The sequence below is a fragment of the Cavia porcellus genome, unplaced genomic scaffold (genome assembly GCF_034190915.1).
Source record: "Cavia porcellus strain 051 isolate PalLab524CR breed Dunkin Hartley unplaced genomic scaffold, mCavPor4.1 scaffold_23, whole genome shotgun sequence".
NCBI classification, from domain to species: domain Eukaryota; kingdom Metazoa; phylum Chordata; class Mammalia; order Rodentia; family Caviidae; genus Cavia; species Cavia porcellus.
The window spans coordinates 35,048,513-35,120,098 of record NW_026947506.1 but is presented as its reverse complement, the minus strand read 5'-3'; the positions used below and the strand labels follow the sequence as shown (position 1 = coordinate 35,120,098).

The following is a 71,586-nucleotide window of genomic DNA, read 5'->3' as shown; positions in this document are numbered from 1 at the left end:
AATGCAATCCTGATGCTATAACAGGAACAGATAAAATCTCAGTGCGGAAGCTGGATCCCGCGCCATTGGAAGCTGCGATTTGAATTTCCTGCTGCCCATACTGCGTCCCAATTCGCACGGCGGGGAGCGAGATGTGTAAAAGCTCTGAGAGCGGTGAACCAAACGGCATTGAGAGCGGGACTGGCAGGGAGCCTTGCATCGACCTGCGGTGGGTGAGAGAAATGGGGACCCTTTCATAGGAGACTCCAACAGAGGACATTCTGGGAACGAGCAGACTAGCCAGAACAGGGTCCTGCGTGACTTTAGTCGCATATTCCTCTCAAGTGGGAGTGGTGGGGAGCGCTGGGCCTGGTGACGCCGCGGACTAACATCCTGTAGGCTAGCCCAAATCAGGTCCCTGTGTCTGGCGGTGCACCCTAGCAGTGAAAGATTCAGTAGGTTGACCTGGAGGGGTGGGCCCAGCAGAGGCTGCCCAGGTCTGTGTCTCCCCAGTACACTGCAGTGGGCGGGAACACCTAGCCAGCAGATTCAAACGAACTGTAACAGATAAAGAGAGAGAGAGAGAGAAAAAAAAAAAACTGGGCCTCCTACATATGCTTGTATGGAAGGAACAAAAAGTATGGGAAAAGGGAGCAACAAGAAAGGGTCCTCAGTCCCCAATCCTGAGAACACTGATCCAGGAAAGGTAAATGCAAAAGAGAATGAAGACAGAAAACATGCAATATCAGACATGGCACCTATAGATATAAAGCGGTATCTCTGGAGCCTCATAGACGAGTTCAAAAATGAAGTATTTAATGAAATAAAGCAAGAAATAAGTAGAATAGTTAGAGAAATGCTAAGCACCTCCCAAGAAGAAAAAGATGGTGGAATGGAAGAACAGAAAAAAAGGGTAGAATTGTTTGATGGAGAAAATAGAGAAAGGTGTGTTTCTCTCTTTGCTGGTTTGAGTTTGCTGCTGGCAGCCGCCATGAACTGCTGCGACCATTTCCTCAATAAATGAGACTTGATTGGACTTCGACTTGTCTCCGTCTCTCTGTCTCTTGCCCTGTCTCTGTTAATCCCCATTCCTTCTCCAGGAAACTGCCCCGTGGATCCAGATTGACCCATGGGCCGGGTCAGCCCATGATTAACCCTGCCCGGCTTTGCCCAATGCTGTCCTCTCATTCCTGTCTTCTGCTTCTTGACCACTCTGTGTCTTTCCTACATGGTCCTAGGTAGCACACCATGCCTCCTGTCTCCAGGATGTATAAATACACGAAAACGTATTTTTCCTAAGCCTTTTCTGTGCCTCCACCTGAAGCTGTTCCTGACCATTATGTAAAAGAACAGCCACACTCTGCAGGGCAACTGTGACTCCAGCTCTACCCACACGTGCACTGCAGGGGCCTGGTGGAGAGCCTGGACTTCACTTGCCAGGCTCTAAGGAACCCAACCCAGCCCCTGGCACAGATTTATGGGAGATGGATTAGGAGCTGGAACTTTCCTCATAGTGGCTGTATGTCCCCCCAGCTCCACGCAGGTGAAGGTATGTGGAGCCAGCACGTCCACCCTCACTCAGTAACACAGAGGTGTCCCCTCTAACCCCATCCCTCAAGGTCACAGTCAGAACTTGCCGTGTGGTAACAAAGCTACTCCCACTGCAGCGTCAGTGGGGACCCTGAAGAGATTCAACTTCCACTCTCACCCACAGCAGCAAGGGCCCCAAACCCCACTTTGAGTCAACAAAGGCCGAGTAGAGAACCTAGACTTCTACCTCAGCCTGAGCTCACTACCTCTGCCTGAGCAGTGTCAGAAAAGCTGGCTAAAGCGGAGGTTAGATAGACCCAGGGTGCCATAGTATCATGCAAGGTCACCCAGGTTTCAAGGGAAAAATCCTTCACTACACCAAAAACCAGAAATCCCTCAAACAAAAACTGTAACACTCTGACCTGCTTCTAAATGTAAGTAGAAAAAAATTATAGTTTGAGAGAATAACTAAAAGAGAGTGACCAAAAAAAAGAGAGAAAATATTTCTAAAGTTCCCTCAAATTGGTAAAATGACAATGCCAGTAGAATGATAAATCATGTATGGTGAGCCAGGTGTGATGGCATATGACTGTAATCCCACCCCTTTGAGAGACTGAGGCAAGAGGATCGTTTCGAGTTGGAGACAAGCCTGGGCTACAAAGTAGGCACAAGACCAGCCTAAACTGCATAGTGAGGCCCTGTTTCAAAAAAGACCCCACAATTATGTATAATGTGATACCTAGAGCAACACAAAAAGACACACTCAAAAACACCAAGTAAATGCAAACGGAATTTAAAAAAATATTCAAGTAATCCACAACAGGCAGGAAGTAAAAGAAAAAATGAAAAACAGAGAACAAACAAAAAGTAGAACATAAAGTGGTACACTAAGCTTTGGTTCATCAATAATCCTCTTACCTCTAATGTTCTAAATACACCAATTAAAAAACACAGTGGCGCGTGGTGTGCACACCTGTAATTCTTGCAGTTTGGGACCTGAGCCAGAAGAATCTCAAATTTGAGCCTGGCCTGAACAACTTGTCAAGACCCTGTTTCAAAATGAAAAGTGAAAAGTGGACTGGGGAAATAGCTCAGTGCAAAGGTCCTGGATTCAATTTCCAGTAAAAAATAAATCAATGACACAGATTGATAAACAAACATAATCCTTCCAGATGCTGTCTATAGGAAACCAAATTCAAGTGTAGTACTATAAATAAGCTGAAAGTAAAAGAATAAAAAAGATACTCTAGGCAACTACTACTCAAAAAAAGGCTATGTTAATGTCAGATAAAGTTGGACTGCAGATCAAAGGCCCTGTGTTCAGTCTCTAATACCGAATAAATGAGTGAATGATGACACAGATGGACAAAATGGACACAGAGAGGGGCACTGTATATTTAAGGTAATTGATGCATTACACTTTTAAGGATAACTTCATTAGGAAAACAGCAATCCTGAAAGATGTGGTGGCACATGTCTGTAATTCAATTAATTGGGAGGCTGAGACAAGAAGATCACAAATTCAGGTCCAGCCTGGGCAACTAAGTAAGACTGCTTCAAAATTTTAAAGCACTGGCATAGCTCGGCAGCAGTACACTTGCCTACCTGTGAGGGCCCTGGGCTCAATTCACAGCATCACAAGGAAAGAAACAACAATCTTAAATGTGTTTGTACCAAACAACAAACCTGAAAAATACATGAATCAAACTCAAAAACTGAGAGGTACAAAGAAACACCTACATTTAGAGATTTAAACTTCAACATCTTTCTGTCAATGGTTCATTGAGTAATTCAATAGAAAGTCATAAAATATATTGAAAAATTCAACAATATTCTCAGCCACCAAATCAAACTAACATTTATAGAAACTCCATCCACCAAGAGCAGGTAAATGGCAACTGTAGCCAGGTTTGTTCAAGCAAGTGTGTTCCTCATGAACTGGCAGAGAAGGCTACTCCCAGTGTGAAGGAGACACATGCCTCCCTGGGACACAGCTCTGGACGTCCTTGTAGCCGCTGAGGACATGGGAGGCACGCCTGGAATGCTGCATTCCACCCACCACATCCAGCCCTGGAGATTCGGTCTCACTGGGAGAGAAGGAAATGGCCATGGGAGGCTTTGATACGGTGCAGAATCCTAACCCCAGTAGTCTAAGCACCCCACAGGGTTTACAGGTAGAGATTATCTGTGGGTCTCCCTTGAGAGAGACAGGTCAGCCAAGAGCAGGGCCAGATTCTTGAGGTTATGCTGCAAGGCAGGGACACAGGGAGAAGCTCTGCACACATCTCTGGGTGATCTATGCCCTTCTGTGCTGTGTTACCCCACAGCGATGATCAGTGAGCCAGGGAAAGAGCTCATACTCTGCAAGGCTCTAGAAAGAGTGCTCAGGACCCACTGGAGGCAGGCAGCACAGGCAACTGCCACTGTGACTCTAGCCAGCCAACTCTACTGCAATCAGTTTATACCTCCAGCCTCAGCTCACTCGAAGTCCTGTGGGTGCTGGAAAAGGCTCTGGGAAAGGCAGGTGGCTGTGAAGGGATGCAGTGTCCAGGGAGCCTCACAAAGACCCTCTGCAGACCCAGAAATGTGATTGTCCAGACCTCTACAGCTGATACCACGACTCAGGTATCTTCTTGCTGCCACTACAGCCCTGTTTCTGGGCCAGCCTCTCGATGCCACCAAGCCACTCATGAATGAAGCCAACCAGAAGATCACCATTCTGTTCTCACAGCTACATGCCTGCCACTGCCAAGCATTCTGGGAAGACTCTGGATCCTCCAAAACTTTATGCAGGGAAGCCTGGTTCCAAACAGTAATGTCTGTCCCATTCAATAACAGATCCTACAATCATACTGCTTAGAATATATCACTGCAAAGCCTTTCAAACCGTACTGGCTTTCTGCAGAACCGAATCTACTTCCAAACAGTGGCTGTCCCAAAGATTCCAGCTATTGTCACAAAAGCTGCTCACAAGGTCAAAAGTTTTGCAGTTTCTCCTCCCTGGAGGAATATGTGACAAGTCAAGTCGCCTTGTCAAGCCCCAAGAAGCCCAGAGCTGGCGGTGGCTTTCCTTTATGAATCCTTCACTTAAGTAACAACAAAAGCATTTTCGGAAGGCATTTATATCACAGACAGCCAGTTTTGCATCTGCATTTACTGGCTGCTTCAGATCTGTCCCTAAAGGGAACCTGGTGTCAGAGACTAATGCCCCACAGGTCAGATTTCTAGGCCAACCCTGAGGGCCGCACAACCCTGGCTCTGGAGACGTCCTTGCTCAGAAGCCAGCACACATTCTCAAGGGGACCTGACCCTCCACAGATGTGTGGCCTAACTGAAGTTCAGGGCACATCTCTATGGACAGAGGTTCCCCAGGGTCCAGAGCCAGGTCCAAAGTGGGTGACAGCAAAAGAAGCCTCTGTCTCTAGAGATGCAATCTGAAGATAAACTGAAACCCAAAGCTGCAGAAAGCATCTCTAAGTGGGAGGAAAGTCAGTCACCCAAGTGTTTAAAGGCCCACGATACAGTGGCTCAGGAGAAGCAGTGGACATCTTGCATCCAGTGATGCAGGTTTGGTGAGGTCTGACACTCCTACTGCTTTGCTTTAATAAGAAACAAGCGGAAAATTACAACTATGTAACTGCTAAGTCCCCTCCCAAGTGAGAGGCTGTGGTGTGTGAACTTCAGTTAGTGCCCCTCCGTCCTTTCCAGCAGCCTCTGGTGCCAGATTCTGAAGCAAAGTCAGCAAACCACACAAAGCAGGGAGATGATGAGTTATTCCTTCTCCATAACTTCCAACCTTATCTATTTCCAGTTTTCAGGAAGTCTTCTTCCTCTGCGGTCATCCTCCCTGTGGCTAATTCAGAGGACACCAGTGATCAGAGTCACCTGCACAAGGATCGTTCACCTTCTTCCTTAATCACAGAATGCAGAGCACAACCTGTTTGTCCAAATGGGATGGGTTTGGTTTTTAAAAAGCCAAGAGAAGTGCAGAAAAACCCTACAGAATAGCACACATCCTGCGTCATCAGATCTGTTTTTCTGGGAAGTGTGACCTGCCTTTTTCTTTTCTATTCAATTCTCACTCTATCACACAAGCACTTTGGGGAACCATCCAGACCAGACAGCCAGGGAGCTGGACACCTGCTGTGACAGATGTTCATCTCCTGCTCTCAAGAGTCCCATTTCTGATGAAAAACAAGCTCAAGTCACAGCAAAGAGGGAGGGAGAGGTCAGTGCAGGCTGACGCGGGTGACGGACACTGCTCCCTTCCAACAGGACAACATGGAACCCATTATCATTCCAGCAGCAGGAAAGGGGATCAGGAAACCTCACACACTGTGCTTTATGTCCCTCTTTCCTAAATCCTAACTTTGCAACTGCAACCTGAACCAAGCTCTGCATGCAAACATAATTCAATCAGGTGTCATCCTGCCTGCTGCTGTCTGGAGAGGAAACACTCTTAGCTGGACTGAAAAGACTGCTCCCCTCTGGAATGCACTAGAGGTGGCACCGATAATCAAATTCTTTTTGGCAATTCAGATTAACCAAACACTTGACAGGCTACAGGGGCTGGGCAGGCAGATCTGCAGCTCACCATCCCTGGCTCCCCAGGGACACGAATAGGTCCTCCCTCGAGCCAGAGCTCTGCTCAGCATATGTCTCCTGAGACGCTGTCCCTGTGTGTGTGGGGGGGGTTGGAAGTGGAACAGAAATAGCTGTGAAACAATGCCTGTCGCGTTGGGGCACAAGAGTCAGCTGGTTTCCATGGCATCCGAGCAAACCTGCCCCTCTGCCATCCAGGTGTGCACTCCGCGGGGGTGGGAACGCCCCGCGTGGTCCCGCGGCCCTGAGCGCGCGCTCCGCTGCACCCCGCCCAGGCGACTCTCGCATCCACCGCCCTTCCTCGCGCGTCCAGCACTCACCTCCAGCGCACCCAGTTAAAGCTAGGGGTCGCAGGCGCCGCGTTCCCGTGCGGCTCCCACGCCTGCCGTTTGCCCGGTCCGGTACCGCGATCCGCGCGCGCCGCGGCGCCTCCTGCTGGCCGCGCAATGGCAGGGGCGGGGCCTGCCCCGATGGGGCGGGGTCTCGTGGAAGGCGGGTCTAAGAGAGGCAGGACGGTAACCTGGCACTTCGACGCCCAATAGGCAGAAACGGCACCTAGTGGGGCGGGACTCCGAGGAGGGGGCGGGGCCTGATGACTTAAAAAGTTGGCGCGTGCACTGGCACCTCCAGCTGGGTGGACCCGGACGCGAGTTGAGGGCGGGGCCTTGATAGAAGGGCGCGGCTGGTTCTAAATCTAGGCCGCACCCGTAGGCTTGAAGCTATGAGGTAGTTTGACCCATCTCTCCGTTCACATCTGGTAGTAGCATATAGAGTGTGTGATGGGTGTGGCTACGGAATTGTGCCCCTGGATTTATGAGCATCTAAGTCTTTGAAAGGAAACGGGTGGCGAATTTTTTCCCTCATAAGTCAGAGCTATAAATATAGTCACACAGCGATTCTAAACGCGGCAAAATGGGGCCAGGTCCTCTCTGGTTCTTTGGTTCTTTTGCCCTCCCTTGTACTTTGTTTTCTTTAAAAACAAGCAGAAACAGTTTGCGATTCCAACACTTTGGGAGCCTAAGGCAAGAGGATCACAAATTTAAATTCTGCTGGACAAACAATTTAGTGACACCCTGCCTCAGAATAGAAAAGAGTACTGGGGATGAACTCAGTGAGAAGCCCCTGGGTTCAATCTCCAGTACCAAAAATATATTTAAAAAAAAAAAACTCCTGTCCTTAATACTCGGGCTTTTCACAGCCAGGGCCCTTTCCTACTCTAATGCAGTTGCTCGTCTACCCCTGGACATGGTTTCTGATTGCAACATCAGAATTCAACACTGGGGCTGAATTCACGACTACTGGAGTGTAATTTTTTATACTAATGACCTCATCATATTCAAGGTGGGGAGAAAGCAGAACAGATATAGGCACATGACCTACCCTATGGTAGGCCCTTTACTAGGGCCTTGAATGCTCACATCAACGCTAGGAGGCACGAGTTACTCTTGATTCAGATGAGGAAACAAGCTCAGACAAATCAGATTGTTGACAGTTGAGCCAAGACTTAGCTTAAAAAATAGTGCCCTGAATCTTTACAGGAGTCTCATGAATGCCCTCCGCCTTGTTCTCCTGGGCTGGGAGGCTGTAGTCGGAAGATACTCAACACAAAAACGCAGTGTTTAAATAAATATTTGCTATAGAAAAAGACATTACTCCAAAACCCTCTCAAAGTCCTTTCTGCCACTTCAAACACACTTATCACATTATTCTTGCCACTTTCTGCAGCAGTTCTGGAAGTCTTCAGCGTCTTTACTTGTGTGATCAAAACTACAGTGAATGCTGGTGCCACATGCCACCTATGCAAGGGCAGGCTCATGAAAACATGACAAGGAGCACTCATGCACTTTATTCACCAAATCTGGCACTGTGTGACTTCAAGCTCTTCCCCAAAATCAAAATGATCATGCACGGCAAACTTTTGATTTGCTTCAGGACGTTATGAAAAATGCAACCGTGCAAAGCACTCATGAAAGAGCTGCATCAGAAGTGGCACAAGTGACAGAATACATGTATTCAACGTGATGGGGAGAGTTTTGAGGGGAATTCATGCCAATGTGTTTTTACTGTGATAATTTTTATTTTCAAACACACATCATACATTTTGATCACACCTCATCTTTCAATCCTGCTTTGCATGAATGACAATCATCTTAAGATGGCAACTACCAGAGCAGAAAGGAGAACCTACGCTTTCCTTCCGAGGCCTCCCTCAACATGACAAGGCCTCTCCCTGAACCACTCTTGGGCAGAAGTTGACAAATTACCACCAGTGAGGGGGCAGATCTAGCATGCTGTCTGTTCTTTTTAAATAAAGTTTTATGGGTGGAGAGTTTCACGCTTTTGTTTGCATACTGTCCAACTTTTTTCATGCAACAGAGACTCTACAATTCAAAGGCCTAAAACATTATTACCTGGCCCTTTGTTAAAATTTGGGGTGAAGGGGCTGGGGATTTAGCTCAGCGGCATAAGCACCTGCCTTGCAAGCAGGCAGTCGTGAGTTCGATCCCCGGTACTGATAAAAAGGAAAAAGACAAAAAAAAAAAAAAATTGGGGATGAAGAACTTGGTCCAGGTAGAGCTCTTCTTTCTAGGCCCCAAGAAAAGTGTGAAAGCTCGAGTTTAATCCAGTGTCCAACTTTGTAGATGTGGAACCAAGGCCAGGAGCGGTCCATGGTGTTATCTAAATTCACAAAAATTAGTTAATAACAGACTACTTGTTTCCACTCAAAAGGATGTGCAAAGTGTCAGTGAGGCTGTGGAGCAATCACAACCCTCACACACTGTGGTGGGGATGTTTGGAAAACTAGCAGAATGCAGAATCCCCATGGGAACCAGCAATTGCACTCCCAGGACAAGCCCCAAGAGAAATGAAGATGTGGTTCCACCTAAAAGCTTGTCCTGGAGCATTCACAGCAGCGTTCTTCACAATATTCAAGAGGTAGGAATAACACATATGTCCACCAATGGCAAATGAATGAACAAAAATGACACACAAGTACAATGGAACACAGCTCAGCCACAAAAAGTAATAGAATACTGATATATCCTGTGATGCAGATAGACCTGAGAATGTGCTGAGCCAAGTGAGCCAGACGCTAGAGGATGAACATTTTATGATTTCTTTCAAATAAAAATTTAGGATAAACTGTGACTGGTGGTTCACACCTGTAATTCCAGCATTTGGGAGGCTGAGGCAGAAGGATCATTGTGAGTTCAAAACCAACCTAGTCTACAAAGTAAGCTCAAGGACAGCCTGAACTACACAGTGAGACCCTGTCTCAAAAAGACAAAAAAAAAAAAAAAAAAAAAGATAGGCACATGCATAGAAACGAAACAGTTAAGCAGTTTCTTGGGGCTGCACAAATGTGGGATGAAAGAGTGATGTTCAGGGAGTTTAGAGTCTCTTTGGGGGCTAATAAAAATGTTCTGAAATTGTTCTTGATAGCTGCATGATTCTTTAAATACACTGAAGTCCTTGAATTGTATACTAGTGCGAAATGTTCGGTATATAGTATGTGAATTACATCTCAATAAAAATTTATTTTACTTGGTTTTTGAGACATGGTTTCAGTGTATATTCAGACTGGAATGTTTTCAGACATGACTTCACTAAGTAGCTCAGGGTGGCCTCAGACCCACAGCAAGCCTCCTGCTTTAGCCTCCTGGGTTCTGAGATTACAGGTTCATGCCACCAGACCTAGTCCAAGATGTTTTTAAAAAATATTCAATCTCACCCACAAAAAAGTATGTGCGTGAATGATTCTCTTTCTTACTTTGATTGAGTCAGTCCACAAAGTATATGCATTTCAAAATATTGTTATATGTGATGTATATAATTTTTTAAAATTTAAAATTAATTAAAATAAACACAAATTAATTAAAATAAAAATTCAAAAACAAATAGGCAAGAAATACTAACAGTGGTTGCTTCCAGGTAATGGAGTCTGCAGCAGATAGCTGTTTCCAGGGACAGCTGCACCAGTGTGCATCTCACCCCACAGTCTTCTTACCCCGTAATGTGGGTTCCCCTAATTAGGTGTGAAGATAGATGGGTCTACTTTCCCTCCCCTCGGACATGCAAGGAACTGTTCAGCTGCTTTCTCCACAGAAGGCAGCAGAAATTACGATAGTGACTTCCAAGGTTGGGTCATAAAAGGAATGTGTCTCTTGCCAGGCTCACTGTCTTGAGACCCTGGTCTTGGGCCCAGCCCCCATGTCACAGGGAAACCCAGGCCACAAGGGAAGTCCCCTGTGAGTCTATATTATGTATGCCCTTTTATTCTGATAAAACGGTCTTTTTTGACATCTGGGGCTGTGGAAACCTAGAAGGACACCTGCAATCCCAACACTGGAAAGGCTGAATCCTTCCAAATTCAAGAATATCCTGGGCTACAAAGTAAACTCCAGGCCAGCCTGAACTGCATAGCGAAATCTTTTCTCAAACAAACAAACAAACAAAAACATAAGAAAACAAAAACTTCACAAACAGGATCCCCTGCCAGCACGCAGCAGGACATTAAAAAGTCATGTGCCGATGCCATTCTCTAGACTTCATGGAGCTATAAAAGGGAAGATGGAGGACACTTGGGTCTTCCTGCTCTCCTTCCCAAAGAAAAGCCTTAAAAAGCAGGAGGGGCGGTCCCTGCCCATAGTTGCCCCTAGGAGAACCCAGATGTAAACAGGACTTCTGGGGAGGCAGCTAGAACCAGGAATTCGCCCCTGCCTGCAGACAGGGTAGCCCTTCCAAAATTGGGTCTGCTCTTTCCCAAATGAGCTCCATCTCTCCTACCTGCTCTCCTGACCCTGCATGAGCTATCCTAGCACACTTGCAGGCACACATGCTGCCCAGCTGGTCTCCATGACCACCCAGACTCAGGACCTGAGGGCATGGGCCATAGGATCTGAGACCGTAGGACTTGGTCCTGTGCTCCTCTCAGCAGAATTCTAAATCTTTTTTATATTCTTCATTGAAGATTTGCCTCATTTTTCTATTCTTCCATCTGTGTCTTCTTTAGAGGTGCTTAGAAACTCTTTTATTATGTGAAAGGGTTTTGGCCCAGATAGGACACTGTAGCCAGGAAAACCACAACCGGAAGCAGGAAGCACCATCTCCCCTGCCCCTAGGAAGTTACCTGTGATGCCATCTTCGCGCCCCTGGAAATTTACATATGGCGCCAAACCTAGGACCAATGGGCTACCTGTGCATCCCTAATGCCCGCCTTAGGTTCCACCCCAAACCCAGGCTATTTACAGGCCCCCACGCCACGTGTCAGCCGGAGAGATCGCCGGACGCCAGCGGTGGATGTGCCGGTCACCTCTGTCTGTGTTCTTAGAATAAAGGCCGTTTTTTATTTTATATTTCTCATCTTTTGTTAATATTTTTCATCTTTTGGAAATAACCCTAGCATTATGTTTCTCATTTCTTCTTTTACCTGAGATAGTATGTCTGTTCTAAGTTCTTTTATAGCCTATTAGATTTGTTTCTTTTTGGGTTTTTTTTTTTTTTTTTTTTTTTTGTACTGGGGATCAAACTCAAGACCCTGTGCTTGCCAGGCAGGCACTTAAACCACTGAGCTAAATCTCTGGCCTTGAAGTTGTTTTTTTCAGTTGCTGTTGCTTCAGAAACTTTCAGGTGTGACTCTTTTGTGTTGACATTTCCAGGACCAGGACTGCTTGGGTTGGAGGACAGAGACTTCCTTTTGCTTCTTCCTCTTTTCACGTTCCTGGTTTCTTCCGGAACAAGTGGTTAGTGGGGGCACTTCCTGTGTTGGTTATAATTTCTCTGAAGTCAGACTGTTTGCTTTTGGACTATTGGTAGCTGGTAGAGTGCAAACAGGGGTGGGGCAGGCTGGTGCCTCCCTCCTGAGCTGCTTAACTACAGGGAGCCCTCAATAGGCATAGTCCACTTTGCAGCAGGGTGGAGCTGGTTGGGGATAGCTTTAGGGAAATTTAGCTTTAGGGTGATGGCTGTTGGACCATGTATAGGGTAGTACTCAGTCCAAGCAATTTCCACCAGTCTGCTCCAAGCTAGGAGTGGCTGAATGAAGCTGGCCGCAGTTCTGGTTTTGGGTTTACCCTGTCCAACTCCAAAATGGCCCCTGGCCAATTGCCCACTCCAATGGGAGGACTGAGTCCCCCACACTCACCGCTAGCCAGTGCAGTTCTCTGGTCCACTGCTCCCCTCTGCCACCACGTCCCTGCTGAGCCCCTCAGGCTTGCCAGCCACCAGCTCCACTGTGGCCTTGCATCCCCAGGTTTGAACGGTGCTTCTCACACAGCAGTTCTGGCTCCAGAAGAAAGTGCTGCCAGCTACCGCCTTCTTCTGTTTAAGTTTTTATTTTCTTTATTCTTTTTGTGGGCTTCAATTCTCATTTTAGGTTCTTCCTGGGTCAAGGGGATCCACTTCTTTCCTTTTTGTCTTTTCCACAATGCTATATCCCAGCATCGGGACTGTTTCTCTCAGAGAGGCTGTTTACTCTGCTGTTTACTGTTCTGCCATCTTCATGACAGCTTGGGAAATGATCCAGTACACCATCTTCCCGTGGGTGGGGGCCCTGAGTCTGGGGCAGATGGGCAGTGAGAGCGCAGAGCAGGCCGTCAATGCCAGGCCACATACAGCTGACTCCTTGAGCTCCCCAGCGCCACCTCACCATATTTTATGATCACTCCCTCGTGATCAACCTTTTATGGCAATTTCTGTCAAATAAAAGTGGTGTGTCTTCACCCACCATATTCACTGGATCTGGCACTGTGTGACCTCTGACTCTCCCAAAGTCAAAATGACCATGAAAGGGAAACATTTTGGATCAATGCAGGACATGGAGGCAGCCACGAGAGTGCAACTACAGACACTTACAAAACAATACTCGCAGAACTGCTGCAGAAAGTGGCAAGAACAATAGCATAAATATGTTAAAAGTGAGGGAAGGGAGTATTTTGAAGGGGATTCACAGCAATGTGTTTTTACCGTAATAAAGATGTAAGCATTGACTGTTTTTTGGGTCACCTCTCATCAGTTGCATTTTGATTAGCAGTATCTATGTGGGGTAGAAGCCAGCACCTTTTCCTCTCCCAGGGGACCTGCTTGCCAACCTGGGACAGGGTCTGCTGTGCCCACTGGTGACCTCTGTGCCACACTGGTAGCCATGGAAGTTGGTAATGCCACACATCCAGGTTATTTATTTATTTATTTATTTAGAGACAAGGTTTTCTTATATAGTTCAGGTTGGCCTTGAACTTGTGATTTTTCTGTCTCTGTCTTTCAAGTATTGGGATTATAGGTGTGCGCCACCATACCTGGCTACATCTAATATTTTTAAAAATTGCTATTGAGTATTTTTAAGGTCATTTCTTCCACCTCCACTCTGGGAGAGACTTAGGGACACTGAGTTTCTGTGGAAACAGCAAGGCAGACACGTGGGCATTAAACAATCCCAGCTTTGCTCTGCTGGCTAGAAGGAGGGTGCCCTTGAGCAAGTCATCAGCTTCTCTGTGCTTTGGTGTCCTGCCACGGAGGATCAGTTACCAGGGAGGCTGTGCTGGTCACTGAAGGACATGTAGAAAACTGTCCCCCACAGATAGAGACTGGGAACTCAATGCAGGTGGGCCTCCCGCCTCCCCAGTTTCCTGCTCTTTCAATGCCCAGCTGTGGGATTTCCTGGCTCTTTCTGGATCCCCATGTGCAGTTCCCAGAGCCTGCACCTCAGCCTCCTGCTACACAGCCATGGGCAAGTGTCTGCCTCCCAGCCTGGGGAGCTTTGGCTCCCTGCTTAGCACCAGCAGGATGAAACCAGAGTCCATACTGTGAACAACCTGAGGTCCCCCCACTTCCCTGGTCCAAAAACAGGGGCTCTGTCACCACTGTAGGAGAAGGTGCCAGGTCTCCTTGCCAACCATGAGGGGAAAGGGAGCTTCTGGTGTACTGAAGCCCAGGGTTGTAATATTTGTTCCCTACAAAGTTTTGGGGCATCCACACACCTGTGGGGCCCCCTGTGGTCACCAAGGCTTTGTACCTTCAGATCCAGATGCCTTTGGATTCCCAGCCTGGCCCTCCTCGCCCAGCCACCCAGCGCTTTCATTGGGTCAGGTCCCTGAAGCCCTGGGATGTCCTGGCCTCTCCCTGCCACTTCCTGCCTCACCTCCCTGTCCACCTGCCCTGGCAATGTCCACAAACTCAGGCCCAGAGTGTCGGCCAGGCCACTGCCAGAGACCTTCCTGGCTCCTTGGAGTGTGGCAGCAGCTCCCCAGGATCACCCTGGACACGATGGTCCCAGGACAGACAGGAAGCAATGTGCAGCTGAATTCCCACTCTGCCATTAGCAAGCTCCTGGGACAGAGCCTGGGGGAAGTTCTTCCTGCAGTGTCTGTGATTGGGAAAGATCAGGGTCTGGGCTGTAGTAAAACCAAATCCTGGGAAAGTCACTTCATGAATGAAGTTAAGAAAGAGAAAGGTGTACGAGAAGCAGGTCTGGAATTAGAGCTAATGGAGGAAATATGGCCAGGACTCATCAGAATGCCCTCCTCTGTCTGTACCAACCTGTCCACTGTTTGAAATTTCACCGTTAGTGATTGTTTCCCTTGGCAGACACCCCTGCATTGGCTTTTTTCCAAGTGGACTGCTATCAAAACCAATTAGGACACCAGGCTGGGCACCATGCATTCTTATCCTGTTACATCTCCCCTCGATCCTGCAAGGTACCTCTTCATTATACCCATCTTAAAGCTGAGGACACTGAGGCTCACAGAGTTTAGGGAACTGACCCAAACTCTCACTAGTGGGGTTTTCCAGATCTGATCCCAACTCTAGTGAGACACAGTCTGCCATCCAGGAGATCATGCAGGCACCTGGGTGACACACAGGATCCTGAGCGCTGGTGAAGATGAGCACAGAGAATGATAGGGAGCAGAGAGGAGTCCTTAAGTTAAAAGGAGGCTGCACCAGGGACTTAGCTTAGTGGCAACAAGCACCTGCCTGGCAAGCGTGAGGTTGTGAGTTTGATCCCTGGTAAGAAGAAGAAGAAGGAGGAGGAGAAGGAGAAGGAAGAGAAGGAGTGGGAGGAGAGAAGGAGAAGAAGGAGGAGGAGGAGGGGGAGGAGGAGGTGGTGGTAGCTAGACATTGCTCTGTGCTGATGTGTGGGCTGAGGTTTCAAGGATGAATATGAGTTATACAGATGACAGATGAACAATGTTCTCAGCAGAGAGCCTGGCACCTCAAAGTGGGGGGCATGCAGGGGTGGGTGTCCCTGGGAAATGCACCAGTGAGTGCCCAGGAGGAGAGGCACAAGGAGATGTAGGCGTCACACTAAAGGACCTTGGGAAGGCTATAGGACCGTTAAAGTAGTGTCCCAGACATCCAGTTCTGTTCCCAGGAACCATCCTGGTCCCCATCAGCACCCAGATGCCACACTTCGGGAGTTCCCCCACAGAACCTAGGGCCACCATGAACCTCTTCCTAGCCTTATGTCCAGCCAGAGGTCACATCTTCGTGTCCTGGCCCTTGGCAGGAACCAGCCTATCCATAGTCCTCTTTCCTCCTGGCCTTCCAGCCCTGACTCCAGCTGATGGGAGCACTTGGTAAGCTCCATGGGGTCACCTGACCCCAGTCAGCTTCCAGGGACTGGGCATACCATGTGTAGACACAGGTGCATGCACACGCGCACACACACACACACACACACACACACACACACACACACACGTGAGCAGGTGGATCAAACCAACCCCAAAGCAGGCCCAACTCAGAAGCTGTCCGTCTGAGGAAGGTATCAAGGTGGTTTAATAATGCCTTGGGCACACGGGATCCCAGGTGCCAGTGCCCTGGCCTGCCCTGGAATGCCACCCTATCTTGGCCTGTCCTCATCCACCCCATCCACATGGGATTTGCAGAATCAGAACCTTGAGCTCTGAGACAGATTCTTTCTCCAGAAATGCTGAGATTTCGGTTCAGCTCTTGTCCAGGTAGTGTGCAGGCGGGCGGCCTAGCAGGGGCATGCTGTGGGGCACCTGGGCCCTGGCGAGGTTGAAGGACCAGGTCACTCTGCCAAGGCTCCCATACAGGGGAACCTGAGGATTTGTCCCCCAGGTCTATCAGAGAGACCTCTGAGAGGTCAAGGTGGTTTAATACTGGCTTGGGCACACAGGGTCCCAGGTGCCAGTGCCCTGGGCTGCCCTGGAATGCCACCCTATCTTGGCCTGTCCTCATCCACCCCATCCACATGGGATTTGCAGAATCAGAACCTTGAGCTCTGAGACAGATTCTTTCTCCAGAAATGCTGAGATTTCGGTTCAGTTCTTGTCCAGGTGGCAGTGTGCTGTTGGCACCCAGCAAGAATCCAAGTGTTGATGTCACGAGCCCTAAACAGGAAGCAAGTGTTCAAGTTGCCAGGATCTGCTTCCTCCACTGTGGCAGAACGAGTGAAGTTTCCAGGATGAGAAGAAATGGCCGGGCCCACAGAGTCAGAAAGGCCGACTGCTGGCTCCTTTTCTGTGCTGAGAAGCAGCAATGGTGGAGTACAGCATCCGGGTGTGTGCCTCTGCATCCCTCTCCTGCCACCACGCTCCCCACTGCAGAAGCTCCCCAAAAAGGGGGAAAAGGGGAGAAGAAGCAGAAATTGTTAGTGTCAGAAGATAAATGTGGTCTCCAAAGTGGTGACTTTTAACTGCTGCCACCATGATGCCACTTCAGGGCTCGCCAGTCAGCACAGGCCAAAAAATTCCATCAGGATCTGCCCAGGGCACACTGTTGAAAAGAATTTGACCCCACACAGGCTGCAATTGATTGGTTCTGTCTGCCCTGGTCAAGGATACTCCCCATCCCTCATCTATAAGCCGGATGACTTTTCTTGAACAGGGGACAATTCCCCCGTCAAGACTTTGGCAGCTGGAAGGAGACCCTGGATACCAGGCTGCACAAAAACTGCCAGACTCCTCACTAGATTCCTCAAGACCTTAAAAAGCACCTCTTGGCCTGTCATTCTGCAATATGCCCTTTTCTGAAAGTATTAATGTTGGTTGTATTAGAAAACATTTTCTAAAGTAGAAACACATTACGAGGTTAATTGCTCCTCTGTGAAAATTACTGAATCTTTCCTTCTCTGTGGGCAGCCAAAGGAAGGTCTGTCTGTCACTGGAAGAAACCTGACACCCATCTTTTGAGGGTGGGAAGACAGGCCTCAGTACTGTGCTCTGGGATAGAGTTTGCAGATCACTTCCCATGATGCTTTGCTCCAAAAGCCCAAATGACCTGTGGATTCCAGGCCACTTCATTTGGACACCTTGGTCTGCAGGGTGCTGGGAAGGTAGAGGTACCTCCAGATGGCATAGTAGTGAGTACCAGCACCAAATGCCACAAACAGATGCCAGATGGCATGGGCAAAGGGGATCCTGCCGTCGCTCTTGAAGAACACCATGCCCAAGCAGTAGAAGACCCCTCCAGTCATCAGCTCCCAGATCCCTTCAGTGTTGGGCTGTCAGTAAGGACAAGTATAGTGCACAAGTCAGAGGAGCAGCCAGCTACTCTCCCACTCCCCAGAGTAAAAGACACATAGGTGTCAAGCCAGCCTAGAGTCCCCAAGGGGAGTCTCAACACTGTGATGCTTCCAGGTCTACCCATATTATGTCACAAATGTACCATGTTTCTATCAAAATCTCAACAAATATATCTATGGCTTTTATATTTTTAAACTGTAATCCATCTGATTATAACCCAAAGAACTGATAGCATCTCGAACGGGTATTTGCACACTATGCTCACAGCAATGTTACTCACAGGAGCCAAGAACTAGAAGCAGCCCAGGCATCCATCAGTGTGAATGAGTGTAGAAACAAAGGTAGTATACACATGCGGTGGGATATTCAGCCTAGAGAAGGAAGGTCATTCTGACACCTGCGACAACATCGATGAAACTTGAAGACATGATGCCCAGTGAAATAAGCAACCACACAAAGGATGCATATGGGAAAAGTTCATTTCTGTGAGGTGCCCACAGTGACAGAAAGTAGAAGAAGTGCTATCAGGGGCTCGAAAGAGGGCAGAGAAGTTGTTCTTTGATGGTATGGAGTTCAGATTGCAGAATGAAAACTGTCCTGTGAATGGATCGTAGAGTTGGTTGAATGATATTCTGAATATACTTCATGCTTCTGGATTATAAAGCAACTGATGTCCATGGTTAAAAAGTAAAAAATAGAGAAAAGACAGCAGGAAAAGAATAGTAGGAAAAGTTTTTCACACTAGCTTCCTGATATGAATTCAGCTGTTCTCATTGTTGGAGGATCTCAGGAACTCAGGACCTCGCTGTTGCTGAGGATGGCTGTAGTACTTTTGGGGGGAAACTTGGTTCTTATTTTGAGTGTCACCTCTTGGCTCCAGAGCAGAACTCTCGGCCTACTAGCACAGATCCTTTGCCCCACTGACACGGACTTTCTAGTTTCCACCCTTACCTTTGGGCCTTCGCAGCACAGATCCGTGAAACAGACTTGCATGAGTCATTATTATGGGCTCTAGGTCTTCAGCTGGACTTCTGCAGGGTATTTCCATGGAATCTAGGCCCTTGGATGGATATTTTAGGTCTTTAGTGTATGGATATATACCTGCACTTCTTGTATTTGACTACTTGGGTGACTGTTAAAGTAATACTATAAATTATGTATCTTGTCTTGTTTTCCTTGCAAACCCCCGACTGTAACAAGGGGCAAAAAGGGAAATGCTCTGGCCCAAGATAGCAGTGTACAACCACACATACATACTACAACAAATTTAAGGTTCAAAAAGTCCATGAATTGGGTAACATGGAGTAGTTGGTTAAGCCACCTGCCCAGGAAGCAGGATGTCCTGGGTTCAAATCCCAGAGGTACTTCCATGGTTCCTTTACCTGGTATAGTGGTATATACTTGTGATTCCAGCACTTAGGAGGATGACAGGTTACAGCCCAACCTGAACAATGCGGCAAATTAATAAGACCCTGATCTCAAAATTAAAAATGGGTTGGGAATCTAGTTCAGTGAAAAGGCAATGGGTTCATAACTAACTAAATAAATAAACCCATATCAGCACTTGGGAGGCTGAGGCAGGAGGATCATGTGTTTGACACCAAACTGAGCTACATAGCAAGATCTTGTCTCAAAAACAAATAAATTCCACTGGTTTAAGGAGAATCTGACTGGACAAACCCTAGACTAAATCACGGACCTGAGTCTATACATTGGGTTGTAGAGAGTCAGGGCAGAAATGACTTCTCTAAATTCATTTCTAAACAAATAAATGAGTAAGCAGACAATAATCACAGTGACCTGGGGGCTTCAGGGTCCAGTCTTCAAGAAAAAAATCATGAGCTACAGTGTGATCCATACACAGCCCCTTTACTCATAAAATCTACCAAACATTTAAAGATTAACACCACTGAGAGTCTCCCCGAAAAGAAGAGGGAACTCTTCCTAACTCATTTTAGGAGGCCAGTATTACCCTGAACCCAAAACCAGATAGACACCAAAAGGAAAACAAAACAAATCTGCAGAGCCACATTCCTCACTAATGCAAAGTTTTCAACCATAATTAGCAAACTGAATCCAACAGTGAATCTTTTTCTTTCTTTCTTTACTTGGCACTGAACTCAAGGCCTTTACACTGACCTAATTTCTCTAGCCCTTTTTTTGTTTTTTATTTGTTTTCATGAGACAGGCTCTTACTATAGCCCAGTCTGGCCTCAAACTCATGTCTATCTTCCTGCCTCAGCCTCCTGATTGCCAGAGTTACAGGTATGTACTACCACATCTGGCACAAAATCCTTTAATTCTGAGACAAGATTTCACTAAGTAGCTAAATTATCCACACTGGGTTTGGACTCACAATCCTCACACCTTAGTCTCCTAGAGTGCTGAGATTATAGAGGTTATCCCCCCATGCCTGGCTGACAGCAAATCTTTTAAAAATTATATATCATGATCAAGTAACGTTTTATCCCAGAAGATCAATCAGAATAATATACTACAGTAATAAAATAAAAAACAAAGCCACAAGAGCATCTAATAGATGCAGAAATCTTTGGACACAACTAGCATTCCTTCCTGATGGGACACTTGGGGCAATAGGAACAGAAAGGGATTTCAGAAGTTGGGCATCTCCATAATGCCAGCACTCTGGAGGCTGAGGCAGGAGGATCACTGCAAGTTTAAGGCCAGCCTGGGCTATATAGTGAGACCCTGTCTGAAAAAGTGGGAGGGAGCACTTTAGAAACACAAGGAAGGGATCCTTCAGAGGACTCACAGCTAAGCTCACACTCCATCATGAAAGTCTTAATGCTTTCCCTCTAAGATAGGAATAGGACAAAGGTGTCATTGAGCATAATGGCACAAAAATCTATGGAGGGAAGATCACCACAAGTTCTCAGAAAACTAAAAACAGACAAAAAGCTGTGGTGTTGGTATACGGAAAGGCGTGCAGGTAAACGAAAGAGAATTAAGAAATAGGCTCCAACACTTCTAACAGCTGTGGTTGAGATAGCTCGGACCCCGGAATAAAATCCAAGGAAGCAAGGAATCAAGAAATATGGAGCAAAGGCTTTTATTTCAGGCCTGGCAACGCAGCCCCCTTAGGATCGACCCCCAGAGACTGCGCACCTCAGAGACCGTACAAAGGGATTTTAAAAGCAAGAGAGAGAGAGAGAGACAGAGAGAGAGAGAGAGAGAGAGAGAGAGAGAGAGAGAGAGAGAGAAACAACCAGCAGAGCTGTTAAGCTGTTGACTTAGTCCTGACAGTATCTGGAAACTGTAAAGCTGTCGACTTAGTTCTGATAACATCTGGAGCTTTTGGTGCATTTAGTTACTTCCATCCTGCGGATAAACATTATCTTGGAATAGCACATCTACAATATCATTCGGAGAAGAAAGTAGAAAATTAACTATATCAGGACAGCTCATTAGCACTAACATGTGGAAAGGGGAGAAAGTTACAAGAAGCTGAAACTTAAGTTTTTACAAGGATTAGAAACTTAACCCTATCAGCGCATACAGAACAAGAGGAGGTGCATTGGTTAGAGTTAAGCCATAACATGGTGTTACAGTTGAGTGGGCCCAAAACTGTCAGGTTCTTGTGCACAAGGCAAGAATTGTGGAGGACACACTTCCTCATGTGTAGTAACTACGTTTACTGAAGATAGCGGATGGCAGCAGGAAAGGACAGAGGGCGAAGGGAAGAAGATTGGGACGGTAAAAGAAACTCACAGGCAAAAGGAGAAAGGGCCTCCACGCCGCTGGCTTCTGGTATTTATAAGGTCGGACACCGCCGGCCCGAGGCGCCGCCCACTGTCGCTCTCTGACGTCATCAGCCTGCGCGACCTCCTAAGCCTAAACCTGGATCCTCGTTAGGGTTCCTGGCATTTACAGCTGAAGGGAGAGAAGGGAGTGACTCAGCTCCTTTGTTTCTAACTGTACTAATTTCAAGACAGTGCAGCGAGGCAAGGAAGGAAAGGAAATGGCTTTTTCTTTTTTTTTTGTTTTGGTACTGGAGATTGAACTCACGACCTTGCACTTGCCAGGCAGGCACTTATGCTGCTGAGCTAAACTCCCAGCCCAGAAATGGCTTTTTCAACAAATGGTGCTGGGAAAAGTGGAGAACTTAGTGCCAAAGGCTGAAGCTAGGTCTCTGTCTCATGTCCTACAGACAATGAATTTCAGAAGCACACAGGCCCCAAACTCAGACCCCAGAGGCCTAAAGAACAACATTGTCGTCTGATCGCATATTTCAGTGTAAGAGCACCTGCCTACCATACAAGAGTCCTGGCATGGGAGTGCCGTCCCATCCAATGGAAAATGGAAAACCAGAAGGATCATTTTCTGATTGAAGAAGTCTGCTTGTCCAGGCAGGGTGGCACACACCTACAATGATAACCACCCAGGAGGTTGAGATAAGAGCATGGAATCTGCGAGTCCATCCAGGACAATTTAGCAAGGCCCTGTGTCTAAATAAAGTCAAACGTGCTGTGGATTTAACCCAGTGCTACCTGTATCAAGCTCAAAGCATCACGGGAGTGCAGTGTTGGAAGAGTCTACTACGCTCATAAGGATGTCAAGCACAATGTCATGGATCCTATTTCAATGGGTGGAAGAACAGATGTGTAGAAATGAATTGAAGGGCACTACACTAATATTCATGACACTGATCACAGTAAGTAATCTCTCTTGGGGATTAAATAACATGCTTGTAGTGTGAACATTAACATTAGTTTATAAGTAACATGCAATTACCCTAAAAGGGGACACCTTGTGACACTTGCTCTGTTGAATAGTCACATGGGCAAAAAAAATTAATCTGTTCATTAATGCACTGAACTCTTTAGTTATCTAAAACATCTTTCTCTTAAAATACATCCACTTCAATTCATCTAGCCTGGTCTCTACAGTCAGGGGGTCAACAAAGGCATTTGTGTCAAAGAACCCCTGCCCTCTGTGGGCTTCAAGCTGCTTATAGAGAGCAGATAAGCAATTAGAGATTTCCCTGAAGTAAGGGCAGATGGGGGAAACAGTGGAATGGTGCAGGGCCAGAGGATAGGAGAGTGCTTTTTACTTTGTACATTTACAATATTTAGATGTCTCAAAGAGCTCTCTGGCCTGTGAGATACTCCCTGCTCAGAAGTAAGCAATTCTTCCACACTCCCCAGATCCTACTAGAGGATCTGTACAAACCAACCTTTGCTGAGTCTATATTCCCCACATCTTATTTACCTAACCATCTCACACAAGGTATTTCCCATCCTCTTAACCATCCAAGGGTGAAGTGTTACCCTCTAGCACCTCTTAAACAACCCCATAGAATTACTCCAATTTGCCTTCTCTAAACTTCAGACTCTGATCTTGCTTGTTGGGCCTTCAAAAATCCCAGGTAAGACTTTGGCTCAGCTTCTCCCCTCATTGTTGTCTTCTGCCATACGGCCCACCCCAGATGCTTCCCCTTGGCTCTGACTGGCATGGCAACCTCCCTATTGAGATCTGGAAGGAAAAATATTTCTTCCTTCCAAGCCTTGTTCTTTTCCCTCCTGGGCTTGCAAATGTTTTCTCATCCTATCTTTAACTTCTGCATTCTTAGAATGCAACAGGTTTTATGGACTGGGACTATGAAACCACAAGAAGTGGGAAAGTCAAGCGTATAAACTTAAGGACTTGATGACAAAAAATGCACCCTTGCAAGAACTTTTACAAAGAAGATTTATGGGGTGAGAGCCCTAAGAGACTCTGTCCACATGGGTCAGAGGACCTCTAACTTGAGATGGGTGTTGGTCAGTTCTAGTGGCAGGAGTCACCTCTTAGGAAGAAAAATGAGGTATGGCCATTAGGAAAGGATATTTATGCCAGCTGACACTGGATGACTATTTCCCAGGCATCTGTCCTCAGTGTTTTACACATGTCATTTGCTATTCTCTATAGGACAGGTAGGTGGGATTAGTATTTTTATTTTACAGGATAGAAATACTAATGAAGCACATGGCACATAATCCAACAGTTAGTGTCAATATGAAGGCTCTTCACAAGGCTGCTGGTGGACAGCAGGATTTTCTAGGCAAATGGGTTCGGCCCTAAGTGATGAGGAAGGAAAAAAGGTGCAATTCCAGTGACAGGAGGCCTTGGGTGCTATAGGAAGAGTTTTGGACAGTGTTGGTTCTAGCTCACCTCAGAATCTGAGAAATGGATATTCATCAATAAGAGATGGTTGGTTCTGTTACCTTAGACAACAACTATGCTTTGGTTCAAAGCAGGACACCACAACCTAAAGATAGCAGAGCAGGTAAGAGAGAATCAGATCCCCTATGTGCCAAGCAGGAGACTCATCACAGAAACACACGGCATTCCACAGTAGTTCTGGAGAGCCTACTATTAACTAGGTCAGTTCCCTCCATGTCACTCTAATCCTGTAGGTTACCTGACATCAGCACCTCCTTTTCAAGCTAAGGACTGAGGCACAGGCTTAATAATAATATCTTTAAAATCACATCTGGAACAATTTCAGTATTTCCTGAGTGAGTAGTCAATATTTCCTGAGTACTGAAATTGGTTTGAGTCTCTTTTATTTCTTTTCTTTTCTTTCTCTCTTTTTTTTCTTTCTTTCTTTCTTTCTTTCTTCCTTCCTTCCTTCCTTCCTTCCTTTCTTCCTTCCTATCTTTCTTTCTTTCTTTCTTTCTTTCTTTCTCCCTCTCTCTTTCTTTCTTTTGAGATAGGGTCTTGCTATGCAGTTCAGGCTGGCTTTGAACTCATTATGTAGCCCAGGCTGGCCTTGAACTCATCACGATCCTCCTTCCTCAGCCTCTCAAGTGCTGGGGTTATAAGCATGCACCACCACACCCAGCTCTGGTTTATGAGTTTTTGTAGTATTGGAGAGACCTGTTCTCATTCAGTGGGGAAATTATTACATTTATTCTGGATGTCAGATATAGAGGATTATGTTATACTAATATACAAGGTTCCCCAAAACATGTTTTTAAATGGATGACAAACTGAAGATAGAATAACTATATCTGTGGTAATTCTATACAAAAATCCCTCAAAGTGACTTTTATTATGATATGTTCCTATTTTAATAAATGGAAGATGTATAGAAATTAATTACACAGCATCAGACTAGTATTCATGAAGCTGACCATAGAGAATACAGAATAAAAGAGGGAGTCATAATGATTAGCATGGGTTATTGTAAAATAGAGTTTTATCCTTATCCACACAGGGTTTGGAGCCTATTCTCAGAAAAAATGTATATATGTATTCGTCACACAATAAAATTGAATTTTAAAACTTACCTAAAAAAGACACTGTGTATTAATCACCTACTGTTACATTCAGCCTAGGACAATTACAGAAATAAGTCCATCATTAGGGTGTGAGGATCATGAGGATACTGTTGGAAATAAGCTCCAGAACTCATTTGTTGGTTCGAATAATAAAAGACACTTACACATGGAGAAATCTTGAGAAGGAATTTTATTTTTGTAGAAGTGCACATGCATGAGGTAGCAGGTCCACCGGCCAAAGGAGAGCTTCCCTTTTACCCCTAAGGTAGGAGAAGCATCTGACCTTTGAACTCACTGGATGAATTCAAAGGCTCAGATCTATCCAGGTTGACTAATCTGAGTGGTGTGAGCTGTGGGGTTAGTGTGTTGCTGAGCAAGTTGGAGAGGAGGCATGGGGTGTAGAACAAAAAGTTCTCAGTGCTTATCCTGCGGGAGGTGACATGTAATTTGAAATGGATGGTTCTTGGTTCCTTGGCCTAGAAAGGGCTGCATTTTGGGAAAAGGTCCACAGCCAACATTTCTTGGTGCATAGGATATTAAAGGCATCAGGGTAGTGAGTAGATGGCCAGATCATTTAAATCTGAACTGGAGTTGTTTTAGCCTCTTGTTTTGACAGATATGACAAAGCCTGTTTCCAACAATATGAACATAAAAATAAAGCCTTTTCCAGGGATGCTGAAAGGGAACTTTGAAGTAATGTTAGGCAGGACAGTATTTCATAGTTTAGCGCCAGGGAACTTTACAAAAGAAAACACGGGGTATCTGGGCACGGTCCAGGGCTACATTACATTGTTCATGGTGACTGGAAATGAGAGGTGCTAGGTCTTAGTCCAGTCTTTTTCAAATATGGATCTGGACATTTTCAGTTGAAGTATTTGGTTTTTTTTTTTAGTTGAAATATTTTCTAACATTGTATATAAAATGTTGGTTACTATGTCTAAGGCTTAGATTGTTTTTTATTTTAAATTTTAAAAATAGTTTTTTTATTTTAAAGAGGGTAAAATTAAACAGAACAAAACAGATCATAAGGAAATAATTTTAAGAAACACATATTTCAAAGCAAGACCATGGGAGATCTTCACTGTCTACCATATTGTCTCTTGTTTTCTTTCAAACAGTGATCTACATCTTCACACACAGTGAATACATACTGAATAATATAGTACTAAACTAATCAGAACAGGATGATAAAGGCATTTTAGGTCTTCAAGACCAGACAATAGGGAAGTCAACAATGGCTGTCATGATGTCTCTCGTTCTCTTCGAAATAGCTGTCCATATCTTTACGTGTGTTGGAATTAAAAATAAGAGACTAGACTAATACCACTCTGAACAGTGAATAATAGTATTGCTAGATTTTATATCATAATGCTACAGAATTAGCACTGGGTATCTTAGTGTCTCTTCTTCTTCAGAGTATCTGTTCATTACATTGTGCGTTATATAATCTGTTCTCGTAAACTGTAGAAATTCTACACATGTGTGAATCTCTAAATGTATACCTATTCTTTCTGTATTATAGGAAAAACAGATCAAAACAAGACAACAAAACAAATTCCTAGAAAAACATGAAACAAAAAAGACATATAAAGTCACAATACTAGGTGATCTACAGTAGTTACTATGCTGTCTCCTGTTATTTTCAATAGAATTGTCTACATTATCAGGTATAATATAATTGAACATAGCATTACATAGCAATTTTAGTAAAAACACAACATTGGAGACCTTGTAGGAGTTCAAAAGCAGTTAATAATCAAACCGGAATGGGTATCTTATTGCATCTTGTCATCTTCAGAATAGTTGCCTCTATTTTTAGATACTATCAAGCATACCAAATTCAAATAAAATCAGTCAAGACAAAACAGCAGTCAAATAAGCCAGATTCAAATAGGATCAATCATAGTAAGACAATGTAAGTAATACAGGGCTTCAGTTTAAGTTAATAGGAAATTAAGGATAGTTACCATAGTATATCCTACTATTTTTGGGATAGCTGTTTGTGCCCTCAAATTTAGTATGAGTAGATAGACTGGAACAGAATAAAATCAAACTAAACAGAGCGATAAGACTAATGTGGCTTTTAAATCCTGATACACGATTAACAATGTCCTCTTCCTTTTTTAGACAAGTGTGCTTTGTATATTTTGGGTCCCATTAACTCCTTTAGTTTTTAGATTAGGGGGGCACCTGTTATCTAAGTGGTTCTGAACCTTTTTACCCCTGAGCTTGATCTTGAGCTGTATTCATTTACCTACTAAAGCCTCAAGGTTTTCCTTCTTTATAGCTGAGAAGTTCTCTACTTCACAAAAGTGTCATGACTTTCCAACCTATTTGAAGCTGCTGGATGAGTTGTCCCTATTTCTCTCTGGTTCCCTGTCACATAGAGAATCATTATCTCATCTTTGATTTTCAGTTTATTGACCCTCTTTCAGGTTGAGTATATTTCCTATTCAAAGCATCTCGATGGATCCTATGTCTTGATCTACTCTGCCCCTTTCTTTTTATTAGTGTATCAAGGCCATCTATATTAGAGATTATAGCCAATCTTCTCTGCCTCATCTCTGCTATTCTACTTTTCTGCCATTATTTGTCCACTTTTCTCCTTCATTCCACTGTCTGCACCATTCATTTAGGCCTCTCTGCCACTATTGCTGGAATCCTGGTATTTTTCTCTTTTCTCTCTAGGATGTCCTTCAGTATTTTTTGTAGGGTTGGATTGGTGGTCAAAAACTCCCCCAGTTCCTCTTTGTCATGAAAACATCTTGTTTCTCCATTAGTTTTGTGAGTAAGTTTTTCAGGGTACATCAATCTGGGTTGGAGGTTATTTTCTTTCAGGGCTTGGACTACTTCACTCCAAGCTCTTCTTGATTTGATAGTTTGTGTTGAGGAGTCTGTCATGATTTTGATGGATTTTCCCTTATAGGTAATCAGTTTCTCTTTCTGTGACCACTTTTAATATTCTGTTCTTGTGAATTTCTGGGATCTTGATTATTATATGTCTGGGTATAGATCTGTTTTGGTTGTAGTTGGCTAGAGTTCTGTATGCCTCATTTATCTGACTATGATTTCCTTTTCCTATGCTTGGGAAGTTTTCCTTAATTATTTCTGTGTATAGCCTTTGTAATTCATTTGTGTTTACTCCTGCTTCTTCACTCTCATTTTTTATTCTTAAGTTTTAGATCCTCTTGTCATCTTCTAGCCTTTGTATTGTTTTTTCCTGGTTCCTTGTTATTTTTAAGAGGTCTTTTCTTTCACGATCACACATTGCAAATCTATCTTCAGATTTGAAAGGCTAATTTTAGTTTCTGTCAAAGCATTTTGCCAACTTTCAATGGAGTTTTTAATTTCCTGGTAATCTCTCTGGTTCTGTTTCGTATATTCTAAATTTTGTTTATATTTTTCACCAAAAGTTTCTCTTCTTTTTCTGGGTTCCTCCATTCTTCCATCTGTGTCTTTTTGAGAGGAGCTTGGCATTTCTTTTATTAATCTTTTTATATCTTGCCTCACTTGGATTACAATTGAGTTTTAAGTTTGTTTATGAGGTCATGAAGGTATTTCTTTATGTCCGTTGATGCTGTGTCCGATATTGCATGATTGCTGCCCTGGATCTCTTCTGTATTTACCTCTCCTGGACTTATTTCCCCGGGGTCAGTGGCTGGAGGCTTTTTAAATTTCTTTTTCTTGTCATGTTTCTGGTTTCTTTCAGACAGGTGTGTGGTAGAGGTCTCAGGCCCTTTCCATACTGCTTATGGTTTTTCTGAAGCGTGCTGGCTGGTGGCTTGCTGCCTTCTCCAGTTTGCTGTTATCTGAAGTACATGCAGGGATGATGTTGGCTGGCCCCTCTCCTCTGAGCCAGTCAATTGGTTAGTGCCTTCAGCACGTTAGTCTGTGCTGTGTGGATTTCACAGGTTGGGACAGTTTTGTCCCTGGCTATTGGGTCCTGACCAGAGGCGTGCTCTAGCCCAAGCAGATCCCACCAGTCCTCTTTGGGCCAGGGGCAGCTGACTGATGCCACTGTGGTTCCCAGTTCAGGCTTGTCCTGCCCAACTCTAATATGTCCTCCAGCCGGCCACACCTGCCGCAGGATCTAATTTCCAGCACTCACCACGAATTAATGCAACTCTCTACCTTGGCTACGCTCTATGCTGTGCCACATCCTCCTGCCAAGGGCCCCAGACTCACCAACTCCTGATTTCGGTGACCGCAGCTTCAGTGGGACCGTGAATTGTCTGACTCCACCAGTGAGCGTGTCTGGTTCCAGCCCTCCACTCACGTTTTTCCTTCCTTTCTTTCTTTTTCTTTTTCCTCAGTTTCTTCCAGGTCATGAAAGTCCCTCTCCTTTCATCTGGTCTTCTCCATGTTGTTAAATTCTAGCATCTGAGTTGTTTTTCTCAGAGAGGCTCTCTACCCTGCTACCTATCAAGCCACCATCTTTCTTTAGAACACTCAACCTAAAATTAGTTTTGAGACGGGGTCTCACTATAGAGTCCAGAATGCCTCTGAACTCTCTGTGAGTACAGGCTGTGAGTGCAGGCCCCTGATCTTCCTACCTCAGCCTCCCGAGGATGGTTTTCTTTTTTGGCAAAACTTGTCAGTGTTTTACCAAAATCTGGTACCTGGGAGGGATGGGGTGATCTGGTTGTAATGGAATGGCAATAGGTGTTTATTAGGAGACAGGGAAAGGGAGGAGATATCCCAGACTCTAGGGTTTAGATGTGGGAGGTCTAGGGTTTAGATCTTCGGGTGAGACTGGAAAAGGAAAGAGAAGGGCTGAACTGACAGGATCCCCCTGAGTTGTTTAGGTAATGCTGATCTAATGGGAAAATAAGTCAGTAACAAGCGGGCATGGAAAGACCAAAGACTATTATGAATATGACCAACAAATGTTTTACTAGGGAGACTCAGTATTAGCCTTTTATAAGGAGGATAAGGAGAAGGTCCAGGGAATTTTAGAATCTAATTTGCCTTAACCTGTTGTGTAATACCTTGAATAGCTATAGAAATATCAGAAGGATACAGTATTTAGCTTTTATAATGGTGCAAGAACCCTCTTGTGGTGTTTTTAGAATGTCTAATTTCAGATGACAGCTTGAGATATATATATATATATATTTTGGGGGGGGAAGCACACAGACCAATCAAGATATCTTTTACAGTAAACAACTGCTATTTTATTTTTTATCGGTACAGGGATCAAACTCACGACCGCCTACTTGCAAGGCAGGTGCTTATGCCGCTGAGCTAAATCCCCAGCCCCAACCATTGTTATTTTAGAGAGCATATGAACAGATGACAAATGTTTATCTACTTTTGTTATACATTTCTTCTGGGTGTTTAAGACCAAGTCAGGATGAGACCTGTGTTAATTAAAGTTGTCCTCTTGTTGTCATCAAGGTCAGGTAAGCCTCTTTAGGCATTTTGCTTGGAACCATATATGAAGCCTCTCAGCTCCATCATGTCAGCTACTGGGATGTCTCACAGTCTTGCTTGCCTCGTGACCCCTTCCCCTTAGGCATGCTGCACAACTTTGTGGATGTCTGTCTTCTGGGTTCCATCAGTCTGGGTTCTATCAATCTCCCTGAAAATCTGGAGAATTACCAGATTTGCAGGATCCTGTAAAAAGTTCTCTCATTTCCCAGGTCTCTGTTGACCTTGGAGGGCCAGGGCCAAAATGCTGACTGTTCCCTTAGCCCAGTTATATCCCTGATTTTGGCCTCTAAACTTTAGTTATTGAACACCCAGAAAAGAAGATGGGTTAGAATGTTGTGACAAAAGTGAATCTGGGAAAGTAATGACAGCCAAGGAAGTCAGGAGGCAGTGAGCAACTTTATTTTACACCAGTTGTCTTGGCTGGAGTAACTTCCAACAAAAGCCAGGCAGTGAGTGTTTGTGTGCCAGCATTTTTATATGAGGCATAAGCAGAGGTTACAAAGGCAGGACAGCCTGATGGTTCTGATTAGCTAGCAGGGTGAGATCGTCAGTTACAGGGCTAGAGTAATGACCATCAGTTACAAGACTAGATTAATGACCATAAAACTTAGTACCATCAAGTATCTTGAATGAAGTATGCTTTCCTGGTTACAGGGGTCAAGCAAGCAATTACAGAGCCATGAAACTGTTACAGAGCTAGGTAGCTTTAAAGAGGGCAAAGTTTTAAAAAGAACAGTTTTTCATAGTACAGTTTATATCAGTCTTAGTTAGCAGATGTAAAGCACAAGTGTGAATTATATTTTGATAGCTGTGGTCCCCTTTTAAAAGCAAACAGTTGTTGTAAGCTTTGTAATTTAACCTCTTAGAGGGAAGGGTGTTTTTAATCAAGGAGTTTAAATTTAACTTTTGGTGAGTTGGAGAAAAACTGGGGTATTAAGACTCTAGAGAGCAAGAGCTCAGATGCTGCCTGACCTGGGGGAGGTCTGGCGGAAAGGGAGGAGCAGGAGGACAAGGCAGTAAGTAGTCTGGACTGGGAGTGTGGCACAGTGGGAGGTGGGAGAGCGCATGACTGAAGGTTAGAGGAGAGGCAGGCAGGGTGCCTGAGCATTGCAATAAGCAGACCTTTGGCAGGCGGCCCTGGGTGGGCTCAGGCTGGGTGTGGATCAGTCTGCTATTGAAGCCAGATAGCTGCAGTGTGGTGGCAGCAGGGAGGGAAGGGGTGGCCATGGCTGTGCCATGACCTAGGACATGGCAGTGGACACAGCCAAAGGTATGGCCTGCTGCACTCAGGGCTCCTTCGAGCTGGGTTGGGGCCAGGGGACCTGTCATGCAGGCTCATGTTTTCCATACCCTACCTGGACTCAGGAGCTAGTGCAGGTGACAGGCTGCGTGTGCCGGCCCCGCGGTCCCACTGTGTGTATGAGCGCCAAGTGGGTCTTGACCTCTGTGGTGGTGACCTATAAGGGACACATAAAAGCCTGAGCTGAATGCAGATGAGAGTTTATAAAAGAAGACCCATTTTACACAATTATATCAAAGTCTACCAGATGACACTTCAACATAATTTTTCCTTAGTGCTAGAACAAGATTAAAAACCACAGTAGTCACAACCAAACAGCTGAAGTGAGTAGAAATGGAACATATGTGAAACAGGAATATAGGACCTTGTCCACAGGAGTGAGACATCCCTCTAAAGAAATATCATAAGGTGATTTATAAAAGGCACAGACAGTGCAAACAAGAATGTCAGTTATGATGACCTAATATAATTTAGCAGTCAAGAAATAAAAGCAAGTTCTTATCTCCTGTTATTTGTTATTTTGTAAAGTAGAAAAATCAAGTGTCATGCTCTGGTCACTGAGAACTGTTGTCTAGTGGGAAGTTTGGCCACACAGTGTTGCACAAAAAAATCAGCGATTTGGGCTTCAGATTGGGAGAAAGAGAGGTCTGAGACTGTGCAGGAGGCACGCTAGCAGGCCTGGGTAGGGGTGGGGTGAAAGGTAGAAGGTGGGAGGGGAAGGTGGCACCTGGCTGCAGGCAGACAAAGGGCAAAAAGGCCATCTGTAGGGAGATGTGGATTTTTAATTAGGACTTGAAAGAAGGCATGATCTTAGTAAGCATCAGTGGTCAGAGTTCTCTGGATGTTTCATGCCTCAGTGGACAGAGATCTTGAGGCGTCCAGTGTAAATGTCTGGATGTCTTCAGATGTGTGGGTACTTGGAAGAGTCCCTGCTCCGTCTTGTCTCTTTTATAATATCCTGTGTTTGCTGAGGGTACGGCTGATAAGCTGAGAACAGTGCCTCTGCTGGCAGACAGGTTGGGTACTGGGAGAGCCATGTCCAAACCCGGCCTTATGTTTTCCTATATATATGAAAAGTCCCATTTTATCTACATAATGTATACATGTAAAATTTCACGTGCAATCTTTGATATTAATAGAGTAACTCATTACTTTCCAAAGTGGATGTACCAAGTTAGACTCTAAGTGACAGACTGCCTTCTTTCTTTCTTTCTTTCTTTCTTTCTTTCTTTCTTTCTTTCCTTCTTTCTTTCTTTTACTTTCTTTCTTTCACCCAATCTAGTGAGGTTGAACTGTCTTTTTATACTTACTGGGTAAATATGTGCCAAGGACTCAGGGGGTTCTGTAGGAGTCGTAGTGGGGATGGGGTTGAGGAGGGGGCCCAGCACTACCCTGCTTCCTGCAGCATTTCTTGCTCCCTGAGGTGTGGCCACTCTGACATTTCTTAGCTTCAGTGTGTCTCAGTGTGTGTCTCAAATGTTGGAGGCTCACCCACGTTTGAGGGTGAAGGACCAAGTGCATTTGGGAGCTCTGAGTTCAGCAGGAAGATGTGCTGGCTGTTTCCCTGCTAGGTGAGGTGTGCCTGTGCGCTGGTTGTGGCCTCCTTGGTCAGTACCTGTGGACCTGCAGCTGTTTGGATGGAGCCGAGAGCAGCTTTTGACTTTGGGTAGCAGTTTGGGAGGAGGGAGGCTGGTGACCTGCCCTGTAGTCTTGGAGCCCCGAGGGGAAGACTGGGGAAGATGTCAGTATTTGTCTTACCCATGAGTGTTGGTAGAGTACCAACATCATCAACTGTGTTTGGTGTGTGCTAGCCTCTGTTTCATGCTCTAGACATAAACCAAAGGTCTCGCTGACAAGTGGGAAGGAGAAGGGGTCAGGAGCTCGTCATACAGCCTTCCAGCCAGTCTGCCATCCATCTTCAGCCTTATCAGACATTGCCAGATGAGTCTTTAAAACAGCTGTTGAACTGATTTCTTTTTTCTTTCAATGCTGAAGACCTCTCCTTAGAAGAGAGAGAACTTTTAGACATTCGTCGAAGAAAAAAGGAACTTACTGATGACATTGAGGTACAGACAAAACAAAACTCACTCTTAGCTTTTACTTTTGGGTGAAATAGTGAAGAGCTTCAGGGAAATATGAAAAATGGGTGTATAGTGTGTGTATGTAAGAACTATGCAAAGAAACAAAGCAAGGAGTCATCTGAGCTAGCAATGCAGACTCTCCATGCCAGGCCACACAGGCTCAGGCAGAAGTCACGATGGTGCACCTGGAGCCTAGACCTGTGGGTCTGGAGTCACAGTGGCAGCAGCAGCAGCAGCCTGCAGCACCTCGTCTGCCACAGTCATATAGTAAAGGTGGTTGTGGTGACACTTGCATAATCCTGGCCCTCTGGGAGGCTGATGTGGAGGATCTCAAGCTCAAGCACAGCCTAGGCAATTCAGTGACTTAGTAAGCTCTGTCTAGAATTTTAAAAAATTATACAGGGCTAAGGATGTAGCTCGGTATGGGTGTCCCGGGTTCAGTCCTCACTACCACCAGAAAAAAATTTTGTTTTGGTACAACCTTGTTTGTGTACAATATTTGAGTACTTGGAATACTGCTTATTCCATTTTTGGCACTCAGATGTCCTTTGAATGAATAGATAGTTATAGATCTGGTTCCAGCTAGGTACCAAGTCTGCTAGGTGGCGGGAGCAGAATGACAAAGATGAGTAAAACCCAGATGAGTAAACATTATCCTTCCCACATTTGCACACTTTACCCAAAGGACAGGGTGGAGGGGTTTTCCACAGGAGACACAAATGAATACAGCCACAGTTTCAGAGCTGGGGTGCCTGAGACTTTTACAAAAACTATTCAGGAGGCCTTGGCTTCCTTGGGCAAGGCTCTTCTTTGAGAAGCTTCTTAGTCATTGTCCCTGCCAAAATAAATATGACCTCACAGACCACTCACTGTAGATCCAGACCTTGTCCCAGACAATAACTCCTTTCTAGGAACTCACTTTTAAAGTCTGAATTTCTTGGCATACAAAAAGAGGGTTCTGAATAAAAATTTCTTTGTTTTTAAAAGATAACTCATGGACATTTGTAGTCTATGGTTACCCTTCATTCTTGGGAAAATCCTGCAACCTAGAGTAAGTTCTTTGGCTGACACATAAGAACATATTTTATGTGGACACTAATAATCATACCGCTGATGAATATGGAATCTTAATTTGGCTCTGACTGCGTTATTCTGTTGGAGAGAACACTAAGGCCCAGAGGGCCTAGGAGTCTCTCAGCCAGTAGGGGACACCAGGGAAAGGGTGAGCCTGTCCCCTCTGTTTCTGGCATCTCTGAGTACCATGGACCCAGATTTCATTTCACTCCCCAGTCCCTGTCCTTGGTGCTTCATGTCTTACAAAGTGACAGAAATTACCCTGAGACTGCCTGGCTAACTTGATGCCACCTAAATCTGAGCTTCAGTTTCCCCTGGTTTCCCAAGAACAGGCAGTACAGAGGGGAAGGCAGGCGGCCTGTGCCAGGTAGCGGAGAATAGGTGCAGTTAAGTGGTTTTATCTTTTTTTTTTCTGATACTTACATGTTCCTTCCTGACTTTACACACAAATACTGTAGACTCTGCATAGGGTGCCCCTCATCTTTAGTATTTGATCAGAGGTGGACACATTGTTTTGTTTCTCCTACGCAATGCTGGGTGTGACTGAAGCTCTAGCTCTGTCTACAAATGTGTTGAGGTTCTGGACCTGTGATGATCAGATGATCCCTCAGGAAACCTGCACCCGGAAGGTGAAAGTTCTGAGTCTAGGCAGAGGAAGGTTAAGACCACACAATTTCCTCTTTTTGATAGAGGCTGAAATACGAAATTGCAGAAGTGATGACAGAGATCGATAACCTGACTTCAGTGGAGGAGAGGTAAAATGTTTATGGCTGTGCCTTTCTTTAATCTCTGCTCTGTGTCTTTATCCTCTACCTGAATTTGCCAACTGGTGAGCGTAGTGGGTAAGAAGGCTGACATGGGAAGTGGGGGCCTTTGGAGTTGTTTGTTCTTTCCTGCCCTGCCTCCCTCCTGTTCTCTCTGAAGGCGGAGGTTTCTTAGCGAACAGCACAGCTATAGCTAGTGTAGGAATTTGTTTATCAGATAAGTTCTACCCACTGTGAAACTGTCTATTGCTTCTTAACTCAACCCCAGAATGGCATGAAGTTGTCAGTGGGAATGTCTTTGTGGATTTGATATTTAGGGTAAGTATCAGGTTTTTGTTTTTCTTCTTTAGGAGTTGAGTTTATTGAGTTAAATTATCAGCAGATTTTATAAGCTTTGGAAATAATGGAGGATGCTTTACAAAATTGAATGTTTTTAGAACTGAAACTCATTAACGATGAGTAGCATACCAGTAAGCTCGCAGATAAACTCAAATCTCATGAAATGCACAGCACAGTAAACACTAATTTTTTTGAAGTGATGCTACCACTGTACCACAGTTCTTGGGTGCAAACTCACCTCATGCTTAGGATGTCCTTGCTGTTGGTTCTTGGTTGTCATCTTACTTTATATGCATCATGTGTCAAAAGTACAACAAAAAGGGCCAACATTGAGAATTTCATGTTAGTCAGGAAGCACAGAGAGAAGCACTTTGATTAATATACTCAGTCCTTACAACAGCTTATGAGGTAGAAAGTTCCATTTTAATTCCTGTCTCACTGTTGGGCTGGATGAGGCTCACGGCAGCTGAGGACCTGCTGTCCTGAAGAGGAACGTGACTGCAAGACGCAGGCCTGCAGCCATGGCTGCTTGCTGAGCTGGCTGGAGCCTGGGGTTTGGTTCATAGGAAGCTGAACTCTTCTGGCCTAGTCATCCCATGGCATGTGCTTGTCATGTCCACAGAAGTAGGAATTTAATGACACTGTCGTGAATGTCTTAGTAGACCTTGTTTTGTGTCCCACTTCACCTAAAAGACACATTTTTTAACTTAATTTTTATTAGTACATGTTTGCAACCACTAATGAATATTGTGTTTTCCTTGTGTGGAGTTGGTGCGTGTATGCGGCACAGACTAATTCCTTTTTTCATCTCCTCTTCCTTCCATCTCTTGATTCCCACCCCATTTGAGAAAGATTTATCTCCCTGATTACTATTTGCCTTTTTATTTTGCTATTTTATAATTTAGGTTACTCGTATGGGAGACACCAATCAATGTTTAAAGCTTTGTGTCTCATTTATTTCACATAAGATTATGGTCTCAAGGTATATTCATTTTTCTAGAAATGGCTCATTCATCTTAGCCCATAGTAGAATAGTACTCCAGTGTATGTAAATACCACATTTTCTTTATCCATTCATCTGCTGATAGACATATAGGCTGCTTCCATCTGATTCTTCTCAATGGCTGATCTGTAACTATGCTACCTAATAAAAGCAGAAGGTATATTTATTCTGCCTTTGAACTTTTGCTGGGAAAATTATCAAAATTATTTGGTTTATAGTCTTGGTTTCGACACTTGCCCTAGTCAGCTGGCTGCCGTGACAAAATACTGTTGACTGGGGGCTTAAACAACAGACACCTATTTTCCCATTGATCTGGGTACTGCCTGTCTGACACTGGAGTGCCAGCATAGCCAGGTTCTGGTGCATGCCCCCTCTCCATTTGCAGGCTGTTGCCTTCTTGCTGAATGCTTACATGGCCAGGGTGGAGCATGTTCACTCCAGGGTCTCTCTTCCTAAAATGGCACAAATTTTAAACTTGAGGACTCTGCTCAAATGACTTATCCTAACCTTAACTACTCCTAGGGGCCCTATATGTTCATATTGTCACTTTGTGGCTTTGGGCTTCAATATATACATTTTGCAGGGGACACAAATATTTAGTCTGTAGCTATACCAGATAATTTCATGTGCTGCAGATGCATTCAAAATTGTATCTACCCCCTATCCTTACTAAGCTGTGTAATAGTGTGAATCATAAAGATATCCTCAAAGTAAATTCTTTTAGGCTACCAGGGAGGTGATAACATTTTAAGCAAGGAGATTTGGTTTGTTCAGGTAACTTAGATTCTAGAAGTAGCACTTGGGCTTATAAATAAAAAGCAAGGTTTGGTTAAATTAAGGAAGCTAAAAACATTCTACTACTCTTTAGAGTCCCAGTGTCCTAAAATGCCTTTCAAAGAAAATTTCTTGTTTGTAACAAGGAGTTTAGTGGAGCAGAAACTGAGGACTCTGCAAGGAAGAAGATACATGAGGTCAGGTGAGGAAGGACTGATGCCCAGGTCACATAGGAAGGAGCTGCTATGGGAAGGGAGAGCAGCGTTCGGGGTTCAGGAAGTCAGAGGAGGCAGATGCAGAGAATGGGGCAACAGTGGAGACTGCGAGACTCTTCACGCTGTGCTGACCTGTACCAGAGAGCACTGTGGGCCCTAGGTGGGGGAAGGAAGCCAGAGAAAACCCTTGGTCCATGGAGACAGGCAGTATCCGGGTGGTGGCAGTACAGAGGAGGAGAAATACCCACTTCCAGAGGTCAGCAGTGGGCATGACTCCCACCATCTATGTGCTGCGCCACCAGCTTGTGAGAGGAGGCTGCATTAGAAACTAAGAGCAGACGACATCCAGGAGATGCCAGTGACATAGAGAAATAGACTCTCAGCCAATCACTGCCGAACACTTGAGGACAGCACCATCTGACAAGACATAAGACTGGACAAATAGAAGCAAAACAGGAGGAAACAGGCCTGCTAGAAACAGTGGAAAGAAACACTAAAAGTGGGATATAGTTACACATGTTATAAATATCATCAAAGAGATTGGCAGGATGGGCCTACCCATGATACCAAGGTGGGGCATTGTGAGAATGTTGGAAATAAATAGGGATGGCACGTGAACTCTGGGCCGTGCCCCAGAGAGGATGCTGCTTCAGCATGGGTTCGAGGCCTGGAAGAGAGTATAATAATTCTCTGCTGTTTTACACAGAATTACAAGGCATGGAAGATAAATCTGGCAAACCAGATTTCATCCAATTGAAGTCTCAAAGGAAACAATTTAAAATGGAACACAGGAAATTTTTTTTGTCTTTTTGAGACAAGATCTGTTTATGCAGTTCAGGCTGGCCCTGAGCTCTCTTTGTAGCCCAGGCTGGTCTCAAACTTGCAAAGATCCTCTTGCCTCAGCCTTTTGAGTGCTGAGATTACAGGCGTGTGCCACTACGCGCAGTTTAGGAAATATTTTAAAGAAAACATCCATTATTTTAGAATGAGACTAAGATAAAATTCTCAGATTCACAGTGCTCATCAAATGTGAAGCAGTATAAATTTTTGAAGGACCTATCTACACCTATAGATAGATGTACTGAATAAAATATCACAAAACTTGTAGTAAAGAGGAAGTCATTAAATTTTCCAAGAAGAAAAGACTAGGCTGCCTAAGAAGAAACGAGCTCATTATCAGGAAGCAGTAGATCAAAGAGAAAAGCGAAACAGTTCCTGAGGTTGAGAAAAACATGACAAAGCTGAGAATTCTGTCTACCAAACAGTTGCTCAGAAAAAAGGCAAGTAAAGACATTTTCAGACATGCAAGGACTCAGTCAGTCACCAAGGCATTTCCCCTGAGTCTAGTAATTGTGAAGTTGGAGGATTACACCTCCAAACAAACACACAAAATGAATCCACAGGATAAAAAAAAAAAGACAAGCAATATTTATAGTTGAGCCAGGTGTGGAGGCTGAAGCCTACATGTAATCCTAGCTCTTGAAGATTGAAGCAGGATTCCCAGTCTGAGTCTTCCCTAGGCAACTTGGTGAAATCATATCAAAATTATTATTTTTCAGAAGAGCAGTGTGAGTCATGGACTGGGAGAAGAACCAAGAAGCCAACCCCCTCCTGTGAGCCAATGACAGAAAGAAAGAAAGAAAGAAAGAAAGAAAGAAAGAAAGAAAGAAAGAACGAAAGGAAGAAAGGAAAGAAAAGAAAAGAAAGAAAAGACATCTTTATTATGGGCACTGGAGGGCTGCCAACGAGAGGCAAAGAGAAGGTTAAGAAAAAAAACTCAATGACTTTGTAATTTGACAGGGGCGGAGTTAAAGGGGTGGGATGAATGACGTATTGACACTTAAAGGGGCGGGGTGAATGACGTATTGACAGCTGATTGGAGGAATGTTGGCGGGCACGCAAAAGCTGGAGATTTAACTTTTGAGTTCAAGAAAAGAACACAGGGAGGCTGTCCAGTGCAAAGGCAGGCGCTGTCCAGCGTCTTGTTAACCCACATATGAGAGAAACCTGTGAGAAGGGCCATCTAAGGACAGCAGCATCTGCTCTCCTGGGCCAAGTCCCTGAGGCAAGAGCATGCCTGACCCAGGGAAGCAGCAGCCGCTGACAGTGGCCTGAGGTGAGGCTGGGCCCTGGATGCATCCTGCTGAGTCTGTCCTTGCGCCCTGGGTGTGGTCTTGAGAGGACGATGTGACCTCGTGCACTGTCAGGACTGTGGCAGCCATGGGATGTCATAGGGCTCTAGAAATCATCAGGTCGAATGTAGGAGACCATGCCAGTGGGGACAAGATGTCTTGGGACCCTGGCCAGGCCTATGGCAGGGGCAGCAGACCTTGCTGAAGAGTTAGTTATAGTCGCACAAAAGAGGAGCAATTGATAAATCTGTCCCCGGATTATTGAGTGGAAGGAAACCGAGTCTCTGTTGGTTCTGAGGCCCCCATTCCCCTACCGGGTGGCACCCAGGCTGAGGGGGTTGCATCCTCACTGTGGCCTGGTCACTTGATGAGAGGTGTGTCTCTCCACAGGCAGTTCCTATGGAGCATTAGGCTGCCCAGAGAGGCTCGGAAGATTAATCACATGATGGAGGCCTTCACTTTCGCTATTGCCTGTGCAACCCAGGCGTCTTCCAGTCCACAGGTGAGCCAGCTCACAGTCTGACCTCAGCTCTGCTTCAGGACAAAGGCCTGCAGTACAGAGCACCCTATTCCTGGGACCTTCTTTGCCTGCGCCAGCAGTCTTACCTGAGGTGCAGGGAGCCACTCTCAAAGGTTTCTGCTTTGCTCTTCCCTGTGGCCCTCATACTCCATGTCCAAACCTCAGTAGAGCTCAGGCTACCGAGCCCCCCGCTGTCCTCTGCCTTGTTGCAGACATGTGCTATGTGCTGTCATTTGCCATCATCATGCTGAACACCAGCCTGCACAACCACAACGTACGCGACAAGCCCACTGTGGAGAGGTTCATCACCATGAACCGTAGCATCGGTGACCTCCCTGAGGGGCGGCTAAAGCTGAGTCTGTGAGACTGAGCTTCGGAGCCTCCTCATGGTGGTGCTGTTCCTCTTCCTTCTTAACTGGACATTTTGAAACTTCCAAGTGCTCTGCAGATGGACAGTGATGGTTCATTCACTTTTTTTTTCTTTGCAGTACTGGGAATCAATTCAGGGGCATTCTCCCACTCAGCCACCTCCCTAGCTGTTTTTATGATTATTATTTTTTAACCTTGAGACAGGGTCCCTTGGTTGGACTCCTGTCTCTGCCTCCCAGAGTTCAGTGAATACAGGCCTGGGCCACCAGGCCCGGCTGGCTTATTTACTGTAAGTGCATCTCTTAAGTGTGTCTGGCTTACAAGTCCTGCTGCTCTTTATGCTTAGTCTGTATTGGAAAAGACAACAGAGAGAACAATTACTTCAACTCTGGGAATTTTTAAAATTTGGTGCTATTTTTCCCTTACAGAATTTATAAGAAAGTATTAAGAATGAACCCTTTAAGATCCCAGACGATGGTGGGAATGATCTGATATACATGTTCTTTAATTTTATGGGGAAGGCTGGATCCTGAAGCTGGGTGAGCCTGCTGTGTGTGCCCTGTCCACGGACCCCTAGCCCACCTGGCAGCTCCCTGGTCTCCCTCCCATTCCTCATAGCAGAGGCCCCTAAGCACAAGGCAGAAACATAAAAAAGAGTGCAGTTGAACCAAAGCCCACTGTAAGCAGCCACATATCCCAGCACCAATGGCTGCTTCCCTGAACAGTGGCCTCTCCAAGCAGGCTATGGGTTCCATGTCCATGGCAGGGACTTCCCAACCCATCCCAGAAAGCTGCTGAGTTGGCTTTCACCTAAATGCAGGGCAGTTTTCTCTGCAAGAAGCAAGTGCATTTACCTACAGAGAACCTGTGTGCCTTTCTCTTGGTTTGGCATGGCTGTGATTTATGATGAGTAGTTTAAATGTGCCTTCTGGGGGACGGAGCAAAGATGGTGGATAGATAACAGCTGGCTACAGAAGTTCCCTCAGATAGTCAACTTAGAATTCAGCATAGTACAGTGTGGGAAGCCCGAACAGAGGGAGATGAATTCTCTCATCCCAAGAAGAAACTAAAGTGAGAAGAACCAATCAAACATACAGTCCCGGTGCTATTATTGGAACAGCTAAAGGGTCAGTGCTCCTGCTGCTATAGCAACTTGTGGAGCTGTCCGAGGTCCCACTGCTTCGACTCACTGGAGGCAGGCGCAGACACGCTGAGGTCGGGGGTCAGCCAGCTGAATGGAGAGCTGAGCCTGCGAGGAGCCTGCAGCGACCTGTGGTGGGTGATGGGAGTGGAGCCATTCCACAGAAAGGGAGGCTTCGGTGGACAACATTCTGGGATCGGGCAGGACTGGCAAGTACAAGGGGCAACTGTGACTTCAGTCAGTTGTTCCCTTCCCGAACGGGATTGGTGGAGTGCACAAGGCCTGGGTCACGTGACCTGGCTGAGACCCAATAGGTTACCTGAAATCAATTCCCTATGGCGGCGGTGCACACCAACCATCCTAACACAGTGAAGCCTCAGAAGTTTGACTGACCCGGAGGTGAGTTGGCACATAGTAATACAGTGCAGGCCTCAGCAGCTTGACCGATCCAGAGGGGAGAGGCCAGTTCAAGCTGCCCCTGTTTGCAACTCACTAGCAAACTGCAGTGGGAAGAGACACCTAGCCAGCGTGCTTCAGAAGAATTGTAACCAACAAAGAACTAAACTGGGGCCTCCTGGAAGAAACAAAAAAGATGGGAAGAGGAAGCAACAACAAAAAGTCCCTAGGTCCCAACCCTGAGAACATTGACCCAGGACAGGTAAATACAAAGGAGAATGAGAACAGTAAACAAGCAATATCAGACACCAGTGGACATAAAGAGATATCTTTGGGATCTCATAGACAAGTTCAAAAGTGAAATAGTTAGCCAAGTAAAGCAAGATATAATAAGATTAATAAAACAGATGCTAAGCACCCCTCAAGCAGACACAGACAAAAGAAGGGAGGAACTCAAAGGAGAGAACCATTTGATGAAGAATATAAAAAAATATAGAATACATGAGGCAGATTCAAAGAGATCACCAGGAAATTAAAAACTCTATGGAAAGATGGCAAATCAGCTTGAAAGAAACTAAGGATAGATTATCCAAACTGGAGGACAGTTTTGCAATGTGGGATTATGAAAGGGAAAACTTTTTAAAAATAACAAGGAAACAAGCAGTAATAATACAAAGGCTAGAAGATGACAAGAGGATCTACAACATGAGAATAAAGAATGTGAATGAAGAAGCAGGGGTACAAACAAAGGAACTACAAAGGCTATTCACAGAAATAACTAAGGAAAACTTCCCAAACATAGGAAAAGGAAATGATATTCTGATGTATGAGGCATACAGAACTCCAGCCACCTACAACCAAAACAGAGCTACAGCCAGGCATATAATAATCAAGATCCCAGAAATTCAATATAAGAACAGAATATTAAAAGCTGTTTGAGACAAGAAACAGATAACCAAAAAGGAAGGCCCATCAGAATAACAGTAGACTTCTCGACACAAATCATCAAGTCAAGAAGAGCCTGGAGCGAAATATTCCAAGCCCTGAAAGAAAATAACCTCCAACCCAGATTAATATACTTGGATAAACTGTCTCTAGAAATTAATGGAGAAACAAGATGCTTCCAAAACAAAGAGGAACTTGGGAAATTCACAACCACCAATCCAACTCTACAGAAAATACTGCAGGGCATTCTAGAGAGAGAGAGAAAAGTACTAGGATTCCAGGAAAAGTGGCAGAGAAGCCATAATGAATGGAACAGAAAACAGAATGAAGAAGAAAAGCAGACAACTGATGGCAAAAAAAGAGCATAACAGAAATGACACAGAGAAGGTTGGTTATAATCTCTAATATAGATGGCCTTGATACACTAAATTAAAAAAACACACGTGGAGTAGATCAGGAGGCAGGGTCCACCGAGATACTATTTATAGGAAATTAACATGAAAAAGAGTATGTGGGCTGAAAATCAAACATGAGAAAACAATGCTCTATGTGACAGAGAACCAGAGAGTAATAGGGGCAGCTAGACCAGTATTTGTGGATAGGTTGGAAAGACAGGCTTTAGTAGGTAAAGGAATACAATTAGAGATCAAGTCCAGGAGAGAGAAGGTTCGGAACCACTTAGGTAAATAGCATGTTGCTCCCCGCCCTCCAATTTACAACGAAGGGTCTTGGTGAGACCCAGAAATGCACAGTGTACCCTGGGGAAGTGAAAGAGGAGGGAGAGTCTTCAAAAAGATGACAGAAGATATTGTTATAGTGTATCAGGATTTAAAACCCACGTTACTCGCACCACTCTGCTTAGATAGATTTTATTATTATTTTTGATAGATTTTATTCTGTCCCAGTTTATCTACCTGCATTAGATTTGGGGCACAGACAGCTATCCCCAAAACATCAGGATATAGCACAGTAATCATCTTTAATTTCCTGTTGTCTCAATCTGGAGCCCTATATGACTTATATTGTTTTATCATGAGTGATCTTAGTTAAATCTGGTTTGTTTGATAAATGTTTGTTTGTATGATATCGACAGATTTTATTCAAAACTGGTATGATTTGGTTTGTTTGATATGACAGATTCAAAACTGATTGATAGTATCAAGTCTGAGAATATAGGTAACTACATTGAAGATGACAAGACTCTACAATACACATTCTGATTTGATAACTGCCTGCTTTTGAAGTTTTATCCCCTATACAAAGTTGTGTTTTTATTAATACTGTTATGTACTAATATGTTCAATTATGCTATGTCTGATGATATAGCCAATTCTATTGAAGATAACAAGAGACAACACAGGAACTATGGTAGAACTCCTTGTACAATGGTCTTAGGTCTTTTTTGTTTCATGTGTTTATAGGAATATGTTTTGTTTTGTCTTGCTTTGTTTTGTTTCTCCCTCTAATTTAGAAAGGGTAGGAATACATGTTAAGACTCATGCATGTGTGAAATCTATAAACAGTTTATGAGAACTGATCTTATGACACATGATGAAATGAACAGATACTTTGAAGAGACACTAAAGTACCCAGTGCTGATCCTGGAGTGACATAATTTGACACCCAGCAACAGTATTATTCTTTGTTCAGAGTGATATTAGACTGCTTGAGTTTGTTCAATCTCAACATAATTGAAGATATGGATAACTGCATGTATGTTTAAGTGTATAGGATTGATAACCATATTTCTAAGTTTTTGTTGAATATTTGAACAGAACTGTTTGCAGTCTCTCTGTTTGAAGTCCCACTTTACATGTTCCACTTTTGTATCTGGAACAACTATTTGTAAAAGGACAATGTGTAAACATCAACTAGTGATTTCTTACTGTTTATTTTTTGTCTGGACGTATGTATTATTTCTACCCATTTTCTGTTTTGTTTAGTCTTCTTTTAAGTAAAATTAAAAAAAATAAATGTGCCTTCTTGTTTTCCTGTGGCTCCCACCTTTCTGTTCTGTGACGGGCTGTCCCTGCTTGTCCTGCGTTAGGAGGTAGGTACCCAGTGGCTTCCTCCCCTCCCCAAGCGGCTCATTCGTCTCTGGGTTTCTCTTCCCCATGTCGGTCTGTGTGAAGCTCCGATCTGTGGCTGCCATTCATCTGATTCATTTGGCTTGACTTGGCGGGGGAATGGTGTTGTGCACAGTGTGGTGTATGTGACACCTACCCCTAGTGATAGGGTCAAGACAGCTAGGAGCAGAAGTACATGGGGACGCTGGGAACAAACTAGACCCCCCCCCATCTTTAGGGTCTTGCAGCAGCAACAGCCTGTCCCTGTAGAGTCACAAGTGCCCCATAGTAATCGAGCAATGCATGTTTGCACCTGCTAGAGGGATTCTGGGGACATCTCAAAGGCTTCCTTATCAGGAACAAAGAAATCTAATGGAGTTTGTACTCTATGAACAAATTTAGGCTTTTTAGGGCTTGACACTGGGGGATGGATTTTTATCTTCCCTTGGCAGTAAAGCCCATGAGATGACAGCATTGTTTTCCAGCTGCTTCTCAGGACAGAGTATTTCTGTGTAGCATGTAAGATCCGAGGGCTGGAGTTCTGGAGACTTTTAAATGAATTTTTATTGAGGGAAGATTAAAGACATGGCTTGATGACAACTGTACAGCCATGGGCTGCCTTGGCTGATGGGTGCTGGGGTGCATCCTGTGGGCCCACTGTTCCCACTGAGGCCTTCAACCTGCAGCATTGCTCTTTGACTTTTCTCTGGCTGTGATGAGATTTAGAAGAGTTCTGAATCTTTTCCTAAAAGCCAAGTATTGTAGCCTTGGAGTTCGATGCCTGAGTGACCTGAGATACACAGCAGACTTTTCACATCACATTGTGCTCGTGGTGCTAGAATAGGGGCAGGAGGAAGACTACGTCTAAAGATGCAGCCACAGTGCTTGGCCTGAGCAAGGAGGCCCTTCACTGGGTCAGGCAACTCCCTTCCAGGCCCTGTGCTGCCTGAGTGTGTCCCCTGCAGGGAGGTGAGGTTGCCAGCCTTCGTGGCAGCTCAGGTGGCCTCTGGTGCTCTGGCGATATAAACAAGTGGATGAAATGAAGGCGTGAGAGAGGCTGGTGTTTTCTGACGTGTTTCCTGATTGAGGAGATAAGGCCACCAAAACGAGAATGTAGAACACTTAAGGGAATTGTGAATTTGGCCAGATACAGCCAGACATAGCTCAGTGGGCAGCTGAGGGGGGCACAGGGGAGTCTGGGAAAGTGCCATCCTGTGATGTTGGCACCTGTAGCCTCTCTTGCCCCTGTAGCTTCCTCATCCACTCTCAGACATGAAGTGTGACTCAAGTCACCCTTGTAGGGTGACCCTGCACAGACTAGGCAAACAGGGTCCCTCTCAGCACAGGGCATGACATAGTCAGGATGCAGGCACCAACTGAAGCTGTGCAGCGTGGGTGAGACTCAGGCACATTCTCAGGAAACAGGAAACTGCTTGTATGGACTGTTCCCAGCCCACAGAAGCAGCAGTTCTGTTTCTGTGGAATACATGTGTGAGATCAGCTTTTGGCCACATCCATTGCTACTTCAAGCCTCCAGCAAAGTGCTTATCTCCCTGACAAGTAGATTTTTTAATGACTGAACATATATTCAGGTGGGAATAGTCTATTGTCCTTTTCTTGTAGCACTATGTGCCGCACTTAGGGTTTTCTGTGAACAGTGGAGAACTCCAATTCTAAAGTGGGATGGGCCCACGTCCACATACAACAGAGGGATTGATGGCCCCACCACTGAGACTGTCAGCTGGACAAGGACAAGGGCAGTAGATAATACAATCTCCCCTTTGGGGAGCTTTGTTTGCACCTTTGTGATGCCCATGCATTAACACCTGGGCCCTCTTTAGCTTCATACATGGGCTGTTTGATTGGTGACCCCTGGCCAGACTTGCTGCCCCGCCCTGTCTGTGCTGGTGCACTCAGTTTGCACCCCTTGGAGGTTCTCTGTGTTCTTGTGCAAAAGCAAGTCCAGCAATGAAAACCTCAGACTCAGTGCAGAAATACGTCTTCCCATGAGCTGCCTTCAGGTGGAGACTTTGCAGCCCTGGGGCCCTTTGCCTCTGGGTAACTGACCTTAGTGCGTAGCTTTATGTCACACCAGACTGCAGAGTCCCCAAGGCTAGAACTCTCCATCATGCCTTAGACTTATTTATTTCCAAACTTTCATGCTGCTACTTTACTGATCCCTCTCCCAGTCCTGAAGCCTTGACATGTGTGACTGGTGTATATGCAACTTGGCTCCCAGCTGCCTGGACCTGGACCAACCACAATGCCTTCCCACTGTGGGTCACCCTCGGGCCAGCTCTGCCAGCGACTGCAGCAGTGCTGGCTCAGCAGTGCATACAGGGAGGAACAGGTTTCTCTCCTCCCTTCTATCTAACCCAGGTATGGCCCTGGGGTTGTGGAGCTCTCTGTTTTAGTGTTGACGTGAACATGAAGTCCCCTAGTGGTGAATCTTTCACGGCCATACAGAAGGCCTTGGAGCTCAAAATCTTAAATGACTTGCCCTATCAAGAGCATTCCATGAAATCATTTAACACCAGTTTTTTTTGTGACAGTATTAACCCTGAGCGTGTCGGCCATCGTGCTGCATACCTGGCTTCCACCAGGCTGCCTAGAAGTGGGGACCCCACCACACTCCACTTCAGGGGTAGTCATGCTCTTCACCTCCCCGCCTGAGGGTCTGCACTCCGTCCTGAGTCATCAGTCCCAACTCTGGCCAAAGTAAGGTTTCTTCCAGAGACAAAGGGCAGCAGGCAGTTCTGAGGAGGAAAACTGGGAGGGAGATGGCCTCTCCACAGCACCCCTAGCTGTCTCACTGGGCCCTGGTTATACTTTGAGGTTTATTTGGAATCACCCTAGATCTACACCCAAAGCCCCCACATCTCTGGGGTCCTGAAACATTTTCATGTAGTTTAATGTGGCACCAAATGGACTCAAAGATGTTTATAGGTGAAGCAGCATTTAATGCTTCACACAAAGCAGGGCCTATTTTGAAGGTTTCAAATGCACACATCTAGGCAGATGTGCTTTGCTGAGCAGTTAGGTCTATTATAGACCAGAATCCACAAGTTGTGATTTCTCATTTTCTTATTTTTCTTTCCCTCAAAAACATTTCTATTACCTAAACATAGATAATATACAAATAATGTACACATATTGATTGGTGGGGTGTTTTGTTATTCAATATATATACCGCTGACAACTTGTATGAATTTTCTATTGATATCAAAATATCTACTGATATTTCATTGCAAAATGAACAGTACAACTGACAGGTGTGTGCTGCTAAAACTTGCAATACTGTCCTCACTAAATCTCATGTTGTCAAAACAAGGTTGTCCAAGACATGCTTCTTTAAAATAGACACGTGTTGGGTCCAGCAGACCACTGCTGGTTCTCCCTGACCCACCTCTGAGGTCTGAGGCACCTCCTGAGACGCCAGCCAGAGCTGTGGAGGTTTGAGGAAAGTGAACCCAAAGTCAGAGAAGACATGGCTGGAAGCAAATGGGGAAAACAAGTAACAAATGGCACAAAGTGTTTAATTTCCTGCCATTCACGTGCTCTACAGATTGTACACACTGTGTATTTACAGGGGCAAGTGCTTTTATAATATTTCATAAAACAAAGATCAAACTTTACACATCTCTGAATGCAAACTGTCTAAGCCATACAATTTATTCAGATAGAAACAGTTTCCATCTGTATTAAATGCAGTTTTCCCCACTCCATCTCCTGATGCAGGGCCAGTGAGTTTTGAGTGTGTCACAGTTTGATAGCATATCCATATTAAAAATAAAACCACAGCATGATGTTGTCTATTACTAGAACCTTTAAGGCACCCAAGTTGACAACTCAGACTCTAATGTCACACAAGTGACAAGACACAGTATAAAAAAGTATTACATAATAAAAATATACTGTAAGCTTTATAGGTGTTTGGACTATACATTCATAATGTGAATACTCATTATAAATGGTAAATTGATTGGAAAAGTCCCACAAAATTAATAAAAAGAACTTGTCTATAAAATACATTTTCAAACCTTCAACACAACTAATATAGGAAGCAAATTAGTATCTACAATCAGAAATCACAGAAAACAGACTTCCCTTAAAGTCTAGTTGAGAGCTTGTAAACTTTTAAATAAGTCTTTAAGTTAAATATGTGCACTGTCAGTTTGCACTTTTAAACAATTTCATGGTTTCCCAGTTGGTCTTCCACCAGATTCTAACTTGGAGGAACATTACATGAAATATGACTAACCAATCAGAATCCAGAATCAAGCAGCATTTCAGATGTTCTATTCCAGATGTTATTTTCAATGTGATTTATATACACTGTATCTTACATAGTCTGCAGTTGTAGAAAGTGTTTATTCTTTTAGAATAAGGGTAATTAAGGCAACGTTAAAAATGAAAAAACCCCTCCCCTCCAAATAGATGATAAAAACTGCACAATGCTTAGAGAGGAAGTACCATGCAGACTTGCACAAATTTTTCTTTAATATTTAGGCTGAGGTGGCATGGCCTCTTTGGAGCATGTTGAATCTGAAAGACGAGGCACAAGCATTAGTTGAAGGCAGAGACCCCAGGAATCCAGGCCCCCCTTTCTGTCCCACCCTGCGGCAGGTTCCCTTGGTCTTTGGGAAGCTCTTTTCCCTTGAAGTCATCACTGCCTTCCTGAATGGCAGTAGAGAAACCCAGGGATGCCAGGCAGCTGCAGAGGAACCGCTGGCGTCTGGCTAGGGAGGCACCATCTGCTGGGCCCTGCTGCACCCGCCCAGCCTGAACCCCAACTGTGGCTTCTAATCCTCAGGAAGAGCTTAGTTCCTCAGAGTTAGTGCTTTCCCTTGAGGACACACAGATAAAGCATGCCAATTACTGCATACTGATCTTGTATAGATAATTCCTCTTGAAGTCTATTTATCTTTGTTTTTTTAAGATAGGGTTTGCTACGTGGTTCAGACTGGCCTTGGTCTCACTTTGTAGCCCAGGCTGGTCTTGAATTTGGAATGATCCTCCTACCTCAGGTTCCCACAGGGACTACAGGAGTGTGCCACCAGGCCCAGCTTGAAATTCATTTAAAATCCCCCTTGCTGATCGGGTATGAGACACAAGGGCAGTTTCCTGTCGTGGGTTAAATGGCTCACTACCCTTTTTACCTCCAGAGCCACAGAATACAAGTGATTCAGACCCAGCCTCGACACCACGAAGGCTCTGCTCTAAGTCACCCAGACCTCATCCCAACAGAGCGGCCGTGTCAGGTGAGGGCTGTGACCCAGCCTCAGTGTGACCTCTAGGCCTAGGCGCTGAGCTCCTGGGATGGGCTCTGCTGTCTGGGTAGGGGACACACATGGGCTTCTCATCCCAGATGCTTATCCGATAACTCTGATTCAGATGGGGCCCTGCTGGCTTCTTCCAGTGAGGGAGGAGGGAGCAACCAGCCCTGTCTTCCCTTGCCGAGGCTGCCCTAGTCCTGGAAAGCTGACTGGGAAAAGAGGTCTCCACGCTCTCCGGTGCTGGTTTGGAGTTCAGTGCCCCCCACTCCTGCTGCTGTTTCCACAGCTCAACCCCAGGGAATTAGGTTTTCCTCAGGATGTCAGTGCCTTCTCTGTCCCCCTCTGTGTTTCTACAAAGAAGAAAATGGACACACAAGAAAGTACTTACTTTCATTCGTAAATTTTTTGTTTTGAGGCTAAGTTTTCCATCACCTAGAAGACAAAGGTTAGGAAACCTTTTAGTGACTTTGTACAATTTGTGGTATCTGTGCATTATGTGGTTACAGTTAGACTTAGTTTTCTTGTAACTTAACACTGGCTGCCTGTGATCAGCCCCACATCAGGCTGAGCGAGTGCAGGCTGGCACACTGCCCCTCCTGCAAGGTCCTCCTGAGAGGAAAGTGAGTTCCCATGAAGATGAGGGCCTCTGGTCCCAAGGAAGATGCCCCAGAGGCTGGGGCTAGGGGACAGGCCACACCTGCCCCATCACACTGCTGAGTTCTCACAGGAGGATGGAATGGACTTCAGGCCAGGGCCAAAGAGATTAACTGGATTTGAATGGAGCCAGAGGTCAGGGGTTTGCAGGAGAAAGGTGAGTGGTCAAAGGTCAGGACACAGGAGCACAAGTGCACAGAAGATGGCAGAGTGCTGGCCTCAGCCAGGCCCCCTCTCAGGAGGCCCGGAGTCCAAGGGCCCTTGGTCTGTGCTCCTGGCAGAAGTGCTGGCTGCAAACCAGTCATCAGTGGTCCTGCACTGGGGACAGAATGGGCCACCACTCAGACATGACCTGACTGCAGCATCTGCAGTGGCTGAGTGGACCCGGCCCTGAATGCCATGCCAACACTATGGAGGCTGCTGTCCCCAGATGGGTGGGCTCTGGCTTGACCTGCCCAGCCAGGATGAGGGATTCTGACAATGCTGGGACCCTGCCGAACACACAGACCAGATCTGTGTCACTACCCAATCCTTAGGTAGCACACTGATGTGCATGGCCTTGACTCAAGAAAGTGCCCCTCAGTGTCTAGGGCAGGGCCTGGCTAAGTTTCTTCCCTGTGAAGGGCCAGGTGACACACACTGAGTGTGGTGGGCTGTGAGGTCTCAGCGGTGACTACTCACCTCTGTCAGGAGCACCAACCTCACACAGACCACTGCACGCTTCAGCCAAAGTCTACAGACACTGACATTTGGATTTCACACATCGTTCAGGGGAAGCAAAGTGCTACTGCTCTTTGGAAGTTTTGAAAACACGAAAGCCATTCTTACTCACAGGTGATGAGCGACAGGCACAGGCCCGGCTTTGGCCTTCAAGACGCAGCTTGCCAACCTGTGCCCGGCCCCAACTCCCATCACTTTCACTCTTAACAAGCTTCTCAGGCCTCCTCCTCAGGGAACCAGTCACAAAGGGGGAGGGGCTGCCCCACTGCAATCAGACCACAAAGAGCAGTCTACACACAGAAATCCGAGATGCCCGGGAGCCCAGAGTGGGATAGCAGGCCAGGAGCCTCAAAGGCATCCCTGGCAGAGGAGACCACTAAGATTTCTAATGGCCCAGGTCATCAAATTATGAACTGGGATACACTCTGGATGCTTTAAGGAATCAGCAGAGTAAAGCAAACACTGCAAAAGCATAGCTTCCAAAAATGCATGAAAAACAAAAGTTCTGTCTTGGGAGCACATACTCAGACACCCAGAGTGCCTAAATTCCAGGGTCATAAATTCCACTTCCACGTAACCATTCTAGCTTTGATGCTAGGGATCAGTGTCAGGCACCCAAATTACACAGAGACAATGAGTCACTAGGGGCCTGGGTGTCAAGGTGGACGAGGCAGGAGCCCTGTATCACTCACGCACTTTCAGGCCACCTCAGGTTCCATCTCTGTGTGTCAGTCACCACTTCAAAAACCTTGGCAGAGTTTTTCTCAGGAGCTCCAAGAATCTCCTCTTACCCTGGCTGTATGCCAATACGTGGCTCTTCTTTGGGAAAGATCCAGTGTCCTCCATGGGCAGGCCGTCGGTGAGCAGGTAGCTGCCCTCGAGTCTCTTGAAATAGCTGATGTTCCCATGGCTGGAGGCCTTCAGCAGGTGCAGTCCTGGTTCTTTTTTAGAGTGTTTTGAGTTCCTTGAGTGCCTTTCCTTTTTCTTTTTATTCTCTTTGTGTCTGTAGAGGTCAGTGTCAGAGTATACATCTAGAACATCTGGATCCAGATGATGCCTGCAGAAGCAGCAGCCAGAAATTAGCAACCCAAATACCAGCACCATCTCAGACAGCACCTGGCACTGTCATGACTTACTGAGGCCGCTCCATGTTTGGGCTCAGGTAAATGCTTATCTAGTTAAAAATGTGTTCTCTACTTTCCCCTGTAGTGATTTTTAAAGCCCAAGGCCAGAAATTCAGCAACTTCAGCTCCGCTCCTGGCACATACCCTTCCGTGGTGCTGGGGCTGTCAGCCGGGACATGACCTGCAGGACTTAAGTGACATCTCCTGGAATCAGTGGCCAAAAGAAGGAAAGAAGGATATTCTGCCCTGTGCCTCAGCCATAGAGGAGGGAGAGGCTTGTGAGCTGATTCCTTTTCCTAACTATTGCCTATTTACATATGGCTGTTGGCAATCTTTTGCTAGGATTAATTTTAAAAGAAGTCAAGAAGAATACATGGGATTCCATTCATGCTCACTCTTCTTGTTTTGAACCAGTCAGTTTAAGGCAGTTGCTGGGGCTGGGCGTGTGGCTCACTGGTCAGAGCACTTGCCTCATGAGCACAAGGCTGTGGATTTCATCCCCAGCACCACACACCACACACACATCACACACCATACACACCACACCATACACACCACACACACAACCAGACACCACACACACATCACACATATACCACACACCACACACATCACACACCATACACACCACACCACACACCACACACACCACACACACACACCACACACCACACACCACACCACATACACATCATACCACCCACCAACTACCTAGTTAGCATTTTAAAAGTACAAAGACATTTAGGTTTCAGATTGAGAATTAGAGATAAAAGCCAAGAAAATAATAATGCCCTCAGACCTCCACTCTAGGCAGGCAGCCAAATATCAGCAGAACTATGGCCCCCCATTTTCTGCTGACCGGGTAGTCACTAAGTTTGAAAAAAAATAGCAGATATAAAAATGTAACTACACCTGACCACCAATCTTGAAGTGAGAGATCCCCAAGTTCCCTCTACAGAGCTCACATTTACTCCCAGGAGAGGTATAAAGCATTACCTGAGAGTGGCAAAGTGAGACATTTTATGACACATGAAGTAAGACAGAGCTTGAAAGCTGCACCATTTTAGAAATGTGCGGAAACTGAAGTCTCAAAACCCACAGAGGAGGAATTCAGACTCCGCTGGGAGAGCCCGCCCTCACCTGTGGTCACGCTCCTGGCGTTGGTCTTTAGATTTCTTCTTCTTTTTTGACCTTTTGTGCTTCTTCGCCTTAGGCTCCTCCAGGTCTCTCAGCAGGCTCCTGTGGGCTTTCTTTTCCTTATGACTGTCATTACTTTTTGCGCTCTCATATCTACGTTTGTGTGACTTCATGCTTTTGTGTTCATAAAACCGATCAGACAGGCCACAGCCACTGTCCTCAGCTCCAAAGGCAGCTTTTTCCTGGGAGTGGCCCTCGGGGTGCAGAGGGAAAGGGGGTGCGGCACCTGTGCAAGGGCTGTGGAAGTGGGTCCGCTCCCTCACCCGGGCAGGAGGCTCCCTGCCTTTCCTGGCCCAGGAGGAGTCCTTGTGTGGCTGCTTTACACTGGGCTTCCTGCCTGCATATGGGGTGTACCTGTCGGGGTAATACCTATACCGGTCCCACCGCATCTTCTTGGGGTCACCTGTCTTTTGGAGCCAGGTGTGGTCACTGCCTGAGCGGTGATATCGGCTCCTGTCCCGCTGCTCGGCCCCTCTCCTGGTTCGGGAGTGGTGGCAGCTGAACCTTCCCAGACCGCAGCGCTTGCTGGGACTGACTGACTCCCCACAGCACAGAGGGTGCCGACTCCTGCTGCGGGGCTGCACAGCAGTGTGGCACTCCTGTTTGCTGTTTTTCCTGGTGTAGGAGTGCCGCTTTCTGTGCCAATGACCCCCAGTCCTCCTCTGACTCCTACTCCTGCTCCGATTTCTCTTCATGTGTTCCCCATCAGAGGAGCAGTCTCGATGGTTACAGTAACGTCCTCTGTCAGTTTTCTTGAGGCTGCTGATTTTCCTGTTAAATGCAGGACGATCTGGAGCCTTCTGGCCGGCTTTGTCTTTGTCACATCTCTCCCCATGACTGTGCCTAGGGCCATCAGGATGGGGGCCTGGGGTCCCGTGTGGCTGAGCAGAGGGCAGTGCATCTGCAGATTTGCCTGTGCTCCAGGACGGGGCCTCTATGTCACCACACTGCTCTCCGCTGAGGGAAACGGAGAGCTCGGGCTCATGCCCACCTTCTGGTTGTGTGGAGGAAGCTGGGCTCAGCTGCTCCACTGTGTCTCCTGGACTAGGGTCCTGCAGGTTCGAAGGTAGCAACACTTTGTACTCCTGGATGGTTTCGCTGCAGTCCTGTGTTCCCTTCACCGCGTCACAGGGTTCAGGAAGCGGATCTTGCCCCGTGCTGGTCTTGTTTGTGTGACAAAGGTTGTTCACCATGGGCAAAGACTCATCCAGTTTGTCTGAGCTGTCTTCTGGGGTAACCTCTTTGGTAGGTGTGAGGCTGCTACCAGCGGGCAGCAAAGCCTTCTGAAATTTGCTGCACAGACTCATCCTGTCCAGTTTCTTGGGGGAACCAGCAGTGGGGCTGCCAGCCTCAAGCACCACAGTGAGGTCCCCTGATGGACTCTGCCCTGTTCCAGGTGGACTGCATCCCCGCCGAAAGAAAGAGACAAGCCAATAGTTAGCATGACTGCTTATACAGGTTTTGCCATGGCTTACATTTACTAAATATTTTATCACTTTATATATAGCTGGCTACAAGCCACTATCAGGCTATCATCTCTAGATACCAAATTTTCTCATTAAATAAGAAGAAAATTATATCAATCCTATTTTCCACCAATAATAATTCTGCACCTCTAGACGTTTCCTATTTCCAGACACATTTCTAATTCTTAAAAATTAAGTCTAAACAAAAAGCCGAATCACGGACTGCCGACTTTTCTGGCTCCCTTCTTCCTCTTGGAGCCTCAGAAGCACAGCAGCTATTTCCAGACAGAGCCAACAGCTCCTTGAATCGTGGAAAACAGGGACTCACTGAGGCTCTGGGGAAACCTTCTGCAGGAACTGCAGGCTGCCGTTGGCACCTGGGAAGCTTCTGACACACTCTCAAGGTTAGCTGCCAGCTGCCAGGAAACAATCAATCACCCGCCTGGATCTCGGCTCTTCAGTGAGGAGATAACCTGTCCCCAGTCCCCACGGGGAAGTTCGTTGTCCTGAGAGTAGAAGCGGGGTTCTTGGGGCCACACGCAAAGGAAGGCGTGCTTGGCTGCAGTACCTACAGGGCCTCATTTACACAAATGTGTAATTGTTCTCTTGCACACTGAATTTGGGGACCAGGGTGGGTTAGGAAAGAAACCAGGGAAGATCACTGTGAAATGACAGCGCAGCTCCGCTGCTCTATCTTAAGGTCAAGTGGGAGTGAGCGTTCTCTGCCTCTTCACCCTTAACAGTTCTGCACCCTGACTCAGGGTCTCAGGGGCCATCTGGGCTGCGCAGTGCCAGGAGGAGGCTCCTCCCCTGCACGTCCTCACACCCATGGGTGAAAATCCCAGTCGTGTTACTGCCACAGTTTTCACGGACACTACACTCCCCAGGTATCCAACAACCGTGTAAACTGAGGAATGGTCACACCGTGATGCGGCTGGAACTTCACCAAAAGTCAGTCACCACCGCAGCCCGACAGTGCAGATGGCAAATCTGGAGGCAGCGTTTATGCTGAACGGTCACACGGTGAACCTGCGGGCGGGCGGCTGCCACCTGATGCAGAGTCCTGCAGCAGTGGTTTCATCTGCAGTTTGCACACGAAGCAACCACGCCTGCATTTCAAACTCCTTTCCTCTTATTCCTGAGTTACGTTACAGGTAGGTGAATATATTGATTTTTGCTAAAATTGAATATGGGGATAAATTATATTTTCTGTGATTTAACTTCAAATTTCTAGAGAGGCCCTTACAAAATACATGCTTCATGACAGCGCTGGGACCCCTCTTTCTCTAAACTCAGTTTGCCCTTCACATACTCATTCATCATTAAAAAGATGAAATGGGAAAGCACGTGGGTCGGATTCAGAGGTGTGCAAGGGCACTGCTGGCCAGGGCAGGCGACACAGAGGAAAACGACAAGCAGTCACAGACAGCTTTCTCAGTCTCCTCAAAGGCAAACTGACATACCCTATAGGTTATTTTTCAGATAGATAGATAGATAGATGGATAGATAGATAGATAGACAGACAGACAAACAGGCTGGGCTTGGAGAACAGCCAGCTTATGATTCCGATGGTGGTTTTTTGTTTCTCAGGGTGTTCTGGAATCTCAGGGGCTGTTAACTGACCAGTTTTGGACAGAAGTAGTAATATTAACAGGACCACACCTTTTGACTCTGGGACTTCCACTGGAACTTGGTGAAGAACTCCTTGAAGGGTCTTTCTGTGGCCTGGTCCCTTTGGAGCCGGGTGAATTCTGTAATGAAAGCCACAGCCAGGTCAGCACTGCAGAATCAGGGCCTGTTCTGGCCCACAGCCTTCTCCTTTGCTCTTGTGCCTGACAAGTTACACAAATCTCGAATACAGCCCCTCTCTTTCACCTGCTCTGCCCATGTGCACCTTTCTCAGGCCCTAATTTTCTGGTTAATCCACACATGGGACACACAGTGTCTGTCAGAACACAGCCCTCCTGACATGAGTTCACATACGCTCTTCTTGGCTGGCTTTCCCAGAGGCCACCACTATACAGACAGAAGTAAACCCAGCTTTGTGGCCTTCAAGCAAGGGAGAAAGCACACGGGCAGGAGGAAAGGGCGCTTCAGGACTGCATGTGAGGTCACGGCTGCCGTCGCCCAGGGATGCCTCAGCATTGTACTCGTGCAGCTCTGTTGCTCCAAGTTCCATGACTACCACTGAAGCCCTGTGACAACACAGGCGACAGCTGGTTTGCAGACAAATGGCGTTTGGCTTTGTCAGTGTTTTCTTAAGTATTTGATGTTGTCTTCAAACAAACAAAACAACTCTTAAAAAGTCAGTTACACCTGCCTCTTTCTTGAGGCACATACTTTCTGGTTTTCCAGTCCCCCGTGTCACTCTGAAGCAGAGCCCCATTCAGAAGCTGGCTAGCAGACCAATTTACAAAGCATTTAACTGAAACAGAGCCTAATGTCTACCAAAACAAGCATTCGACTAGATAATCTGATAAGCCAAACTCAAACTCAAACTCAAACTCACTGTGTTTTTAAAATTGTTTTTTGAAACAGGACTTCATTATGTAGGCCAGGCTGGCTATAAACTCACTACATAGTCCAGCATGGACTGCAAAACCCGAGACTCTGTAAAACCTGAGAGCAGCAATGACTTAGTTCAGTTCAAGCTACACATGGTCTGGACATGGAGTCTTGGGGACTCTGGAGGGCGGGCCCTACCCTGCAGACCGCATCAGGCCTCTTGAGCACACACACACAGGGGCACTATCCCTTGGGGACAGCAGATGGAGAAACAGCACAGTTCTAAGACAGCCATGTGGACATAAAGTGTCCTGTAACAGGGTCACTTTCCTGATGTCTAACATGGATTAAAACCTATCTGACCCCTGAGTAGGGACCTAGTCCACAGTGGGTGTCACCTTTAATACACTCACACCTGCTGTTCCTGTTTACTTCTATGCTGAGATTCTCATACATTTTAAATTTTTAAACAAAGGACCTGAATGAACTTTTTGACAAATCCAGGTTTAGACAGGACATGACAATCACTGGAATGTTAATGAGGGTTTGAGGACAAAATCTAGAATGAGGTAAAATCAGAGGCCACCTCTGAGGTGTTACCTTCACTGTGTGAGGGGGAAGCTGTGGTTCAGGAAGCCCTGCTGCAGCCTGCTTGTTAGCGATGCCCCGAGGCCTGGTGACCCGGTGGAGAGAGGACTGACCACGGCGGTGGGTGGGATGCTTAGCAAATTCACTCCCAGTTTTCATATCATTGGCCCTAGGGACAAAGAATGAGAGGGCTTAGGGTGATGGAGGGCATCTTAGTAGAGACAGTTTTACAGACTCAGACCCTCTGGAAGTCACTGATTCTAAGTCACACTGCACAGAGCCTTAGGCTGCACTAGCTGCTTTAGAGGTGTAGGTCAGTGTGGGGTGCTCAGCTCAGGACACAATGGCAGCTGAGTAAAGGAAATAATATTTTTAAATTCTATTCTGATGATGCAGCTATCAGGATATTTTTTTGTTTGTGTTTATAAATTAAAAATATATACCATTGTAGAAAACTTATAGTGTCCAAAAAAAAAAGAAAAAAAATGTTGCTCCCAATAGTTCCCCTTTGATTAGATAGATCATCTCCCCGTTTTCACCCAACACTAATGTTTAATACTTCAAGCTGCTTTCCCTGCACATACAGTCACCACTTTCCCAAGGCATTAAAAAAGATTTTATAACAATCGCTCCCAGCAGGTGATGGGCAACATAGCAACACTCTGTCTCAAATAAGAAAGAAAACAAAAAAATCTTAACAACTGCATAAAATTCAATGCATCATTATTGAGCATTCAGTGTATTCTTAACTTGAAGCTACCATATTTAAAAGGGCCACCTTGGAGGCTGCAGTGTGGCTCAGTGGTAGCGTCTGCCTAGCTTACTTGTGGCTCTGGGTTTTATTCCTAGCATGAAAAGGGGGGGGGGGGCAGGGGACACTGTGGAATACACAGCAGATTTTTTTTCCAAAAGTAGAATTTGTGAGTCAGTTTACAACTGCAGCAGGATCAACCCAACTGCAGGCCCCAGCCTTGGCCGAGGTCTAACCAGCACTGTGCTCAGCACTGGGGAGGTGCTGGGTGGGACCATGCAGGGTGCTCAGAGCTCCCTTCCCCAGCCCTCTGCCCACGGCCTCCACTTCCCCAGGTCCACTCCGTTTGCTGCCAGCAGCATAAGCCACCTCACCCCCTCAGTGGTCAACTTTCCCTGTCTCCGCCTCTGGCACTGAGTGGACGCTAACACCAGCTCACAATCCATGCTCAGAAGCGGCCTCCTGACTCTCCATGTACATGGCAGGGAAAACCTTAACCTGCAGTTTTCAAAAAGTAACTCAAGGGCTCAGTGGCATAATTGCCTGCCTGGCAAGTGCAAGTTTCTGAGTTCAATTCTCAGTGCCACCAAAAAAACAAAAACAAAAGCCCTTAAAACTGAATTGAATGTGGGAGAGATGAAAAGAAATAACATTGCAGAACATTTGGTAGCTTTTTTCATGACAGTACCTTATATAAAATAATACGTAGGCTTGCTGGTTTAGCACAGATCGAGTATCCCTGGGAGATACCTTGGAATCATTCATTTGGTACCACAGGCCATTGCTAGCCTGCAAAAGACAGCCAGTAAGAAACAAAGATCAGATTTTGTTAGTTAACAAGGACAGAATAAAAAGAATAAGAAAAAGAAGCATTCACACTTTAATTGTGAACTCCCACCTTCCCCCCCCCAAAGAATACTAGTGCATGCTGTCTTACAGAGTCAATGTAAAAGCAACGAGCAAAATCCACACGGCTTACTTTTACATGACATAAGTAATGGCCCACATGGCAGTTGTATCCCGCATGGACCAGCACTGCATACAAAGTGTAAACAATGGGTTCTCCATTCGGCTGTGACGTGAATGGCCTAATGTCCAGATATTCTGGGTATTTCACATCCTAAACAGAAATGGACAGAGGAGAAAGGAATGTCACTTCTAAAGGCACAGCAGGCCCCACATGTTCAGGTGTGGGGTATTTAGGGTGTCCCAGGAGATCCACACAACACAGCACAGGGATGTTCCAGCAGAAACCCAGTGCACTGAATCACATTTCAGAGGGCACGGCCTGGAGGACCCTGGTCTAAGGATAGCTATGTTGACTCTCTGTCTTTATTTTCCTTAAACAAGTAAGGATCCGCATTAAGTGAATTCTTCAAATTAATGAAATGCAAAAGTTACAAAATGACAACTCTGGACAGTTACCGCCAATTATTTTAATTTTAATTACTTACTTTTGTATTTTGAGACAGAGTATGTAGTGCTATGTAGTTCAGGCCTGCCTTAAAATCACTATGTAGCCTAGGCTGACCTTGAACTTAGAGCAGTCTTCCTGCCTCAGCCTCCCTAGTGCTGGGATTACAGGCATATGTCTCCATGCCAGGCTACCTCAAATAATTTAAGAATGTATTAGTTACTTCTCTTCTGTGTCACCACATTTTTAATTTGTTTCTGAAATGAGACTTCACAATGTAGGCCAGGTTGGCTTTAAACTCGCTGTACGGTCCAGCGTGGCCCCAAACTCCTAATCCTCCTGCCTTAGTTTCCTGAGTGCACCATGCCCAGCTTTGCTGGTGAATTTTTGACGACTTTCAACCTTTAGTAAGTGGGAAGAAAAGAGGAAAATTCAGTGTAAGTGAAAAAATCGGAAAACAGTAAACAAGAAAATAAAAGAGAGGAAAGATTTAGTGAAGAAATCCTCTTTGGGTTTCAAACTGTACAAGCTCTCTGTATCCACTCATTACCTTGGATACCAAAGAACTGACTATGAAGCCCAAACACAGAGACGCGTTCCCAATTTTATCACTAGACAGGGTACAGTAAAAACACATGTACTCATAGGCACACAGACCAAACTCTTAATTCTTTGACTTCTTTTCTGTTAAGCAATGTAAGAAAGGCTCAGAAAGCCAATCAACAAAATTGTTCAGTTAGGTAATTTAGTAATCCTTAACAGCTACTAGCACTTAAGTAGTCGCTCCACATAAAAGGTCATTAATAACAGCATCTACACACCTTAGCAATTTTCCCACCAGTGGAATTTGAAAAACGTTTTAGAGAAAGTACAAGAACGTTAGATGACTGATGTATGGTAAAATTCTTTGAAGCCGTAACCATGGTTTTGCACCTTGAAATAAACAGAAACAAAAAAGATTAAGATTAATGTGTGGATTTTTTTTACATTTTAGTCTTTAGCTTGCTATTTCTCTGAAGCACCCTAATTTAAGATTCCCAAACAAGGATAATAAATGAGGGACATCACCTTCTCTAAAAAAACAGTAAAAATGTTTTAAAATACTGTGGTTAGCCAGGCATGGTGGCACACACCTATAATCTCAGCACTTGGGAGGCTGAGGCAGGAGGATCACCATGAGTTTTAGGCCAGCCTGGACTATATGGTGAGTTCAAGGGCAGTCTCAACTACAGAGAGATCCTGTCTCAAAAAACAAATAATAAACAAAACAAAAACAAAACTTGGGGAAATTGCCTAGCAGGATGACAGGAAAAAAAGCAGAAATCTGAAACAGTGGGATGCACAGGGCACTGATGATGTGAAAACCACATTAACTCATTTGAGGGCGTGGCTCAGAGGTGGGATGCTTGCCAAGTATGCATAAAGCCCTGAGTTCAACCCCCAGCACTGCAGAAAAAAGAATTGGTTAACTCAATTCAAAAAATTGAAAATGAATTGATGTTTTCTGCTGGTATAATTCTGTGAAAGCAAAGCTCTGCCCAGATACAAAAGGAAAAATAAAAGATAAAAGTGTCAGGAAAAATCCGCACCATCTTCCCCCAAATACTGAATACTTGATAAAAATGCTTTAATATAGATATCTGTATCACCTGACTATAAAGTGGAAATCTGCTTAACACATATGAAACAGGAATTCATAAAACAGACTCCCTTGACTGCTGGGGAAATGTATCACTGAGTAATGTAGATTAGAGGCTTCCAGCCAACACTACCCCACCCCACGGTACCCACTGTGAGAAAGATCTCAGCTCTTCTGGGGGAGGAGGGAACCCCACCATCCCTCCCTCCAGTCTTGTCTGACAGGAATCAAGGAAGATGCTGCTGAGCAGACCTTGTCACAGCTCTGAGGCACCCAGGATGGCAGCACTATTCTCTGGGCACAGAGCTGCCCATCCTGAGACAGTGCGGGCACCAGTTCCGGCCTCCGGGGCACAGATGGCCAGGATCTCCCAGAGGGCACCAGAAGCTAAGGCCACCTAGTGGCCATTCAAACACGCCCGCTCTTTAAAACCAGGGCTCCCTGTCACCCCAACTGGAGCAGCCAAGTCAGGGACTGCAAGTCGCCCCATCATACTTGCTACACTGGTAGCAGTTTTCTCCATCCAGCTGTTCCGGCTTCACAAACTGCGCCAGCGCCTCATTGATAGTCCGAGCACCCTGGGAGGAAAAAGTCATCAAAAGCACGTCACCATGCGCTGTCGTGGTTTATGAGAGAGCAAGCAAGCAGGAGACTCGGAGAAACAAAGAGAATTTTATGAAAACAATGTTTTTATGGGTGTGGTGTGGCAGAGCTCCCAGCTACTTGGGAGACTGAGGCAGGAGGATTGCAAGTTTGGGTCCAGCCTCAGCAACTTAGGTCCAATTTAAAAAAATTTTTTTCTTTTTAATGGGCTGAGAATGGAGCTAAGTGGCAGTAGTCCCTGGGTTCAATCTCCAATGCCAATCCCCCCAAAATTGTCCCCCACCCCAATTAAAAACAAGCAGATTAAAGTGAACAAAAGTACGTGAGGAGGTGGATCGTGCAGCTTTACTTAGAATACTGTAAAAGTGGAAATCAACAAGGAGCTATGGCCACCTACTGGCCACCACCAACTGCCCAAACACGCTGATGAGGAAGGCCTCCAAGTAGATGGACATGAACACAGCAAGTGGACAAAAAGACAGAGGCATGATCACTTTTTAAAAATTGTCTTTTAAAAAAATTATTTTAAAGAGAAAAATCAATAAAAACACTGATACAAAATTTCAAAACAAGACAACAGGAAAGTCACAATGGTTAATACATTGCTTGTTGTCATCTTCAATGTAGTTGCTCAGATTACAAGAAATAGACATGAAAAACTGATCAAGTAGTACAAACACAAACCTGTCTTTTCAGTGAACTAAGAGAAATTAGTAGTGTGACTGTCCTAACTATCTTGTGTCTGTGTGTATACATTTCCCCTTCCTCCTTCTCTCCTTTCCCCCATCACTTTAGAACAGTTTCTTCCCATGTCACGACAGCTAGTGTACATTTTGGATCTCACTTACTCTTTCAGTTTCTCACACTAGGGAGACACTATGATGGTTGCAATGCCAGTCTGATTTATTTCACTCGTGTTGCATCCATTGTTCTTTAAAGTCTCAAGCTTATCCTTCTTTATGGCTCAGCAGTACTATATTGTATAAAAGTGCCACATCTGTTTTTGTGCATTCCTTTAAAAGCATTTGAGTTGTTTCCAAAATTTCCAAATTTTGGAAACAAACAGGTGCACATATATCACTGTGGTATGACGTTTTTAATTCTTCTGGGAAGACACCCAGAAGAAGAGTAGCTGGATCGAATGGGACCTTTAGTCTTACTTTTCTGAGGAATCTCCTCACAGATTTCCACAGTGGTTACAGAAGTCTACACTCCCACCAATAGTGGAGAAGAGTTCCTTTTCCTCACAGGCCCTCTAGCATTTGTTTTTGGCTGATTTCCTTTTTCTTTTCTTTCTTTCTTTTTTTTTTTTTTGGTACTGGGGATCCAACTCACAACCACGCACTTACAAAGCAGGTGCTTATGCCAGTAAGCTAAATCCCCAGTCCGTTGGCTGATTTCTTGATGATGGCCATTTTCGCTGAAGTGAGATGGAATCTCAGTGTTGTTTTAATTTGCATCTCTTCAATGACCAATGATGTGGAACATTTTATATTTATTTGCTATTTGTATTTCTTCATCTGAGACATGTATTCATCTCAGATGTCCATTTTTGGATTGGGTCTTTGAATTTGTGGGGTCTAATTTTTTAATTCTTTATATATTTTTAGATATGTCTTTTGTCTGAGGGACAGCTGACTATAGATTTTTCCCACTCTATGGGTTGTATTTTCACTCTGTTGGTGATTTCTTTTGCTGTGCAAAGACTTTTTAATAAGATTAGATCCCATTTGTTTATTCTTCGTAGTGTTTCCCAAGCAGTCCGGGTTTTGTTTTTGAAGAGTTGCCAACATGTATGTCTTCAAGATTTCTACCTATTTTCTCTTCCAGTAGATTTAGTGTTTCTGTTTTAATATTTAGATCTTTGATCCATTTTGACTTTAGTACATGGTGGTAGACAAAGGTTTAGTTTTTTTTTCTCTTTTTGAAATACTGGGATCTACTCTCTAGGGCTTTCATACTGAGCTAACTTCCAAGCCCTTTCCTTATTTTTATGTCAAACAGGGTTTCACTAAGTTGTGCAGCTGGGTTCAAACTTGTGATCCACCTGCTTGAGCCTTCCAGAGTCCTGGGACTATCGACATGCCTCATTGTGCCCTGTTCATAATCTTATTTTTATAATTAGTATCTAATCTGTTGTGGTGCAGTGTATATTAAATGACTAAGAGCATTAGTCCTGAATGGCAGACTTTACATACATCTGCAATATTTGTCTTTTTCATCATAAACATGCATTATACCTGTAATCAGAAAAATAAAAGCTCAAAAATAACAAAAATATAGTTCAGAAAATGAGAGATGTTGAAACAGTTTCTAAAGAATAAGAACCATCTAAGATTTGCTAATGTAGGTATCTAAGACTGGTTTTATAGCCAGGTATGGTGCCGTGTGCCTGTAATCCCAGCTCTTATAAGACTGAGGCAGGAGGATTGCCACAAATTTGAGGCCAATCTGGGCTACACAGTGAGTTCAAGACTAGTCTGGACTACAGAGTGAGACTGCCTCAAAAAGTTGGAGAAAAAGAAAGAAAGAGAAAAGAAAGAAGAAAAAGGAAAACCCTAGCTTTCTTTTTTGGTCTTTTTTGAGGCAGGGTTTCACTATATGGTTCAGGCAGCCCTTGAACTCACTTTGTGGGCCAGCCTGGCCTCAAACTCGCTGTGCTGCTTTTGCTGGGACTCCAAGCTTACAGCACCAAACCTGGCTAAAACCCTGGTTTAAGATTTACTTAAGTGAAAAGTCAAAGCATAAGAAGGATTTAAAACTTGACCACCATAAAAATTATTAAATTTACCTTTATCTCCAAGGTAATATCCAGATATGGATCAAAGGTATCTGAGACACCCTTGCAGTTTAAACATTGGACTGAAAAAAATAAAAGATAAGCAAAGTGTAATTATTATGACAGCCTCAAGTATTAAAATTACAGAAAATAATACTATTTCAAAGTAAAAGAAAAGTATAACTTTTCTCCTTCTACACTGGGAAAAAAGTTAATCTTCTACACTTCTGGATGGAATATAAACTGGTATGATCTCTTAGAATGACAGCGTGTCAGTATTAAAATTTAAAATACAGCTTAGGATTTAAGTACTAATTCTTGCCATTTTGGGCTGGAAAAAAATAAAGAAATTCTAATACCAGGAGTTTATCATGCACACTGTTACACAAACACAAAAGTGTGAGCACATGGGTGGTGTTCATATAAGGCACTGATGGTGACAACAGAACAGCAAGCTAAATGTCCATCGATGGGGGAGTAAGACAAATGGGCGCCACTGCAGCTGTGGAACAGCCCGTCAGACCTGTGTGTGCTCAAGCAGAAAGATTGCTACTCATGTTAAGGCAAAACACAACTACTCTACAGTGGGCTCTCAGCGTGCTGATGAATAAGAAACTACCAGGAGGAGAGACTAGGAACTGGTACAGGGGCTGCTCCAGGGAGGAGGAGGGAGTCTCTGCTTTTCCTTATTTCCACAGTTTTCATTCTAATTTACCACATGTGTGCGCCACTTTATCGACTTGTGAACAAAAACTCACCTCTAGATCTCAGGTATCCCCCGAACACCTGGCAAATTAGTGTGGTGGCCTGGCTGTGTCTGTCCAATCTGAAAAAGACAGAACACTGATATAAGAATTCTGCAAAATTACAGATGTTATCACTAGATTTTAAAAGCATGTACATTTATAAAAGCACAAGAATTCAGAGAGGAGAGCCACAGAAAATAAAAGACCAGTCTGTGTGGTATCAGAGATTGGCCCTGCCTGGTGGGGCACAGTGACAACCTGGGGAGGAGGACGGAAGGAGCTAAATTATGGAGGGACTTTGAAATCAAGGCAGGAATTTGGATCTCAAGCAAAGCGGCAGGAGGAAGACGCCCTCAGCAGCCCTGTGACCCCACGTGGGCTTGGGGAAGGAAGGGAAGGCAGAGTCTGTCATTGTCCAGACCGGGAAGCCCTGGACAGGGAGAGGAATGCAAAGGGAGCTCCCTGTACCGGGTGTGTGGGCAGTAGCGGGTGGGTTAGGAGTGTTACACAAGGGTCTTGCCCGTCTTTCTCTTGGGTCTGCATTTAGATTTTAGGAGAAGCCACAGGAATTGGACACTGACAGAGAGAGAGAGGAGGCAGGAAACACTTACTAGGCTGGAGGTCAACAGAGAAAATGCCTGGCACCATTAGGAGAAGCAGAGACTTTTAGACCTGCCAGGGCGTGCCGACATGGAAATTAAGAACAGCGAAACCAATGTTCATTCCTGACATGTATAATTGAAGCAATTCCAATTGTGATAGTAAGGACATCTTTTTAACTTTTAGTCATTTTAAAATAGCGCAAATCGGGGCCGGGGATTTAGCTCGGCAGCTCAAGCGCTTGCCTGGTAAGTGCACCCAACATAAACACAGGCATAACAAGGCAGAGGTGTAAACTGAAGAAATGCTGTGTGCTCACTCGTTGCTGCCACTGAGGCACGCTTCCTGCATGGCGTCAACCGTGTGCTGAAGAAACTCATGGGCATCTTCTTGCTCGCCAATTTGGAAGTGGCTGGCTATGCCTGTAGGTTTTAAGTAAAGACAGGGCTTTATCATTACATATTAAATGCCAGGGCTGCCAAGTTACATCTTATGTTACTCAGAAAACCCAAATAACTACACGGAATGAGAAAGTAGCGCTCACTCAAGCACCGCGCACTTTCACCAAGGCCCCGGAGCTGCAGTTCCCGAGTCCAGGAGCAGCCGCGGAATGACTCTCTACCAGGTTAACACAGTTCACGTGAATGCAGTCAACATCGTTCTACCCACACAAGTTCATCCAAAATGTTAGGTTAGTGCACTCATAAATATGACACTCGAATCCGTAAGAGACCGTATGCAGGACATAATATCCAAACTATTCGATCCTGTACCAATGACCACAGGACAAATTACATCCTGCTAAGTGACTCAGCAGTTACAAGAAGGAAGTATTTTTAAAAAGTATAAATAAAACAATAGCAAAAGTATATGAATAACACAAAACCTATTCGACATTGAGTTTTATATGTGTAGGTCTATAAATATACTCTAGCTTATATCATGTAAAACTGCCAATATCCTCCAAGTTCTGACCTATATAAATAGCAATTCCATGATTTAACTGTATGTGTGCACACATTCAGAGTAATGACACTTTCCTAAAGATTAGGTTATTACTCATGCCTGCTATATATGTGTGTCTAAAATAAATGTGTAAGTAATTAAAATAATGAAAGCCTGTTCTGGTCAAAGTTTGCCCATATGTTTTAAAGATTTCTGCACTGTCTATTTTGATCTACCAATAATGCTAAATGTCAATTTAATCTTTAGTCTTTAGCAGGTTTTAAGACAAAAGGATTATAGTTTATCATTGTATAATTATGCATCTCTATAATTACCCAAGCTAGATACTAGATTAAGAGTGAAAAGAATTTTTATCTGTGAGCATTTTTACTACAACTTGGCTAATTAAAATGATGTGAAAGTGAATGCCAAATGCATCCAGAGCCTGGTGTGGTGGTGCAAGCCTGTAATCCCAGGCTGACGGAGGAGGATCTTGAGTTTGAGACCACCTGGGCTACACAGTGAGACCCTCGGCTGGGGGGAATAGAGTGGGTGGTCACATAGGAAAATTTCATGTAGCCTATTTAGAAATTTAAAATAGCCACCATCTTATTTTGACTGATTTTACTCTTCTGTTTTGCTTGATAGTACCAAGTTTGAGAGTATAGGCAACAACGGTGAAGACAGTAAGATTCACTATGATGCCCATTCTGCTTTGACTATTATCTTCTTTTGAAGTCCTGTAATGTCTCCAATGTTTTGGTTTTATTGGTTTTGTTCTTTACTGTTTTGTTCAATTTTATTATAACTGATGATATAGGCAATTCTTTTTAAGATAGCAAGAGGCATTATGTTAACCATTGTTGATCACCTTGTATTCTGTTTTTACATTATGTATTATGTCCATCCTTTTGATTTGACTGACTCTGTTTTGTTATGTCACATTTGGTTTTATTCTCTTCAAAAAAAAGTAATAAGAACTGTGGGAGTACTAAAACCCAAAATGTGTAATTGTTATTGTAAAACAGAGAGGAGAAAAAAGTGCTCTAAAGGATATAACTGCATGTATATTTAAGCATATAAGATAGATAACCACATTACTGAGTTTTTGTTGGATCATTGAACTGTTTGCAGTGTCACTGTTTGAATGTCCACTTTATATGCTTTAATTTTGTAACTTGAACAACTATTTCTAAGATGACAATATGTAACTATTAACTAGTGATTTCCCACGGTTTTTTTTTTTTGAAATTCTGCATAACTTGTACCCTTTTTCTGTTTCTTTCTTTTTCTTCTTAAATAAAATTTTTAAAAATTTAAAATAGAAAAAAGTGAATTTTGTCCATAAATTTAGACTTCTAGTATAATTTTTAATAAATTATTTTATTTTGACAATTCTTGTATAATACAGGGTTGATTTACCAAATTAAAACTAAATATAAATTTGTTAAAGAAATTTGTGGGACAACATGCAAGTTACATTACTCCGCACAGAAATCCAACTATCTGAGCAAAAAGCCTCTGTAAATGATTTTATTAACAAACTGAGTTTTAAATCACTTAAAATTTGCTCGTATTAAACTATGGTCTTCTTTTTTGTTTGTTTGGGTACCAGGAATCAAACCCAGCACCTTGTCCTTGCCAGGCAGGTGCTGTGCCACTGAGCTATATCCCTGGCCCAGTCTTCTTTATTATATAGTCATCTCTAGAATTTCTAAAATAGTTTATATAGTGAATGTTTTACTACACATCTGTTGTTAATTAAACACATATCAGCTGGGTATGGTGGCACACAACTATAACCTCAGCACCAGAACAGTGAGGCGGGAGCATCACCTTGAGTTTGAGGCCAGCCTGGGTTACATAAGTGAGTTTAAGGGCAGTCTGTACTACATAGCAAGACCCTGTCTTAAAAAAAGTACATATTCATGTATAATAACATACTTGTAGTTTATTTTGTAATAAACTTTGGACTTTGTAAAAAATCATCTAGGCCATTAAGCTAAAAGCCAGGCATGGCAGTGCATACCCGTAGTCCCAGCTACCCAGGAGACTGAGGTAAGGAGATCCCTTAGGCAATCTTGTTAGCCCTCATCTCAGGAAAAGACTACCTTGCTTGAAAATACTTCTCGTCAGATTTAGCTGAGTGGCATAAACGCCTGCCTGGCAAGTGCAAGGTTGTGAGTTCAATCCCTGGTACCACCCCCCCCCCCGCAAAAAAAAGAAAATACTTCTTTGCATTGATACTTACGCTGCATCTCATTGATGACAAACATGGGTTTAATAACATCCCCAGGATTATTGAGTGCCTGGGTAATATGGTCTTGCATTATACACATCATGCAAAATCCTTCTGCATGACCTGAAATATAGATGACAATGCCCCATATTAGCAAAATACAACCAGATAGTAAACCATAAATGAAAAGAACATTTCTGAAATGAAACAACAGTAGCAGCTGCTACATGTATGCACTGACTCATCTACTTTTATTTTCACTTAGTTCTCTAAAAAAATCCTAAATGATAAGTATATATTGGCTTTAGTTCACAAGAGAGGAAAAAAAGCTCAAGAGTTGAAAATCTCCACATGATCACACAGTCAGACTCAACTCATACTTTTCCTAGTTTCAAAGACTGGTATTAGTGATTTGATACTGGAAAAATAAGAAATTTTTTATTAGCCAGACATGGTGGCTCATACCTTTAATCCCAACGCTTGGGAGGCTGAAGCAGGAGGATCACTGCAAATTCATGGCCAGCCTGAGCTACAAAGTGAGTTCAGGGCCAGCCTAAACTGCATAGTGAGATGCTGTCTCAAAAAAAGAAATTGTTTTCTTGTGCTACCATTAGTTTCAAATGTGAAAGAATGTTAGAAATTTCTTTGTAAATATTCTAGCTACATATCAAGGTCTCTATTTTCATTTTTTCTTCTTTTTAAAATCAGTCTTTCAAAAATGTAATAAATGATTCCTAGTTCATACTAAGTGATGTTACTGGCAACTGGTGGTTAGAGGCCAGGCATACTACTTAATATCCTACAAAGAACAAGATGCAGGTGAAGGTATGTGGAGCCAGCACGTCCACCCTCACCCAGTAACACAGAGGTGTCCCCTCTAACCCCATCCCTCAGGGTCACAGTCAGGA

General features: G+C 44.8%; 2 protein-coding genes and 2 long non-coding RNA genes across 4 annotated transcripts in view; 1 reads left to right on the top strand and 3 right to left on the bottom strand.

The window, feature by feature from the left end:
* LOC101788507 (ubiquitin carboxyl-terminal hydrolase 42-like) overlaps positions 1–8,782 on the bottom strand; it is a 14,828-nt gene extending 6,046 nt beyond the window's left edge. Inside the window, exons 1-2 of the mRNA XM_013152554.3 lie at positions 8,747–8,782; positions 6,432–6,609 (exon numbers count right to left, since the gene is read on the bottom strand). Coding sequence (XP_013008008.2) covers positions 6,432–6,609; positions 8,747–8,782 — 214 coding nt within the window. The remainder of the gene's footprint in view (positions 1–6,431; positions 6,610–8,746) is intronic.
* Positions 8,783–15,863: 7,081 nt separating this feature from the next.
* LOC106027782 (uncharacterized) lies at positions 15,864–21,442 on the bottom strand. Its single transcript, XR_001201375.3, has 2 exons — positions 21,327–21,442; positions 15,864–18,657 (listed from the first exon to the last, which is right to left on the bottom strand). It is a non-coding gene; the product is annotated as an uncharacterized LOC106027782 (long non-coding RNA).
* Positions 21,438–45,392, top strand: LOC134472484 (uncharacterized). Its single transcript, XR_010042329.1, has 3 exons — positions 21,438–22,269; positions 39,423–39,625; positions 40,386–45,392. It is a non-coding gene; the product is annotated as an uncharacterized LOC134472484 (long non-coding RNA).
* Positions 45,393–49,789: 4,397 nt separating this feature from the next.
* On the bottom strand, positions 49,790–55,794 carry LOC100720970 (ubiquitin carboxyl-terminal hydrolase 42-like). The gene is made up of 4 exons (XM_063234115.1): positions 54,347–55,794; positions 52,874–53,139; positions 51,097–51,140; positions 49,790–49,977 (listed from the first exon to the last, which is right to left on the bottom strand). Exons 1-4 carry the CDS (start codon positions 55,708–55,710, stop codon positions 49,891–49,893), a joined length of 1,761 nt encoding a protein of 586 aa, XP_063090185.1. The 5' UTR covers positions 55,711–55,794; the 3' UTR covers positions 49,790–49,890.
* Between the last annotated feature and the right edge of the window lie 15,792 nt (positions 55,795–71,586).

Coding starts and splice junctions, on each gene's coding strand:
- LOC100720970 (XM_063234115.1), bottom strand. CDS start 55,710: ATGAGTCTGTGCAGCAAATTTCAGAAGGCTTTGCTGCCCGCTGGTAGC. Junction 51,141..52,873: donor CGTATTGGCATACAGCCAGG/GTAAGAGGAGAT, acceptor TTTGTCTTCTAG/GTGATGGAAAACTTAGCCTC. Junction 49,978..51,096: donor CAAAAAATTTACGAATGAAA/GTAAGTACTTTC, acceptor CTCGTCTTTCAG/ATTCAACATGCTCCAAAGAG.